Genomic DNA, 55397 nt, shown 5'->3' on the forward strand with positions numbered 1-55397 from the left:
TAAACAGGACATCAATGTAAACTGTTCATTCTGTGATGTATACTCCCAGAAACTCTTCTTCATTTATTCTGGCACTGTGACCATATAGCAAAAAGGCTGTGGAAGGACTTGAGTAGATTCATTATTGATAATATAGCCTAAGTTAGCCTTTAGCTGATTACTAGCCAGGCTGTTCTCATACACCGCTTGTAGTTATATCTACAAAAATTATTGCACTGTAATTTGTATATATATCCCTCAAAATCAATTTGTCAATCAGTGTAATCCAAGTAATTGCAAGTATGGCCGCGTAGGGAGGAGGTATGAATGGATGGGTGGGTGTTGTCCCATGATAAACCTGAAGTTATTTGTCATGTAACTTCCGTACTTTAGTTACGACACTTCCGGTGTAATTTCAACCGAAACCAGGACCTTTTCCTAAACCTAACTAATTCGTTTTTGTCACAGAACTTCCGTACTTAAGTTAGGCTACTTCCGGTGCAACGTAACCCCTTCCGGTTTGGTGTAACTTAACCATAATCTTCTCCAAACCCTAATTAAGTGTTTTTGTTGCCTAAACCTAACCAAGTTGTCTCCTGTGAAGACGGAAGTTTATTTTGAAATACTGGAGAGGAAATTGATGCTGGACATCGTAGGATAACACATGAAAAATGAGGAATAAACATTTCATAAGATATCATACAAACCATTGTAGTTTACCAATTCAAATCTGAATCATGCAATCAGTCAGATCCGTATTTGGTTGTGTTTTCTGGATTTGCAGTGGGGGTTTTTCTGCGCCGTCAAATTGATGATGTTTTCTGCATTTGCTTGTTTTCTCAAGCTGCAGTCCATTAGGCTGGTCTGTCCACATCTCATAGCCTGATATTGCTCAAACAACTTCAAGAATTATTTGATAAAAGCAAGGGGATATAGATTCATTCGATGTGGTCTTTTACAAAATCTGGTAAAATTGGAATCTGGTGGTGTAGATGTGACTTCAACATGCGGGACGTCCTTGTTCTCCATGTGAATGTGTGATGTGATTAGTATCGCTTGTGGTGCTCTTCTTGTCACACAGCAGTCTTTGTGTGTTGGATGGCAGCAATTTTTTTTGGGATGTTGCCCTGCAGGGATAGAAAAGAATGGCATGGTGGAGAATGTAATAGCTTCCTCCTAATGCTGCTCACTTAGCAGCACAGTATGAAAATGATTTGATGAAACGTGGAGTTTTTTTTTTTTACAGGTTCTCTTTAGCACATTCATATTCACCAGTTTCTTTTGGTATGCAAACAAATCATAACATTTTGGGGGGAAAAAAACTATACTTTGCTCCTGCTATGTTGAGATAGCAGTATGAATTTTTGCAAATTGGATCAGGCAAAAGGAGGCTGCCTTTTAGTCTGTGCCTCGGTATCTCTTGACTTCACCAAGTCAACCAGACAGATAGCACGCAAGCAGAGCAAGGAAAGGAAATGGGTTTTAGGTTTGCAGAGATGATCCCTCCTGATAGAGACTGAAGTGATATCTCACTGAGAGAGTGCTCGGCTCTTCTGGTCGCTGTAGTTTGATGCTTTTCAGATTTGCGATTTTTTCATTCAGCTGTTGCATCGCAAATATGCAGGAATTTATACTCCTCATTGCTTTCTTTGTGTTTGTGGTTGACAGAATGCTGGAAACATTATGTCACTTTTGATAAAATCTTAATTGTTTTTTCATCATCAGTCTTTTTGAAATCCAAAGGGCCACTTTCAGCACGAGAAAATTACAGTTAATTGGTGTCAAACTGTCTAATGAAGCAAAGGACACTCTGCCCAATTCACCCAGAACAAGAGTGACATTAACAATAAGATGTGATTAATGCTATTTTTTACAAGAACAGAGAAAAAAACTGTAATGTATTTATATATATATATTGTTAAAAGTTTCGTAAAACTTGTTTAAAACAGCTCAGCGGAAATATAAATACCATATGACCTTGAGACAGTGAAGTATTAGGACCACTGCGGAGAGCCAGCGTGGGTGTAGCCAGGTCCATCCTTCCATATGGCTGCCTTACAAGCTGCATGAAGTGAAAAATGACTCGCGCGCCCGACCAGCGACACATGGCTGGAAGGAGACAAAAATGAGTTTTGCGGTGCAGATTGTAAAAATGGAAATGGTGCCAGGCTCTGCAGTGACTTTGGTGTTTGGGTGACATCTGCGAGGTCCAGCTTTTCTTATTATGGACCTTCTGCTGGAGGAGGTGCATCCCACCTTTAACACCAATTACCTCACAGGGGAGTCTGAGGCCTGAGAGGGGTCACATATCCTCGATCTGAAAACGACAAGGACGGGACAAAAAAGTGTGATACGAATAATCAAGTTTTTCACCTCAACTATACCATGCATCTGCAGATGAGAAAACTTTAAGAGCCCTTTACTACGTTTCTTGCCATGCTAGCAGATTTTTGAGGCTGTACTTTTGAGGCACAGCATTGCCTTGAGCTAAATGCTAATGTCAGCCTGCTTACATGCTCACCATGACAATGCTATCTTGCTTCTTTTTAGCAAGTATAATGTGGTCGTGTCTACTCCACAATTTGCAAAACACTGACCTTGAATGGTGAATTTTATGCATTGACCTTGAATGGTTAAGGTCAGGCATTGACCTTGAGTGGTTAAGGTTACGCTGTAAATTATTTGTGTTGTTTTCACAGTAATATTACAGTATTCTCCACCATTTCTCCACCGTATGTCCATTATTGCTAACGGCTAATGGCCCATTAAAGTTACTGGCTTTATTTGAAACAGATCTGCATATACTGTTGTATTGTTGTAACATTGTTTTGTATTATTATTATTATTATTATTACTGTATTGTTCAAAAAAGTTAGTTGTCCTCTTTTATTTCTTATTTTACATCAGCTAAATAACAGTATTTTTTTGTAATAATTACAGTAGTAAATGCACGGCAGGTTATACAGTAGCACTGTAAAATAAATTACAGTAACATTTCATTATACAGTATGGCAAAAAATAACAGTTTAATACTGTACTTCAGCATGGTAAAAAAAAAAAAAACAGCAGTATGCTAAAAAAACTACTGTAGTTTTACGGTAATTTTACCGTGATATGAAATACAGCAACTAGCCTACTGGATAATTGTTGCCAGTAAATTACTGTTTATTTAACAATAAACATCTTACAGTGTAGACGTTGACCTTGAATCGTTAAGGTTAGGATAGGTCATCGGGCAGCGAGACGTTTGAAGGTTTTTGCAAGTTTTTGCAATTTATGGGTTACCTTCTAGACACGACCGTATATTGTTTATCATGTGCACCATCTTAGTTTAGTGTTTATTAGTACTAAAGAACAAAGTGCAGCTGAGGCTGAATGATTTTAATTTTGCAGGTATTAGCAAAGCATTGGACAAATTAAAATGTTGACGTGATGGTGGCGCTAGAGCAAAAGTCAGCAGATCACCAACATTATATACAGATATTTCACTAAAAGCCCAAGATGTCAACCTCCTGGTGGTGCTATAGGAAAGTCAGAGAATCACCAAAGTTTTTACAATTTATCCTCCGGGCACAAAGAATGTCCATCCAACATTTGTTGAGATATTTTAGTCTAGACCAAAGCAGTGGACCAACGAACACAGCGACGTTGTCATCCCTAGAGAAACGCCGTTAACATGGCTCAAAAAGCAGACAAACCTTAGGTAAAAATGTTTAATTACATCACATTTAAAAGCTGTACAACCTTAGACAGATCACTGATATTCAAAGTCCTCACTCTTGAAAAAGAGAAGTTTGAAAGTCGGCTGGATGTTAAAGTTTTGCCCCGTCTTCGGATCCTCCTCCGGAACTTTTAATTTCCAAACTGTGTTATATCAATATAGGCTTACTCCCCAGAGTCCTGTTGTGTCTCGGGTTTGTTGTTAAGTTGAAAGTAGACCAGCTGTATTCCCTCTCATTATTTAGAGGTGTTTGATGCAGAGTCTAACACAGACACACACTGAGTGCGCTGTTGTGAACCCAAAGCAACATTCGGAGAAACAGAAAGATGTCTTGGGAAACAGAGAGTGTCTGAAACAAACAAGGACTCCTGCCTTTGTTTTCGAATGGCCATGGCACTCAGCACCTACATACGAATTTGAAAAGGTTTCCATTTGAAGTGATAGCTCTCGTTCATTCTATCACCTCAGCATTTAAAGTGATTTCTCGCTTTTCCCCGATCTTCAGACTCCGCAATAAAAGTAAACTACCCTATTCTTTAGCTCTTTTTTGGGGGCAGCGCTCCTCATTAATATTGATAAATGGCTTGTTGCATGAACCCGACTTGACTCAGAATACGAGAGATTTTATGCCCTAAAATGACTCATTGGTTATGGATATTTTATGTGTCATCACTATCCCTTTGGCATGAAAAGTTTAAGAAAAAAAAACACAATTGGAAAGGAAAGATTTATCAAAATGAGGCTGTCACTGCCATACTTCGTCATGAATGATGCCAAAGAAATCAAGCAAGTTCACGTAGTTAAAAAACTGATGGAGAGGGGGAAAGTTAAAACCTGATGGAAAGGGGGAAAGAATTTAATGTTTTTCCAAGGACTTTTGAGCATTAATGACATTAAGAGAGATGTGATAAGAGCAGACGACACGATAAAGCAATTAATGTCAGGTAGAGATTAATTACTTGAAACGCTACACTTCATTAGTGACACTCGGCAGCGGTGCCAGTCGAGACGAGCAAGTCAGCGAGTCATTGACACCATGAGCATCTGGTAAGAACAGCACTTTAAATGATTCAGCCAAGTGGCAACGAGGGTTGTTTACTATTTACGCAGCACGCAGCTGTCTTATAACGTTTAAATATGTTTTTAATTCCAATATGAATTGAAGGTCATCTTTTGATTTGAACAAGACTAAGAGTCAAGCGGCTCTGTGAGGCTATAGTTGGGCATAGCAGTGCTAAATACAAATATCAGCATGGTATTATACCAACACATTCTCACTCCCAACTTGTAAAATACTGATGCTTGGTCCATGGCCCTACGCTTCAAACTAGCAGTTTTGGACGTGTTGTTTTCCGCTCATTACATGCACAGTGTCTTTCAAAATAAATGTCCATATTCACAGGAAATGCACAGTTTATGCTCATTACATGCATACAGTGTCTTTTCAAAATAAACTTCCAATGTAGGTTTACTTAGTTTTTAGGTTAGCTTGGTTAGGTTTAGACAACAAAAGGCTTAGGAAAAGGTTGTGGTTTGGGTTAAAATGAGTTTGTTACGTAAAATAAGTAGACTTGTTGCTTAACTTACATACGTTAGCTAAGTACGTAAGTTACGCAACAAAACTAAGGTAAAATATGTCACCATTGACTTGGTTTAACACGGGACACAAACAGCGAACTCCTGGATGAAAGTCCATGTTTGTTTGACCCAACCAACCTCCGCGACCTCCTCCCTAAGCAGACTTTGTCGCTCTTTATACAACGTCAGTTGCTCTGACCATCTAATGATGACGTAAATGACGTTAAAGGGTGCCTCATGTGTTGGTATCAGATGCAAAGTGCTACTGACCAAGTGTTGTATTTGATGAGTTGGGAGTGAGAACGGGTTGATTATGCTAAATGTGAATGCTAACATGTTGATTATTATTGATTCAGCAGGTATAATGTTAACTATGTTCACCATTAGTTTAACGTGTTGGAATGCTAACATTTGCCAATTAGTACTAAACATAAAGTACAGCTGAGGCTGATGGGAATATCATTAGCTGTGCAAATATTGGTCATCAACCAATGATGATAGGAAAGTGACTGAGGGGGATATGAATGTCAAATGTCAAAGAATCCATCCAGTAGTTGGATTTTTTTCCTCTGGGGGCCATGAATGTCTGTACCAAAATCTGTGGCAATCCATCAAGTACATGTTGAGATATTTCACTTGATGCGTGAAAGCTTTGACCTCCTGGTGGAGCTAGGTGCAAAGTCAAAGTTACTAGAATTCATCTTGAGGGGAACATGAATGTTTGTACCAAATGTTATGGCAATCCATCCAACTGCTGTTGAGACATTTCACTCTGAATCCAAAATGTTTACCTTCTAGTGGTTCTAGATGGATGAAACTTGGATCATCAAAGGTACATACACTTGTCTGGGAACCATTAATGTCGGTGCCAACATTTGTGTCGGTCCATCAAGAGGAGTGAACATTTGTACTTGCTAGTGGCGTTTAACGACAAGTCAGAGATCACCAAAATGTTCACAATTGATCATGAGGGGAATGTGAATATCTGCACCAAATTTCATGGCAATTCATCATCAATAGTCGTCGAGCCATTTGACTCAAAACCACAAACCTGGTGGCGCTGGAGGAAAATTCACAGAATAGTTATTAATAGCACCATGAATAGCTGTACAACACTTGCATCAAGATTTCAATTCAAATATTTAATCCAATAAGAGTAAGAGAAGCCCACGCTGAATGTTTAAAAGACTGCACACTCATTTCATGAAGTCCCTTGCTGAGGTGAGTCCAGGTAAAAGTCATTACTCTTCATTGATTTTTTCCTAGTATCTCTACAGCGAGGAGGAGATGGAGATAAAAGAGAAGCAGTAACAGAAGCAGTTTAGGCTTTGATACAAGAGATGTGGGTTATGAAAAATGGGCTGCACCTAAAGATTTTCCTAATATATTGTACATTCAGTTTAGTCAACATAGCTGTTTGTGCAAACCCTCTACCTACATGGTTGCTCTTTTCCAAAATCTTCCATGCTGGTTAATTCCAACATCACTATTAATAATTTATTGAGACAGGCTGTTCACACAGTTGCTGCAGGGAGACCTGAGGCGACGCAGGATCAGCCGAGCAAGTTTCTCTCTCTCTGTTTTGATTCCAGTGTCAAATGGCAACTCCAAGATTTTCCCCAGAAATTACCGGTAGTAGCCATCATGTCCATAACAGACAGACTTTGGGAACACTAATAAAAAGCAATTAAAACCCAAAATAGAATAAATAAAAGCTGTATTCTTTGTTAAATTGAATATAAGACTCCGTCTTTTGGAAGCGTCCACCTGATTAAAGCGAGGCGAATCTTTAATAGCTGCATCTTGTTGACCCCTGGCCAGCTTTGGTGTCCAAAACCAATACCCATCACCCCCCTCTCCCTCCCTATTGGCTCAGAGGAGATCAATAATGAGAAGGGAGCGAGGCCACAGGCACCTATTGTAGATTAACTTAAACCATTAGAGGTGACGGGTGGAAAAGTGTGGATGGTGCAGTGCTGGGATTAAGATGCACGTTGGCAGGGCATTGAGCTTTTCCCGTGATGAGAAATGAGGAGATAAAGTGTTCTTGAGGGTCTTGATTGAGAATTCAACACTTCCTTAAATTGGGCGAGTAACAAGACACGTCATGTTTAAGATGAATGAATTGTGTGTGGTGAAGTAGCACACTGTTTAACACCCTAAAATATCACAGAATCATTGGGCTTTTACCACCTTTACGAAGAAGTCCTTGACTGCCAAGCAAATTCAAACAGTCCATTAAAAGGTGTGAATACTTCATGTTGCAACTGAGAAAATCCAAAATCTTTCATTCCCATATCGACTCACTTTCCTGTGTGATTTTGTAGATTCACTCTAGCATAGTTCGCCGAACAAAGACAGACCAAAGCCTGTCACAGGTGGGCGGGGTGAGGCCTGACCTGCTGTGAACCACCGCCGAAGCTGATGAAACCGCCCTGAAACAGCTTTTAGAGAAAGACACACAAACACGGAAAATACTCAAAGACTTTCTCACTCTGGTCCACTTAATGTGTCACCTCTTACAACTCAAAGTGTTTCACTTCAGTCGAGTTTAAAAAAACATTTTAGAAAACTCAACGTGGAGTTAATTCAAAGCAACACTAATCAATGTTTTGGTTGTTCACGATGGATCAAATGGCTATTTATAATGTGAAACAACCATAGACTGAAGACGTGGTCACCGTGGCGTCACCCATTGGTTTGTGGACTACCGTTTTGAAGCCTTGAGTTCGACTTTTTGGCCATCGTTTTTGCCTTCTTGGTTATCCTATCTTGGTTTATTATTATCTTGGTTATTTGCAAACAGAAATGACACGAGAGGGTGGAGCTAAGTACAACCAAATGCTGAATAAGATGTTTTTAGGTGACCAAAATGTTACAATTAACTTTCATGAACTGAAAACACACTGTGAAAGCGTTAAAGTTGTAAGATGAAAACACAGACAACTCCCAGACCGGACAACACCGTGGTAGCGACCTGTCAATCACAAGGTAGCCAAGCCCTAAAGCATACCCTGCTTTATGGTCTATTTGACTCTAAATGGAACCATAATTTACTAAATGAACATCATGCTGTATTGAAGAAGACTTGAAACTAGTGATTGACGCCATAAACTCATGTTTATAATGTTTACTGAGGTAATAAATCAAGTGAGAAGTAGGCTCATTTTCTCATAGACTTCTATACAATCAGACTTCTTTTTGCAACCAGAGGAGTCGCCCCCTGCTGGCTATTAGAAAGAATACAAGTTTAAGGCTCTTCCACATTGGCTTCACTTTTCAGGAACAGGAAGTTGACGCCTCCGTATTTCTACATGTGTTTTAGCGTCTTTCACCTCATTGCTTTGGTTTTACAGCCTTTAACTTTACTGTTTTGGTTCACTCTCACTGCTCCTCATGAATCTCTGCTGTTTTTAGCCTAAAATCTTTCAACGTATCCTCACACAACGATTCGTATGCTATCTTAAGAAAAAGTTCTTCCTCATTTTTCGCACGTTCTCCTACGAATGTCCAGCAACACATTTGAATTTCCGCTTGATACATGCGTACTGTTAAAATAAATTTCCGTCTTCACAGAAAACGGCTTTGTTAGGTTTAGGCAACAAAACTACTTAGTTAGATTTAGGTAAAGATCGTGGTTTTGATTCAAATAACTTAAAGTAACTTAAGTACGGAAGTTACATTATGTGACAAATAAATCAACGTTTGGGTTAAAATTAGTATTGAAGTGGTGCAATTCAAGTACAGTACTTACTGTACATGACAAATAAATCAACGTTGACATCTGGTTTCACGGGGGATACGAACACCGGTCTCATGGATGACAATCCGGTGTTTTTGTCGCTCTTCATGCTTCCTGGTTCAGGATTACGTGGATTACAAATTGATGTCGTGGGATATATAAAAATTACAGTGCATTGCTTTTCGAAGGTATAGCTACGAACGGTGTATGAGAACAACCTGCAACTTCTCACTTCTTATTTACAGCTTGCTCGACTGCTTCCAAGTGGCCTAAGAAACTGTTGAAGAAAAATCTCACTAATATTGTCGTCAGCTATTATTAGTGTCATCTTTCATTCTGTGGGCTCAGTCTGCTGTCTTTTCTCAATGCATATACTCAATGTATGCCCACTGCCTAACACAGATTAATTGATACAGAAATACAAAAAAAAAATGAATTGAGTCTGGCTCATTAGGCAACTTGTAGTTTCAGCTCAAGTGAGGCGAAGTCGACCCTCAACCTTTTAGTTGGGTCAAATGGATTAGCAATGAATAACAAATGTGTGTCTTCATCACTTTGTTTCCAGTCATTTCCATCTGCTGCTTGTGAACGTTTTATTGAGGTTGAAAAGAGATTCACCTCTCGCTCCGAATCCAATTAACACCTTTTGACTGAGGGGAGCATATAATGTGTGCGTATGTGTGTATGTGTGTGTGTGTTGCTTTCAGTTTAAACCCTTGAATCCACCCGTTTTTAAAGCTCCTTTTCTGTGTCATTACCTCCAAATATAGACTAACATTTAGAAAAGAAACAGGATTTGCCTCAAGCTGCTTATTTGTCGCATCACCACAGAAACCTGTAAACACATACAGTAGCTAGTTAGTGCGGCAAAAAGCTCAGAGGTCACAGAAATCGGGCTTATTAAAGGACGGTCGCCCCAAACCAACAGGGAAATATGAAAGTGGAGAAGTGAATTAATAAATTTCTCCCTTTGTCTTCTTTAAAACATTGTGTTTGAAGTAGTTATTCCTGTGCCAGGAGGTGTAGGAAACCAAAAACATTACACTGCAGGTCTTCTCTTCAAACAAAAAAAAAATGGAAAAAGGCTATTTTATTTGGTTCTTACTCATAAAAAGGCCATAAACCTCAGCTTAATATGAAAGACTGTAACAGGGGTTTTAACCCTCAACAAAAAAGATTTAAAAAAGAAAAAAGGCAAAAACAAAGACAGCAGAAATAAGGAGAAAATGTGCAACAATGTGCAAATAAATTATATAAATGAAGTGAATTTCCTTCATTTCGATGTGTCATGGTGACAGCTATCTCTTACCGATCCAATCACCTGACGATCCACCTGGCTGCACACCTGCTCCTCATTCTTTCATTAGCCTAAAGGTTATATATATACCTCCACAGTCCCACTTCCTGTTTCCAGAACATCCATGCTGCTCACCTGTTGAGCACTCCAGTCATGTCTACCTGACATTAGCTACCTTAGCTGCCTCCAAGTTGAAAACTACTGGCCTGTTAAAGTGCCTTAAATTCAACCTGCTCTGCTTGAGTTTCTGCAGCACCTGAACTGTGACAGGATATTGATAATGGGGGGAATTTATTTGCAGTTTAAATTTGGCAGGAGCGCGTACAAAAAAAAGGAATCTTACATTTGTGCCTTTGTGAATTTGGCTCAGCATCACTTGGACTAAATCTAACTCTGGCACACCTATCTCGCTGAAAGACATTTTGACAAGATGCGTGACAACATTAGCTGCTGCACGAACAAACTGAGCCCGGAGCTCCCAGTCACCAGGGCAACCTGTCTAATCACCAAGCCCACCCTCTGTTACTGTCAAATATATTCCAATAACGTCAGCCCACCCCCCCAGTCGCTGCAGCAATAAATACACTGCTCGTGCTCTATGTTGAAGATTAATGACATCAATCACACTTCCTCATCAAGCCCCGCACACACGTACACGCTGCAAACGTTGTAATCTGCCTCAGTGTTTTCCTCTTCGCACACTAAACTCTCATTTTTCTTTTCCTTTGGGTTATTCCATGAGTGAAATGAACTGGCGCTGCTTACAGCCACAGCGGTAATTATTTATTGTCAGGCTCCACTTCCATCTCACGACTCGTGGAAATTATGGTTTCTTGTCTCTTCCAAGACAGGAGAGTCACAGTTTTTAAACATGGAGGGATGGAGGGAGGGAGTTTTCGTTAAGTTTAGTTGAGTCAATTATATTCATATAGTTTACGCCGAATTCACACCAGAGCAGCAGTGAAGGCCTGCGGCGAGCTGCCATGCAATGGATATGAAAAGCAGTTTTGTCGTTAAAAATCGAGATAATTACACCTGCAAGTCAGAGAATGAAAATGAGAATCTTAAAGCTGAAAACAAATAATGAATTCCCATAGCTCAACACACTTTTCAGCCAACCTTTTCAATATTATAGCAGTAGATGTACTGTATTCCTCTGATTGTGGACTGCCACCAAGTGGCGCTGACAATGAAGCACAATGCGTTGTATCCCATAATGACTGACTGTCTTGGTTTGAGTTTTGGCACATTAAGCCACACTTGAATGTGTTTGTCATCTCAACAAGTTTCACCAAAGACTCTGTTGTCGTGACCTTTTTTAGCATTTCACAGTCACCGTGTGGTGTTGACACTCTGGATAGCACATCTGGAGCATTTATCGTATGTGAAGGACGCTCTCATCGGTGCCTATTTATAGACACTGAATGTGTCGGTTGCTTTACATTATCAGCTTGCTAAGCCAAGAGTGCAAGAGGTCATATATCAGCTTTTCATAACTAAACACACACACACACATTGGAGGTTACTGATGGAACAAACAGAGAAAGGATGTGCGTTTTCACCGTCCAGATTTCACACAACCGTCAGACATTGTTAGTGAATTTTGGTATATGTGAGAGATGAGTATCAGCTGTCCCTAACTAGCCCATAAAAAGCATGTATTACACCAACTGACACTATTATTGGTGTTGCTGTCATACTTCAAATAACAGTGGCTGGGCGACAACAGCTAGTTGAAGCACATGCATGCGTGCAATGTGCAGGACAACAATGCCAGTGGGTTTTGGTTTCCAAGGCAAGGAGTTATGGAGGACAGCGTCACGGCTAAAAATACTCGGCCCAGGTGTTCCAGAGTCTAAGACTGAAGTCACGTCTCCTGTGGTTTATTTCTATCATCAAACTACTCTAAAAATATCAAAAAGAACTGAAGAAGTTTTTTCATTATTTCTGAAATGATTAAAGTCTGAAAAATTAGCTGTTTTGTCAGTTATTATCAGATTGCAAACTTTGTTTGTTCAAAATGTGTTACAATCTGGTAAAAGAAACTGTCTTTATTAATATTTATGACTTGCAATTGTCATTGAAATTGTCTTTAAATTAGGGCCGTCAAAATTAACGCGAGCTTGTAATGAAGGAGGCTGAACTTACGCTAAATTTTGGTGAGGAAAATCTGGCATGGCCATTTTCAAAAGGGGTCCCGTGACCCCTGACCTCAAGATATGTGAATGAAAATGGGTTCTATGGGTACCCACGAGTCTCCCCTTTACAGACATGCCCACTTTATGATAATCACATGCAGTTTGAGGCAAGTCACAGTCAAGTCAGCACACTGACAGCTGTTGGATAATCATACAATTAATCAATTGACAGCCCTACATTAAATGTGTTTTTGCAAGATCTATTTAAACATGATGAGGTTGAATTTAACTAGGTAACACCTGTCGCGCCCCTCCTCCTCCCTTGACGTATTTTTTGAATCCATCATGAGTTAAGATGCTTAACGTGCCGCGCATAAACCGACAGGTGCCAGCAAAATGAAACGTGATAAAGTCAAGTACGGATATGGAACATCAAAGACTGAAGCTTTATTCCACTTTAATTGTCTAAAGATGTCATAACAAAGCAAAAATAATGTTCTTTGGTGATAAAAAAAAAAACAATGGGTGTCTACTCATTCAATACTTTTCTTTAAGTGCTTTGAGTCATTGCACAGAAAATAGCCGCCTAGAAAAATGGAGGAGAGGTTATACATGCTTATGACCTTTTATGTTTTTAAGTCACTTAGCCTCCGGGAAAACTATTCCATATTTCCGTCAAGACAACTTCCTTTTCCCCGCTCTTAGTCGACCAGCTTCATCGTCCTCACAGAGCGTCTCACTTATCTCCGCCGCCTGTGTCGAACATCTTCTTGCGGCCCTCCATGCCTGACATGGCCTCCACGTTCTTACGCCAGTCACTCACTTCATTAGTGAGCACCTGGGGTTGAACAGAAATGGAAAAAGACAAAGTTGTTATTTTGTTATCTCCATAACAACCAAATTTCAGGCATCAGGCTTAGTGTGTGGGACTCTGGAGACCAGCACCTTGTCCTGTTTGACGTCCTCCTTCTTCACGGACTTGAGGTTGGCCCTGAGGTCCATGGATCCCTTGTGTTTGGAGCCCAGCAGAGCTCTCATCATCTCATCTGCCGACACCCTCACCTTCCTCAGGGCAGGCTTTTTGAACTTGCCTCCAAGGTCCTGTATCTTCAGCTTCAGCTCATGGATCTAAAAAAATACGACAGAAATATATGAAAGCCTCTTTTTAAAAGGTATAAAGACTGAATCATTGAATAAGGAGAGTGTTCGGAGACTCACATCTTTGTTGTGTTTGCCCACTTTGGATTCGCAGTCGTATCTCTCCTCGTCCGTAACATCAATTTTTGAATGAAGCTCCTTGCACATTTTCTGAGGGGGAAAAGGCGGGTTTTAAACATATTTCTCAATCATGCTCATACATTTTCTGCAGTAGAAAAAGATGTTCTTTTTTTGTGGTTTATGAGCCGTACTTGTAGGTCATCCAGTGATAATCCAGACAGCTGCAAAGCAGGCAACTTCTCTCCAAGATAGCGGCCCTTCTCCTCCTCCTTCTGTTGCCTCTCGTTCTCCAAATCCTCGCAGGCTCTCGAGAGGAGAAGAATCTGGTCGGACAAAACAGATGCAATCAAAACGTGGTGTATATTATATAGTAGTGGTTACTGGTCTTTGCCAGGTGGTGTACGTCAAACAAAATAGGTATATCACCTTGAGGGAGAGCTTGCGAGAAGCTGTGATCTTCGACTTCGGCTGTGGAAAAAGATATTTGTCAATATTATTTCAAAATTGACTATTATATTTAAATGATTCTTCAGTTTTCTAAGGAGACATATATACCGAGGATGGACAAAATTACAAGTACACCTTATACAGGCTCTTCTCATACACTGTTCGTAGCTATACCTACAAAAAGTTGTTGTTGTACGAACTCTCAGATGTATGTCGCTTTGGACAAAAGCGTCTGCTAAATGAAATTGTAGAATTGTAGAAAAGTGATGCAATGTAATTTGTATAAATACCACAAAATCAATTCCTATGTAATACACATAATTGTGAACCAGGAAGTATATAGAACGCCACGTAGGGAGGAGGTCTGGATGGACAGGTGTTTGTACCCTGTGTGAAATAGATATATTATAAATTTGTGACTTCCGTACTTAAGTTATGCCACTTCCGAAGTTATTTAAACCCAAACCATGATCTTTTCCTCAACCTAACTAAGTAGTTTTGTTGCCTAAATATAACCAAGTTGTTTCTTGTGAATGTAGCGGAGTTAATGATTACACTTGCCATTACTAACTCTGTCTTAATATGTTTATATGTATGTACACTGAATGAATGTATTATATGTCATCTGTTTCAATATTGTGTTATTTACTTTATTATTTAATTATTATTCATTTTATATATTATTTACTCTGATATCTGATTATAATGGAGGTTGCCATGGAGACCGTTGTGTGTACGTAGCATTAGCGCCCTCTACTGCGCCCCTGCAGACTTGACAGGTGCACCCCGCATCTGGTCAACAGTCTGCATGTGCCGTCTCCATGGTAGGTTGACTTTGAATTAGCTCCGTAAATATAAAGAGCATAAGCCTTGTTTTTATGGGTAAAATTGTGTTTCTGTAAATTGTATGTCGAGCTAAGCTTACAAAGTACTAGAGAAAATGCTGAATGTTGATATTAGTTGCCTCTTTGATTGTACTTTGTTGAACACGCCACGTTGTCGGTGACTTTGCTAGCTTAGTTAAAGCTAGCTGGCTAATCAACAGCAACTTCAACTGATATCATTTTGTTTTAGCATCTTTGAGAAGCTTTGCCGCTGTGAGACTGACTGGGAGATCTAACATCATCTCTGTATTATCAGAATAAATGGCGAGTTGGAGCCAAACGTGACGGTGTGTGGACATCATTAATAACACAACGCAAAGAGAGAGTACACAACTGCTACATGAAGATGGAAGTTCATTCTGAAAAGACTGTATGCATGTAACAAGCGGAAATTGACACTATTGTTGCTGAACATTTGTAGGAAATTTGTAGGAATAACTTTTTGTAAAATATCATATGAGGATACATTGCACTTAAATATCATAAACTGCATGCAAATTTTCGTTTTTGAGGACTTTTATTTTGGAATCCCTCTGAGATGTTCCTGCTTAGCTCAGCAGCAGTTCTGACACTTGACTAAACTGTTCCATATACAGTAGAAATATGCATATGGAAAGACCGGTGAGTGTCCAACTCGCCGCAGCAAAAGATAATGTGTTATTATTAGGATGAAGTCAAGGGGAAAGCTCTCAGTGATGCTGATAACAACTCCTGCCAGATAACCACTGCCAGATCTTTGCCGCGTTGTGAATCTGGACAATGTGTCCCCTCTCCATGAATGGAGGATTAACACTGTGGGATATTGCTGGCTCACCTTAACCCCTTTGGGATTCATCGCTCCGGGTCAGTCGGGCTCCTGAAACCCAGAGCAAGGGACAAATAAGGGCGATGATGCTACAGGCAAGAGTTTGATCTATTTAAATAGTGAACACAGCTATATAATTACACAAATATGAACCATGACAGTAGCATTCAGGAATAGAGGATTAATTTTCTTACCTCACGTTGACTATAATCACAAAAACAAACAGCACATGAGAGAAACAGAAGTGTGTATTAGTGCAGTTTAGGGGTAATGTGTCGCCCAAGGCGCCACATAGCAAACAGTCCTCAACATCCCTTGACAAGAGGATTTAAGCACAGACAAGGCAAGAACTACTCCCTCCTATATCCACAGCATCTCAGTGGGTTGTTTTTTTTCAGTATCACACCTCAACAGATTTGTTAAAAAGCTCTTGATCTGACAAAACAGACAGAACAGTGACAGCTGTTGTCACAAGTAGACGATTTGGCAAATCAAATATTCTCATTAGGGCTGACACATTTCACAAAGATCGAGTAATTTAATAAAACACTTGACAAATAAAGGCTTTAAAGGTGTTAAAACACTGTCTATAATAACAGCTCTACTGGAAATACTCCTTCAGACTTTCATTTACGTGAACCAGAACCAAAAAAAACAACAAATAATTTTACAGAACATTATTATAAACTGAATAATGTGAAGAATTTACTGAAAGCTTTAAACACACAATGAAGAAGTGGTTGTTTTACCTGTGAATGGATGTCTATAAAGACGTAGAGAGTCAAACAGTGGGTGCCGGACACAATGGGCAGCTTTTTATGTGAGCCTTGTGGACAGCAGATATAACGTCTCTTCCCAAGAATGTGCTGGCAGCGTAACAAGCATGAATACCACCTCCCCTGATGCTACGACAACACCAGGGGAGGGTAAGAATAAATCATGAGCATTACCTTAATGGTATTGTCTACGTATTGCCTCCTGTTGATTGAAATAATCTTTTTTCCCCTTTTGAATTGTAAAAGAAAAATGAGCTACATCAATCCATATAATAGTCACAAATATTGACATATTGTATCTTTCACATTTAGGAGTAAAGGAAAAGTTTGAAATCATAATTTCCTTTTCTTGCCAAGAGAATATGTAGCTGCAGCCAGAAGCTGGTTGGTACAATAACAAAAGTGTAAAAATGTTAATTCCTATTTTTATGGGAAGTTATGTGCCAGACTATTTCTTGGCCAGGAGCAGTGGCTAAGCAACTAGCAGACGTTTTTATATCTAATTCTTGTACTGATTAAAGAAGCCCTATTATGCTCATTTTCAGGTGCATACTTGTATTTTGGGTGTCTAATAAAACATGTTTACACGATTTAATGTTTAAAAAGTGCCCAACCCCAAAAACAAACCACCCTCCCAAAAAGCCCACTCTGTTGTGATTGGTCAACCGAACCAAACTCTTCAGACTCGGCTCCAGCTCCGCTCTAATTAGCTTTGTTTGAGGGCGTGCCAAACTAGCTGCTAGGTGGGTATTATGCAAATGTTACTTGGTGACATCACCAAGTTACGGAAGAAAAGGCGGGGCTTCAAGCAAGGCTTTTCAGGCAGTTCAGGAGCAGTGTTTCTGTGGTGGAGAGTAATTCCCTTTGGACTTTGGGCTTTAACTTTGCAGAGCTTTTACATACACAAAAAACTATATAACACTCAAATATGATAATAGGTCCTCTTTAGAAATTAAGTTGAAACATAAACTAAGCATGTAACATAAGTAATTAGATTCATGAGTTATAAGTAAGAACCAAGGACCAGACAGGACCAAGAGTTCAAACTCTAGCTAAGTAATAATACATTTGATGAGGTCAATACACACCCTAAAGACCTCACACATAGTAATAGAGCACAATCATAATCTAAGAATAGGTCAGCTCCCATCACAGGCTGCTTTTAACTATCAACGCGTATCAGATTTAAAGAAACAATTCACTCATTTATTGTTCCCTTTCTGACTGTTTCTGCGTCATTAGTCAAACATGTCATCAAGTACAAAGGTTAATCGCATGCAGGTCGTACATGTGTATCTGTATGGCAGCCATGCAGAGACTGTTAGCGCTTGTCACTCTGATTTATTTATTAGGGGTCAAGTGTAGAGACATTATCGAGGTCAAATAACAGGAATTACTGTGTGACAATTGATCTGAAAATAACAAAAGGTTGTTCCATTTTTTGCCACATTGACTTTGAGTTCATAGGTGGAATAGCAGGCTTTAATAGCTGCTGTAGTGAAGATATATAGCCTAATTTATTGTCTCAAGTCTCATTAAGAAGATGGAAAACAGAGACGGAAAAAAGATGACACAATCCATCCGGATCTGTTTATCACTCTTATTGATGCTCTGCTGCAATGACTGATGTTCTGTCAGTGAGTAATAAACAGACATAAATTGAAATTAATGTCCTTAAGTTTATGTGCCAAAGCTTGTCTCTCTGATTCCAACTTCATTGTTTTCTTTGACAATGTACCATTCCACAGTCAACCACAGTCTGAATAGGCCACACAAGTAGAACACAAGTTTCTTTATTTAGCCTATACAGCAGCATTCCTAGTATTCAATGCAGTCTTCCAAGATAAAAAAAGAACAGAATTAAAAATAGCCTACGGAGATTCTTCATAATGAAAGCATTCATTATGTGAGAACATTTCATACACACATCTGTCAAAGGTTTTGACTCAAAACCATGTAGCATGGAAACACATTTAATTCAGATACGGCCTGTTGGTAATTTGGTAATTTTCAACAGTCGCAACGTTCACTCGCAACTAGCAAACCGCCCCACGACGACTCTTTCTTTCCCCCAACAGTGATATAGTTTAGAGAATATTACAGATCCAAGTGTCATGTGGTGAGTTACTAAGATGACCCAAACGCAGAGTACAAGCAGGACAGGAAGATTTTTAAATAAAAGCGAGCTTTAATTCAGCTGACAAACTCCAGAACTAACAAAACAAGGAGGGGAACAAAGTACAAATGAAAACACACCAAAAACAAACTGAGAACAAAAACAAAAAAACTACAAACCAGAGGGTGCGAGAGTCACGGGCAGGAGGAACACTAGGAACACTAGGAACACTAGGAACACGGAGGAACACTAGGAACACGGAGGACAAGGGACTGGGAAGACAAGTACGAACCAACAAGGACAGAGGGGAAACACACAGGCTTAAATAACAGACAAATTACACACAGGTGAAACAAATCAGGGCGGGGCAGACAATCAACCACAAGGCGGGAAAACAGACAAAGGAAGGAAGTAAACCCAGACAAGACACAGGAGGAGTGAATCACCAAAATAAAACAGGAAACACCGGAAATACATACAAATAAACCCCATCCAAAACCACAACAGTTCACCACAACAAGCTGGCACAGCCAGAACACAACACCAAGACTAAAAAAACTCAGAGAAAAAGTTGCAATAACAAACTGATATTTCAGAGCCATGGTCGGGGCCATAGATTCTAACCTACACAAACCTCAGTCTGATAAAGGATCAATGAGTCAGGCAGACCAGACTAACATATCCCCCCTAAAATCACCTACTTGATACAGCACAAAATTAAACATGTGAAAAGGTTGAAAACATGGATGTAGGCTATAATAAAAACAGGATACCGGACTCCAAGATGGCGCCTATTCAGTTCAATGAGAATGGCTCCTCGCCTGGCGCATACGTCAAAGAAGTTTTCTATAACGTCCAGGTTGACGTCCAGCGTCACAGATTTTGAAATCGCTTTTCTCGGCTCGAGGAAAGTTTTGCAAATATAAAACCTTCAATGATCAAAAATTCATAATAGAAAGACCTTAATCAACCTTGTTTTGCACTTAAAGATGTCCTGTCAACAGTTTTACAGATGCCTCTTTTACAATGGTGTTCTATGGGGCAAGTATTTTTGGGGCCTAAGGGGGATTTTTCGCTGCAATACCACAAGTGGCCACTGGAAAAAATTGGAAGCAAAGCTGAGTGGCGCACGGTATACAGGTCTTAATACACATCCATGGTTGAAAAGTTGTACGGTGTAGGCCTATTTGATCATTAAATCCCTGTGTTGTTGTCTTCACTCCAGTTGACTTTGACTCTTTGTCCTGTCACATGTGTGTTTTTGTATTTACATTGGCTGTCAACAATTTCTTGGCCTGACCTAATCAAGATTTCAGAGCATGAGAGCTAATCTCGGCCTGCAGCTCTCTGACACGTCTTGTAAATCACTTATAACCCCCGAGCATCAAGTTTCTCTTCTTTCCACTGGCTTATACTGGCATAAAGCTGATGCAAGTGCTAAGGTGATTTTGGTAAACAGAGCATTAGCGACAAGGACGTCTTCAGAAGAGTCAAATGTTGAACTTTTGCTCTTTGTGAGTCGTGAGGACTTCTCAGAGATTAGAAAATGAAGGAGAATATTTGTCTGCAGGAATAGCATGTTCAAACTTGTTGTCTTCTGTGGGAAAACATTTATAGAAGGGCTTGGTTAAATAGCATTTTGACGCTAAAACATACAGTATGTACCAAAATATGACACCACTGGGAAGCTAATAGAATGATATAAAAACCTAAAAAAACAAAAAAAATTAAAATAAATAATGATAATGGTCCCGCCCTTTAAGTGATATCTTTTGTCTGATTCTGATATATCTGCATTTGTCCCCTTAAATATTTTATTCCTTATGTCATATCGCCCCACACAAAAAAAATCAAATATATGGTTGCATATATAAATTACATATAATAATATGTATATAATTATAATATAATTACATATCACCAATATCCAAAACATATATGTGCTTTATATGTGCATACTTTTGGAATAATATAGTAAAGTAGGCCATTTTCATATATTTCTTTACATATATAGACATATTTAATATAGACTATATAAATACTCATATCGGGTATGAATATATTTTTCCTTATATTGATTAAACATATATCCATTGTTTTTTTTCTTGTATGTGTCAGGATTCAAAATATATAATATTTTACAAATATAGTAAAATCATCAAATGTAATAATGCATAAAAACAGTTTAGAAATTTCCTTTTTTTTTAAATTTATAAACACAAATTTTACTTGCTGATAATGCCTTAAAAAATGTATAGGCATGTCCCTGAGGAAATATATGTCAAACATTTGACAGTATTAATAAATTCTTACACTACAGGCCTCTTAACATTTTCAGTCCAGATTAATTTCCAGGTAGCAGATATATAATCTATTTGACATGTGCACTCAAAGTTCCTGTTAAATTAGCGCTACAGTGTCAGACACCATCCGGTTTTGCTTCCAGAGGGTTGAACAGGAGCTGCAGAGACAATGCATCAGTGAGCAATGAGAGGCAATAAAATGAAAAAGACGCGGGGGACACAACAAATGTTCATGTCATCGGTTTTTTTTTCATGTGATCCTCAGCAGGTGGCAGCGCTATTTCTGCTGCAACCCAACTCCCTTCTGTCTCCACACAGACACACACACACAAAAAGAAAACACACAGAGAGAGGCCTAGGTATCAGGGAAGTGATTGTAATGCACTTTATATTGTTGCTGCTTTAGGTGACAGCTCAATGTGTCGCCACATAGCTCTCTTTAGTGGTCGTAAATCTGAACTATTTGACCCTGTTTTGAACCTTTGGGATGGAGAGAAAGAACAGAGGACATTATTCTCCGAGGCAGGCTGTTGATGCGTGAACTTCGAGGGTTTCAGTCCGTCCTCACCTGCTCTTTGAAGTGGTATTTGTTTTTCGCAGTTGTCTGCTATATGATCCATCTGAACCTACTGTCTCAACCATGAAGTTGACTTTGACGTCTGAGGTGTAATTTGAAACCACTCTGTATTGCACATAACATGACCCAAACCAGGTTCAAGTTTATTATTTAAGAGGTACGGGGTAATGTACACTAAATGTACAATGTTACAGGGACACTGACACTTTTCATATTTGTATACTGAGTGATGAAAAGTACATTTACTCACATACACATTACCAAAGTGCAGTTTTGAGTAGAGTATTCCCATTTTATGCTTCTATTCCAAAGTATCATTTACATTCAGAACCAATTGTCAGTTTATTAAATATGATGCATTTAATTTACAGATGAAACTGCATAAAAAGTAGTTAAAATTAGCTCCATCTCGACCAGCTGCAAATGCTATACTTGCTAATAATAATTTTAATTAATTGACATTTTTCAATGCAGGACTTGTAATGGAGTATTTTAAAACTGCGGTATCACTATTTTTACTTAAAGGTACAGTGTGTAAGATTTGGCGACATCTAGTGGTGTGGTAGCAGATTGCAACCAACTGCGTACCCCTCTGCTCACTCCTCCCTTTCCAAGACTGCGGTAACGTGAGCAATGGCATTCACCTCGCTCGGAGGTTACCGTAATAACACTACTTTAGTTAGCAACGGAAGGCGGCTCACGTTACCGCAGTTTCACAAGCATGTCGTAGATATGGTGGCCTTCAGGTGACGTAAAAACGTGAAAGGCTCTATCTAGAGCCAGTGTTTGGTTTGTCTGTACTGGGCTACTGTAGAAACATGACAACACAATGGTTGTAGTTGACTAGTTATGAACATTATATTCCTTCTCTGCTAATAGATTCCCTGAAATCCTACACACTGGCTCTTTAAGTAAATGATCTGAATAACCTCAGTGATATTTACCGATATTTATCCAGTTATAGCCATCCTCCCATATCTCTGTTTCCTCACACTTTCTGGACTTTGTATAGAACGACACAGCGGCCTCATTGTTTGGACACACAGATCACAGAGAGCAGCTGACACATGACTTCAGCCAAGTGGCCTGCCATGACATCCTTCCGTCCGCTGGTCTAACCTTGACGCTGGCCACAGAGTTTCCCGGCAGTCCTCCTTCTGAGTAGCCAACATTTCTCAGCTACCCGCACTCTCATCAGCTTGTATATCTTGATGAGGCTGTGAGATAACTGCAGGATGGTTGTTGTTATTGTGAGCTAGGTTGTAGGCACCTAAAGGGAGATGTGCATTTGTATGCTTTTTTGTCTGTTTTTGGAATTATTGTATTTTTTAAATGTGTTTTCTACATGTTTTTGTGAGTAGTGTGATTGCAAGTGATTGATTGATTTATTTATTTATTTATTTATTTATTTATTTATTTATTTATTCATTTATTTATTCATTTATTTATTCATTTGTTTATTATTAAGCGTCTTTTATGATATATCTGTTTAATTTGTAATAGCCTTCCTTTCCATCCCTTCTTATTTACATTTAATGCAATTCTGTTATCTTTGAGGTTGTTTTTAGCCTTGAATTTTTAGTTCATTGTATACACTTTTAGCTTTCTACCTCTCCGTTTGTTTACTTTAAATTGATGTATATCTGAGAATACAGTGTATAGGTAAAGGTCTCTTTGTATATAAGTGCTTCTGTGTACATATCGTGCTTTTATACAGTCAACAGTTTTATACTGTCAATACGTGCCTTTTTCTATATCTTACTGTTTATTTATACTATATATTGCATATTCTAACTTTAGATTTGGGGGGTTTTAATTGAGAGTATTGGTAAAGATTGTAAAGATTCCTGTAGTTCCTGCTCAGGATGAACTATTTTTGAAAACATTGGGCCCTCATACATTGAAGATACGTAATCCTCACACACAAAGACACATTCAGAGAGAAAACAGAGCTGGCAGCCAAGATAAAAAAGCTACTAAAAATGCCTCCACCCACACAAATGATTTTTTTTTTAGTATTATTATGGGAAATAAAGCAACTGCAATACTGACTGTGTCCACACGAGGGCAGCAGATGTTTATTTCACACAGCACTGCAGCTGCTGGTGTGCAGGAACATCAGAATAGAAAAGAAAAAAATTTAATATTTCAGAGCAGAATGTGAGTATACTGCCTTTTGTCTGATTCTGATCTATCTGCATTTGTCACCTTGAATATCTTATTCCTTATGTCATGTCGCCCCACACAAAAATCTAATATATGGTTGTATATGTAAATTACATAATGATAATATGTATATAATTATAATATAATTACATGTCACCAAAATCCAAAACAAATATGTGCTTTATATGTGCATACATTTGGAAAATATAGTAAAGTAGGCCATTTTCATATATTTCTTTACATATATAGACATATTTAATATAGACTATATAAATACTCATATCGGGTATGAATATATTTGTCCTTATATTGATTAAACAAATATCCAAAATATGTTTGTTTTTTTCTTGTATGTGTCAGGATTCAAAATATATAAAAGACACATATTTTACACATACAGTAAAATCAACAAATGAAATAATGCATAAAAACAGTTTAGATCAGTTCAGTTCCCTATGTTTCCAGATAGCAGATATATAATCTATTTGACAATGTGCACTTAAAGTTCCTGTTAAATTAGCTCTACAGTGTCAGACACCATCTGGTGTTGGTTCCAGAGGCACTGCAGCTGCTGGTGTGCAGGAAAATCAGAATAAAAAGGGAAAAAATGTGATATTTCAGAGCAGAATGTGAGTATAATACCAAATGCTGTAAAAGATAAATTAGTAGAATATGTCTGGATTAAAATAAGATCATAAGGTGACTTCAGTGTGGAGTTAGGGTGTGGTACTGTGACTGACAGCTGCAGCAGCTTCTCCATCAATCATTTTATAATCGTCTTCATGCAGTGCAGATGAAGTCCAGCAGGAGGCAGCAGAGCTTCACATCCCAGATCTCAGCGGGAAGCCGAGCAGAGACACTTTCATTTGATTTGCAGCAGACAGAGTCAAGTCAGCGGAAATTGAAACATGACAGTGAAGCGGGACTTTCAAAATAATACACATGTTAACAAATGGTTTAGTTACAGCAAATTACTGATTTTAATACATATTTGACGATTGGAAACTTAAAACTCAAAAATTCTAAATTGGCAAAAATTATTATTATTATTTCAAATGTATTCCAATTGTTTAACAGACCCCAATTATTGTTGTTGTTTTTGGGGGGATTTATTCATCTTTTCCTTTCCTTACATTTTATTTGTTGTATTATGTATATCTATTTTTATACTGTGAAATATATTTGCTGATTTTTTTTGTAATGAAAAATCTGAACATGTTTATGTAATTACTGTATTGAACTTTCAGAATAAAGTAGGGGGGGGAACTACCCCCCAAAAAAGAAAAGAAAATAGAAAAAAAAATGAAATGACTCAATCAGCATCAGGATTAAAAAAAAACAAAAAAAACATGACCTATTAGGCCTGTTTATTAATCTATAAAAAAATCAATTTCAATAGATTTTTGTTGAGCAAATATTTGTAAAAAAAACAGTAGAATTAGAGCATCCGAGGCCTCAGTAACTATGCAAGTGTAAATGGTGCAGCTCTTGCAAATGTTTTTGATTTTTTTAAACAATTTTCCTGCTCTTTATTTGGTTTGTGGATGGAAAAATATAGCCAATTAGCAACATGACAAAGAACCCATGTGCTAGTGTGCTTTTATTTTGAAGGTAAACTTCCGGTCCAACCCGTGCCATTCCTGTCCAACTTGTCTCCGCCTGCAGGAGGACAAGAAGCACTTTGTCTCGGCGGAGGGGGGTGTTGACAGGAGAGAAAGAGGAGGAGGAGGAGGTGGAGGTATTGGACTGGCCCGGTTCACTTTGCACCCTGCAGACCCTGCAGCAGGAGGCCCGAGGAGAGGGACCTTAAGGCGGGATAAAGACACAGAGAAACACCGGAGACCCCCTTTTTTTGCATTGGGATACACCACCAGGGCATGATTCCTCACAATCCCGGCTGGTAATGATGATGATGGTGGTGGTGGTGATGCACCACCGAGAAGAAGAGCAGAGCGGCGGATTCCTGCAGCAGAGCCCGACACACTGCACCACAACCCGGCCACCCTGCTGCAGGATTAGACCCTCCTCTGCAGCTCCATCTCCATCTCCATCTCCATACCGAAGCTTGACCCAAACAACCGGGTAACAGCCCACCTTTTGCAGGCTTTGCATTCATACTCCACCACCCCCCTCCAGTCTGTGTGTCTGGAGGATGATGAGACTGGGTTTTGCAGACCACCTTTGAACCTTGCCTTGTTTGGATGTGCATGCATTTTGAGAGCAACAAGACACAAGAAGAAGATGTTGGTGCGATGCTACCGAGGCAAGCTGTCGGTGTGGGCCGCTCTGTGCGTGCTGGTGCTGCTCTGCTGGTACTACATTTTCCCCGTCTACAGACTCCCACACGATAAAGACATAGTGGAAGAGGTGCTGAGGCAGGGGGAGGTATGGAAGAAGAACCAGACGGGCATCGATTTGTACAGGTTCGTCTCAGGTCTCCCATTTTTTTCCAAAGTGTTCAGCTGTTTCCTTTTGTTTATGTTTTTTCTACCTTGTGCATCCACATTAGACCACACTAATACATTGCATTATACAATAATGCAATGTATAATAAGTTATATTAAGCAGCAAACATATCACACTAGGGGCTCTTCTTGGGAACAATCACTGACTTCTTTTGTCTGTAATTGGAGCCCCTGAACATATGGGCATAATGTCATCAAGATGAAACTGCAATGGATATCCAATGGAAAGGAGTTCATGTTAGTATTGCATGATAAAATACCCCCAAATCTTTCAAAAAATAACAACTGCAATTCTACCAAAAGATATTGTTTATGTTTTTCTACCTTGGGACCTCCTTTGTCTGTATTTGGAGCCCCTGAACACATATGGGCATAATGTCATTAAGATGAATCTGCAATGGATGTCCAATGGAAAGTAGTTAATGTTAGTACTGCATGATAAAATACCCCCAAATCTTTCAAAAATAATAGTAATTCTACCAGAAATATTGTGTGTAAGATATCCCACAGGAACATTTACCTCATGAGATGCAAACATAACCTAAATACCCTTTATTTAGAACTCCAGACACTGTGTGGTAAGGCTGCACAATTAATCGAAATGTTATCAAAATCACAATATATCGCATTAGACCACACTAAAAGGGAATAATGCAATGCATAATAAGTTATAATAAGCAGCAAACATTACACACTAGGGGCTCTTCTTGGGAACAATCACTGACTTCTTTTGTCTGTATTTGGAGCCCCTGAACATATGGGCATAATGTCATCAAGATGAAACTGCAATGGATATCCAATGGAAAGTAGTTCATGTTAGTATTGCATGATGACAACTGCAATTCTACCAAAAACATTGTGTGTAAGCTATCCCACAGGAACATTTACCTCATGACATACAAACATATCCTAAATACCCTTTATTTAGAACCCCAGACACTGTGTGGTAAGGCTGCACAATTAATCGAAATGTTATCGAAATCGCAATATAGCCTAGTGCAATTTTCAAATGTTAAAGTCGCACTGTTTGTTAAAAAATGTGTGTCAAAATACCATTTTAAATTAGATATTGTGGTGCTGCAGAGATGTCCTGGCCTACACATTATATTCTACAGACTTTGGGGAATAATTGTTATCACTGACCTCCTTTGTCTGTATTTGGAGCCCCTGAACATATAGGCATAATGTCATTAAGATGAATCTGCATTGGATATCCAATGGAAAGTAGTGAATGTTAGTATTGCATGATAAAATACCCCCAAATCTTTACTGCAATTCTACCAAAAACATTCTGTGTAAGATATCCCACAGGAATATTTACCTCATGAGATGCAAACATATCCTAAATACTCTTTATTTAGAACTAGGGATGCACCAATCCGACTTTTTCCATCCCGATAGCAATACCTGGGCTTATGGTATCAGCAGATACCGCGTACCGATCCGATACTAGTGTTTAATTAAATAAATAAAAGAATAAAGCAATTATCATAGTCTGTCTTTTACCAGAACCCCAGATGTCCCGTTGAAACCATTTTGTGTCAAACTGACTTATTATTTCCCACGTCCTCTCTGCACACAGGAAGCTGCTGACAGAGTGCTGCGATCCGCGGAGGATGTTCGCGGTGACCAAGGAGAACTCGCCAATGGGCAAGGTCCTGTGGTACGACGGCGAGTTCTACCACTCGCGCACCGTCAACAACGAGACCTACCCGCTCTTTGTGCAGGTATGTTAGCAATGATAACCACTAAGAGATGACGCATGACTTTGAGACGGGCAAAATGGAAAGTGACTTTTCTCCCCCGCTCAGCACAGTACGACACTGCTGTGGGCACTGTGGGTTTTAACGTGGATCCTCGTTGATCCCTAATGGAGAGGCGGTGGAGCAAGACAGACACCCTCAGAAGGAGAGAGGATTACTGGTGTAGTGTTCTGCAGTGTGAGGGGAGTCAATATGAAGATGTGGAGGCCGGTTAAAGCAACAAGAAGAGAATTCAGATCAGTTCAAAGCAAGAATGAAAGATACTCCACCTTTCACTTTCTATATCAACAAGAGATGAGGATGAATTTGAAGTGGGTTTTTTTGCAGGAAATCAGGCTCCTGCTCCGTTTATCGCTCCAAGAGGATATGTCCTGTTGTGGTATTTTTCCACTTGGGGGGGGTCTAATCTAGAATAGAGATGTTTAAACAATGGGTAAAAACTGGAGGAGGATGTGCTTCAAGTGTCTCTCTCCTAAGTTATTTCCCCTTTTCCTTTTCCATGTAGCATTGTACAACAATGCCCCGTAGAGTGTGTGTTTATGCCTCTGTGCATGTGCGTCTGTGTCCAGATAAGGGCTATTTTGACATGGCTTCATGCCTGTGTGTGGGTGCGCATGTGGATGAGGGTGTTTGTGCCTGGAAACAGCAAAAAAAGAAAAAAGGGAGAGAGAGAGAACCTCTGGTGCTGCTGTTGCCGTGGTTTTTGTATCCAGGGGCAATGCATCACACTAATAATGAAGATCGGATCCCCTATTACTGATGCCACAGATTTGCAGTCTTAATATCCTGGTTGGTAAACGCGATGAATGCGTGACCCTAATTTGCAGGCGCGAGCCGCCGTGCGTGTTCATTCATGAGGGATGGGGGAGGTGAGGGACAATAAATATATCAAAAAAAATTTGAATATGAATGAGAGAGAGTGGCCGAGCTGAACCACAGTGTGAGTGCATGAATGAACAGCAGTAGGTAGGTTTAACAGGTTTTCAGTAGAGCTGCAAGGATTTTTTGATTAGTTGTCAAATATTAAATTAATCGCCAACTATTTTGATAATTGATTAATCGATATGAGTAATTTTTTAAGAGAAAAATTTTCTGATTTCAGCTTCTTAAATGTGAATATATTCTGGTTTCTTTACTCTATGACAGTAAACTGAATATGTTTGAGTTGTAGACAAAACAAGACATTTGAGGATGTCATTTTGGGCTTTGGGAAACACTGATTGACATTTTTCACCATTTTCTGACATTTTATAGACCAAACAACAAAAATAATCAACAGATTAATCAACAATGGTTTCTCAAATGTGAAGATTTGCCTCCTTTCTCTCTTTTATGTGATTGTAAACTAAATATTTGGACTGCTGATTGGACAAAACAAGCAATTTGAAGATATCACCTTTGTTTTTTTTACGGTTTTAGGACATTTTATCGACAAAAACTTTAATTTATTGAGAGAAAACATAATCGACACATTAATCTCTAATGAAAATCATCCTTAATTGTGGCTCTAATCCATATCACACACAAAAAAAACAACATTTTTGACTATTTACAAGTGGTTTTGAGATACTGTATCCACTGCTGAGATATCTGCCATGGGGCTGCTCTGGTGGCAAAAATCTGGATTATTTTGGTCAATATTAAGATCACGATTAATACGCTTAAACTTTGGAAAAATCATGCATTTAGAAAGAGCATGTTGTGGCCTACAATTTACTTTGAGAGCAAAATTAAGAGGCTAGATCTATGCAGAACTTTGTGTTCTTGTAAATAATGTTGTGCTCTAGTAAACAATTTAATCATAAACACAATGGCTGTATGGATATGTATGATAACACGGCAAAAATAATCACACCCACAAAGCATGGTGAACGAGACGGGGTTCGTGTTTCAGGACGGGTCGGGTGGGTTGACTGAGGACAGACGGCACAGCAAGGACTAAGCGGCGAGGTCCGGGCGAGGCGGGTGCTGTAAAGCGCCACCTTCACCCCGGGCCTTTCCATTATCTTATGTCGATTATCTTGTATTCATAATCGTTGGAGGCCAAAATCGTAATTGAAATTGGATTAATTGCACAGCCCCCAATCTGCCACCACCCCAAGACTCAACAGCAACGTGTCTTCCCAGAAGCAATGTCCTGGTTTATTAATCCACATTATTAGGGTGGTGGTAGAATCAAATCCTCAGTTGAATGAATCAGACCGTGGCTAGACCCCACTAGGGAAAAGGATGATGAGGTGTTTTTATTGTGACCCTTTTAAAATGACTCATGAAAAGTTATCTCATACCCGTTTTATACAGGACATCACTGCTCCCTTTCTTGAGTGATGTGAGCTAATCTCTCCACAGTGTGAGGTCTTTTTATGTTACATCCATCACTCCTCCATGTCACTGGGATGTGGCTGGTGGTTATTTTCCTCCAATGCATCACCCTGCCCAGGGTTAGGGTGACACTCTCCGCTGCATTCATTGTTCAACTTTGTGCTTGTTAACGCCTGCATGGCCTATTTATAGCAGCACGGTTGCACTTCCTCTAAACGCCTATTGTGGCCAGTTGTGTGTGTGTGTGTGTGTGTGTGTGAATCCCAGAAGGAAGGTAACTAGTAGTTAGGTGGGATGGACGAAGCGCAAGCTCACACACACACACACACACACACACACACACACACACACACACACACACACACACACACATATATTCTCTGCTTTCTCAACTACCAGTGCTGTGATTGCAGGTTTGAACGCAGACAGCCGGCCACATTACACTAAGCTGGCAGCAGCTACAGTATCTGGGCATCTGCCAGGGAATGTGCCAATTAGGGCTTTGACAGTTAATTGCTGGTTGGTTCAATGGCTCAAACAGAGCATCCATACATACAGTTCACTGTACTGTGCAGTAGATTACTATGATCTCTTCTCTTCTTTTCTTTTTTTTACATAAAAACCTGTAGATTCGGACAAAATATTGTTCATTTCTAAATGTCATGACAACTGAGGATCCGCTTTTCTGTCATATTATGAAACCAACACTGAAAAATCAAACTGTAAGTGAAACAGTAGCTGGTTCCAGCTTTGTTTCTCTGCTTTACATCATGATAACTTGAATATATTTTGGCTTTGGGCTTGTTGGTCGGACAAAACAGGAGTTGTGATCGTTCTGACATGTTATGGAAAACATGAATTTAAAGGTGCAATTGATAACTTTGGACAGCCTGATGGAGACACCAGTCTAATTTATCTGTTTTTTTCCACACTAACTGGCAACTTGATCACTGACGACTCAGAGATACCTACGTCGTTTTACTATTGTGGGAACCAAACATCAGATATCTTCCAAAGATATAAACAAAACGTTCATTTTTGACCCGCCAACATTTCTAAAAGGATTAATTCGTATTCCTTTTTTTAAAATGTGTTATCAATATAACATTTAAAGAATAATCAACCTATTGGAATTAAATTAAAATGATTGTTAGCTGCACCTAAACCAAAATCTGTCAAGATACTGGATTAATAACTCTCCAGAAATAGCTGGACCATGTGCTACTGTAATAAGTGTCCCCCCCTCTCAAATGTTTAGCCCAACTTGCTGGTTCCCCTCCCGTGCTTGGTGTGCTGTTAGCGAGGTATTGTCCTCTGACTCAACCCCCTTGTCACGGTCTAAAAGAGACCCTGAGGCAAAGAGAGATGTTGGTGTGTTTTTGTGTGTGCGTGTATTCTCAAGTGTGTGCACTCTACGGGGAATAATGAGCACAATTGTTTCCGTCATCTCGCTTAATCCATGCCTCCGACTTAAATGTCGAAGAGTCGAAGAGTCGAAGCGAAAGGACATTTCTGGCCCCTGCCTCATGAAGCGTGGTATTTCAGTGTTCTCTGTAACAGCGTTAATACTGTCCTATACAAGGCTTTAACTTAGATGATGACACGGCAGTGGTTCACCTCTCAGTCTGACTCACCAAATATAGGCAGTGGGTATAGACCTTTTCAAGCTAGACCACATAAACACTCTAAATGGGCCCCTTTGTATTTCCTGTTGCAGTGTTTGTTGCTGACAGGAAGTAAACTTGGACCAAAGCTTGTTGCCCTAGCAACTGAATGCCAGCTGTGCAACTTTTTTTTCTTTCCAATGTGCTTGGGAGGTTGCGCTCCTGTCACGTCTGCCATTACTAAGCAACCAAAACCTGCGTGCTGCGATGACAATGATAATGAAGTTGCGGTAATTTAGCAGTAAAAGCCTCACTGACTAAACTACAAATGCATTTCCAGCACCGCAAGTCCCTCACAGTAGCTTTACACTTTTGATTTTTCGGTGTAAATGCGGCTGACCGTGTTGTGACATCCTCGGACAGAAAGGGTGAAGCAAGTAGAATAGTCCGTGGGACAGATGGTAAAGCTCTGGGTAGCCATGCACTAAAATGATTAACGTTAACTTCTCCTCTATATATTTACCATAGACTGATAACTTTTGGCTGTGATTGGTTATTCCTCATCACATGACATTCGGTGTACGCGTCAGCGTTCCAACAGTTGAACTGTTTTGATCTCGGGGCGCAGCCACAACGACATCGTTCCTGCGTTTGAGCGCGCTCGTCTACATTGACAACAATGAATTTGAGTGCACAAAAGACGCCACGTGTCCAGCCCCAAAGTCTGCCATTGGTCGCGTATTTCACACGGTATTCTCCTCCCCTTCCGCTATCTGCGCTATCTATTTTGCAAGGGCACTATCGTTGCATCCTGGGCTTAGCGCCGCCCAAGATGATAGTGATTGGTTTAAAAAAAAAAAAATACAAACAAGCCAGAGCGTTTCTTCCCCTATACCAGAATGATAATGTGTGGAGCCAGACCCCTGCAATTGCCAGGGTGTATGTGGAGAGATTGTGGAGTAGCTCAACTACTTACAGAAAATACTAATTGATTTAAAAATATATATATATATCTACATATCGAGTCAGCTGTAGCACCTGAACACTATGTGTTGTGATTGAGAGAGTGAAAACCAGTTAGCCAGCTAGTAGAGAAGTCTAAACCGTTACCTAGACGGGTTGAATAAACATTTCAGTTAAAATAAATGGATAAATGGTTGAAATAGTAAGCTAAAACTAATGGATAAACAGTTCAAATGCTTAAAGTATAAATGGTTGAAACGGGTAAAGCAGAAATAAATGTGTTCTGAGTTTGTCACACCACAGAAAAATGTGTAACTAACTAATGATTGAAAAAGTGTATAAAATTAGGTTTCAAAATCATGAAAAAAAATTTATTCCCTGCTCTGAAACGCTGTTGGTGTGTCCACTGAAGGCTCTGAAACCACACCCAATCACGAGTGAGAGTGTTGATAGTAGACATTATATACAAAACTTCTTTTAACACACACCAGAGACTTCCACTGGCCGAGCTGGCTAACTTCCAGTTTAGTCCTATGCAAACTCGAATGGGGATCCAATAATTCAAACGTGTGGCTCGTGTGGTTATCGGACGTTTGAATGAAATTTAATCAACCTAAACATTGAAGTGGCAGTAGGCAGTATATTTTTGGCATCATTGGGCAAAAATTCCATAATAACCTTTCAGCATATTGTAAATTCAAGTGTTCTGAGAGATAACTAGACTTCTGCACCTCCTCATGGCTCTGTTTTCAGGCTTTAAAAAATCTAGCCCGTGACGGGAGACTTTGACCAAATACAGGTCATTTCATTGGCTGTGCTCCGGTCATGTGACCAGAACTTGATGTTCCTTCACCAGATTTCACATTGATGGCGGCGGCGTCACAAACTTTCTCATTTCACAGCTAAACCGTGCACTACAAGATGATTCTGAAAACATTTGAGGCGAGAAATAGGCATTAACGTAACAGAATATTGATTCATATTTGATCAGCGCTGCCTAGTTTGACCGTTTGGTCGGAGTTCGCGAGTGATTGACAGCTGCTCAGAGATGGCAGCTGGACAGCAGACCTCAGATCAGCTCTTACTGCTTGTTTTCCCCCGGTCTGTGAAATCTTGCAGATGCCGTGAGGAGCACAGGAGGACACAGAGGCACATGGTTTTTTTCAGGTTACCTGTTTCATGTACGACTGTCACGATATAGTGACCGTTTTATAAAAATAACTTTTTTTTTAATCATATTTGCTCCAATCTCGCCTACTTCAGCTTTAATAGTGACATAATGTCCAGTTAAAAATCGATTCAAATGAACATTGCCAGGTGGTATAAAGGGGCACAAACACTGTGCAGAGAGACAGAAGAAAAGACATTTACCACAGATTTGACATTTACCACAGATTTGATTATAACAGAAGGTTAGGAGAATATATAACATTTATATGTTTGTTTGTTTCCATCTTTGACATTTGTTTCCTATGAGTAATAACGTGGGTACATTTAACTCAAAGTTCACATTTTTTGAGTTGTTCTTCGCCCATTGCAATTTCCAGATTCATCCATCATCTGCAACCGCTTATCCTGTTAGGGGTCGCGGAGGGGCTGGAGCCGATCCCCGCTGACATTGGGCGAAGGCCTATCACAGGGCTGACGCATAGAGACAGACAACCTTTCACACTCACATTCACACCTATGGGCAATTTAGAGTCAACAATTAACCTAACCTGCATGTCTTTGGGCTGTGGTAGGAAACCAGAGTACCCGGAGAAAACCCATGCTAACACAGGGAGAACATGCAAACTCCACACAGAAGGGCCCCAAGCTAGATTTGAACCTATGACCCTCTGGCTGTGAGGCACCAGCTCTTTTCAAATACTGTTATTTTTTATGTTTACAGGCATGAGAAAAAGGTTTTTTACTTGGCAGTACACCCTTTTTCTTTACGTCTGCTCTGATTTTTTAACTTCACCATGTGTAATATAGACTTTGCTCTTGCAGCATATGCCAGAAACAGAATCTGATTCGTAAGCTGTATGACCTCGACTTGATTTTGTCCACTTCCTCATTTCATATCTCCACGCTGGTTCGTCCATCAGCACATGAGGCTGTGCAGGGAAATTAGCAGCAGGTCAAGGTCCTGTGCTTTGCCGAACAACAGGGTGACCTGCCTCAATTTTGGGATCTAGGTTGAGAGAAAATGGATATTTGTTTTTCTGTGCGTGTGCGTAGGTGACTTTGTGTGCACGCTAACAGAGCTGCATGTTTTTCCTCTGTTCAGGACAACCCTCTGCAGCTGCCCCTGAAGAAGTGTGCGGTGGTGGGCAACGGTGGCATTCTCCGGCACAGCAAATGTGGACGGGACATCGACCAGTACGACTTCATCCTGCGGTGAGAAACGAGGGGACTCTGTGCGGGATGTGGGTGCGAGCGTGTGGGCGCATTGTATACGACCGCTTCACTGCTCCTCCAAATGTGAATCGTGTGCCGTGCCCAAGAGAGTCGCCAAAACACCATCAGCCATCAGCGATAATGAGAGCTGGTGTCGGCGGTAGCCAAGAGAGAAAGACGAGAGACAGAAAAATGGGCCACGGCGAGGGCAAAAGAGAAAAAGAGGTTAGGCGTGAGTAAGCGGAAATGGGGAACTAAGATGAGGGAGGAAGAGGAGATGAGCAGAAAGGCATGAAGCAGAATAAAACCATCTGGTGGGGCAAAATAAAACAAGATGCTGGGTAAAAAAAAAAAAATTGTGAGGTGATGGAGACTTCAGAATCATTTACATATTTTTAATATGAGTTAAAAGTGTAATCCTGTTGAAGCAGAACGAGATGAAGAGAGGGCTAACGTAGACCTTGAGCGTGAGGAAAAAGAAATGAACGACTTTTCAATTTCAACTCAAACGGAGAGCTCTTTGAAAGCACCATGAAAGAGATGCGATTGATAAACAAAAAGCCACATGTGTTGACAATGAAAAAAAGATTCAATTGACATGGACAGATCAAATATGCATTGGAGCAAGCTGAACCTGTTTGTACAGAACATCTCAAACACTAAACCTCAGAACAAACAGGGAGCATCTGATAGTGGCTCTTACTGTATATCCGTCAATGACTGTATGGGGGTTTTAAAACAAGTAGACAACATCTAAATGCACAGCAAAAATATTCAGATTATGGTAAAAATGCCAGCAATGCAGCATCTGTCTTTGACAGCTTGCATGCTGCTCATGCTGCATACCCCTTCCATGTCAGATGACTTCTTAAACTGGGCAGACGCTGTGTTTTTATTATTTTGAATCAGCCTTTATGCACTCCCATAGAGCTGGGATTGTTAATCGATTAGTTGTTACAATTTTATTAAGATTCCAGCTTCTTAAATGTGAATACTTTCTGGTTTCTTTACTCCTCTACGACAGTAAACTGAATATCTTTGAGTTGTGGACAAAACGAGACATTTGAGGACGTCATCTTGGGCTTCACTCCCAGAACCGTAAGCATGGAAACCCCAGTCGGTTTTGTCCAGTGAAAAAGAAATGATGGCTGTGTCGTCAACAGTGTTGACTTAAAAGAATTCTACTATCAGAGTAAAGTAGGAAGAATAAAAAATAATAATGTGGAGCAGGAAGATGCGGACAATATGGTGTCTGTTCTGCCATGAAGTTCAGTTTTATATCTCAGCAATCTCAGCCACCACATGCAAAATATACATTGCATGTGGATATTTCAAACAAGTATCAGCTTTTTTGAATAATATTCAAACAAGCTCAATGTTTACAACAGATCTTTTGACAGCAGCCATGAGGGAAATCGGACTTTGAAACTGCTCAAACTGCGAGACAGCTGAGCGAAAAAAATTCTAACACGCCAGAAATCCATCCAAACGTCTGAGAGGCAGATCGTTGATTGTTCAGGCAAATTAATGAGGCGCTATGACGCGCCCCCTCAAACTGCCTGTCAGATGACAACCTTATCCGACAGACGGTTACTTAATTTTTGCATAACCAGCAACAGACTGTTTCAAAATGACAAACTCCTGTGCTCTGTGAGACCTCTTTATCTTTAACTGCTCAAACTGACAATGCGTGTTAAACTCCACTGTGATGTGATGCAAAACAAATGTTATTCAAAAAGAAAAGTACACAATTGCATGTGAATCAAAATAGTTATGGGGTGAGTCAGTGGGATCAGTTTATTCGCAGTTAAAAGGGAGGAACTGGTTGAACGCAGTGCTGCAGGAGGAAGCTTGAAACGTGTTGCAGTCTGGAGTAGCTGCAGATCCAAAGCCTGTTATTGAGTGCCTGTGTTTGTGCACATATTGAGCCTATTAAATGATCTCACTGTTTTTGCATTTGATGACTCCCCCTCCCTTTTTTGGAGGATTATCACTGAGCCTTTTACACTCTGTTTTTTTTTTTGTGAATTGTCAGTTTATGCAACAATGTAAAGGCTTAAACAGACTCTTGTTTTGTTCCCAGTTTGGCAGTCGTGATATTGTTGCGAAACACTGCAACTAAATGACTTAAAATATGAAAAAAAAGAACCCCATCTGCCTTAAGCAACATATTGCAATCTCCACCTCCAGACCCTCCGTCTGCACCATTACCAAAGTGATCAGAGGAGCTGATGTGATTGCTACCATGATTGCTACAACAAACCCACAGATAATGTAATAACAGATTCTACTTAACTATTCCAAACATCTGAGGACCTCTTTGGTGCACAGTCTGAGCAGCTGTGTCCTCACATGTGAACTTCAATACATGTTCTGTTCCTTTTTAGTTACTACTATGGTAGAAACTACTCTTCCTGTGGTCTGTGCAAAAACACTACATCACAATGTAAAAACAAATATGTAATTCAAATCTAAAGCAAAAAAGGGGAACTAAAAACAAAAGAAAAACAAACTACAAATAAAATTTAAAAAAAAGAAATCAACTACAACAATAATACTACTTATGACAATAATAATAATAACAACAAATGACAAAGTCAAAAAGGGAACAAAAAAAGAAGCAAACTAAAAGAAACAATTTATCAACCTCAATAAAGCTACTTATACAATAATAACAATAAATGACAAGTAAAAAATGTAACAAAAAAGGAAAAACAAACTACAAACAAAATCAACAAAAATAACATTATTAATGACGATAACTACAAAACAACAGGTTCTGCAACTCCTTCTGCAAAATTAGCATCTTAAAATTGCTTGGATGTACAGATGGCACTCTGGATAAGGTGAAAAATACATATTTTCAATAAATGCAATGTACTGTGTGTCCGACGTGTCCCAACACATCTGGTAACTTATTTATATTTTGGGGTCAAATATGTGTTAAGTTAGGTCTGCGATGGTCTGTTGCAGTCAGTCCACATCACTGTAAGTTTTGCCTGGAGATAAGAAAATGTCTTATCTTCATTTATATCGATTTCTGCCAAAACTGTCACAGCAACATTAGGCTCATTAATCAACAGCAGTGGTTCCAGCAACCAGATTTAACTGACCTGAGACGGCCAGACAAACTTGAAAGTAACAGTAACCCATCAGCTAGAGGGAGTGACCCAACAGATAGCAGAACGGTTACTAAGATAGCCGAACCTTAACCAAAGCAGGAGCTTATCAAAAATTTGGAAGCAAAGCAGTGCTGATAAACCCCAAGGGAGGAAACACTACTATCAAGGACACAACGGCAACAGCATTCACAAAAACAAGGAATCCTCCAGTTCCAGCTGTCCTTCATTTCCTCCCATCTGCTGATCATAAACAGCTCTGATGTGATAAAGCACATATGAGGCTTGCAGGAGGTAATTATTCCATAATTATTGTAATTTACTGCACTAAACGCATTATCCTGCAAAACACAAAATGGAACTTGTCATTGGCAATTTAAATTAGCATTATTACTGAAGCTGAGACGCTGTTGAGAAAGTTGTCTTATATAAAACATGTTAATATATTTGACTATTTATCACTGAAATACAGGGTGTAATTACAGAGGCACATTGTTAATCCAGTTCTTAAACTATTATTTTAATGTAGTATAATGATCAGATTTTTGACATGCTGTTTCCATTGCGCACACACACACAAAACCCCGTGGGCCGGCCACATTGCTTCTCTGCTCGCTATCGTAATCAGATCTAATCGGGAGGTAATGACTTAAATACGTTAGATTGTTTATACTGTATGTGTGCTCTAGTAACTAACCAGTTTCAGCACATTGTGTATGGGTGAAATGTTAAATAAACCATGTGTGTTTTGTTCATTCAGGTGCAACCTTCCACCGCTTTCTAAGGACTATGTGGAGGACGTGGGAACCAGAACACACCTGGTTACAGCCAACCCCAGCATCATAGAGAAAAGGTGACCAGTCACAATCAATTCTGTTCTCAACATTCATGAGTAGGTCTGAACATCCTATAGGTTATGTTGTGGAATTAGTGAGGTATTGGTGGGTCTAAAAACACCAGACTTTCTCTCAGGAGATCAATGACCAGAAGATAACGTTGATTTATTTGTCACGTAACTTCCGTACTTAAGTAACGCCACATCCGGAATTATTTTAACCCGAACCATGATCTTTTTCCTAAACCTAACCAAGTAGTTTTGTTGCCTAAACCTAACCACGTTGTTTCCTGTGAAGACGGAAGTTTATTTTGAAAAGACGGTATGCATGCAACGAGCAGAAATTGACATGCGTTGCTGGACATTCGTGGGAAAACGCACGAAAAATGAGGAATAACCTTTTCGTAAGATATCATACGAACCGTTGTATGAGGATACGTCGACACGTGACGTGAAAATGCGTTAACCCTCTGAGATCCGCGATCCCAACTGACTTTACTGTCTTTCAGAGGCTCTAGCAGGTTCAGTTTTATATGCGCAAAAAGGAACCAAGTGTGAAAACACCCTAAGAGGACTGAGTTCGGTTCATTTATGAAAGGACTATATGTGAAAACACCCTTATTGAACTTACAGGAACGAGTAGTTGTAGCTGCCTCCACCGCGGCCTCTCTGATCAGCTGTTCACAGATGACAACATATCTTGGCTTTACACTTGCAAAAGTTTTATTGGACTTACGAGTAGTTGTAGCCGTCTCCACCTCTCTGATCAGCTGTTCACAGACTGACTGTGCTGTGTGTTGATGTGAGTGGAGGGCTCCGACACAGCGCAGCAGAGGAGAGGCTGCAAAGTTAACCATCCCTAAATATAATGATTTTTCTTAATTTTCAAGTTCCCAGCTTTCAGATGATGTACACCACTTCTATGTGACATCTACTGCTGACCTACTATCTCCCCCTAAAGACACCCTGTCCCCCTCTAAAAACGACAAAAATGGGTCTATTGTGGGTCTCAGAGGGTTAAGACAAGATATAAAAGAAACACAAGGCGATACAAAAACACACCCATGAACAGGATTTAAAGAGTAAAATAAAACAACTTCGATGAAGCAAATGAAACAGGAATTCCCTCTCTGCCCGTCTCTAAACTGTAAAACATCTGTTTCAGTAAATGATTTACGGTAATGCTGGATTTAGTCCCGGGTGAGTGAGTAAGTGCCAGAATGACCCATTGTGTTCCTGTAGTGTTACAACACAGGAAACACATTTCCTTTTTTTAGACAGGCAGAAAGGGAGCAGACAGATGAGTCAACCAGTCATCAGATCACGACTCAACATTTAGAATGACTCTTTTCTCTTTATCACAGATTTCAGAACCTTCTGTGGTCCAGAAAAGCCTTTGTGGACAGTATGAAGGTCTACGGCTCCAGCTACATCTACATGCCGGCGTTCTCCATGAAGCCTGGCACCGACCCGTCGCTGCGGGCGCACTACGCCCTGGCCGACACCTCCTCCAACCTCACAATGCTCTTCGCCAACCCGGAGTTCCTTGGCACCGTGGGGAAATTCTGGAAAGCCCGCGGCGTGCACGCCAAACGCCTCTCCACAGGGCTCTTCCTGGTCAGCCTGGCCCTGGGGCTGTGCGAGGAAGTGACGGCCTACGGCTTCTGGCCGTTCTCCGTCGGCCTGGACGAGCAGCCGGTCAGCCACCACTACTACGACAACATCCTGCCCTACAAGTGGTTCCACGCCATGCCCGAGGAGTTCGTCCAGCTCTGGCACCTGCACAAAAGCGGCACGCTGCGCATGAGAGTGGGACGCTGCCTCCCTCAGGAAGGACGGAGCTAGAGCTTCCTGAGGAGCGGAGTTCAGTGCAGGAAGCAGGATGAAGACGTTTTTTGGGGTTTGTGAAGCGGCAGGAAGTGGTCGTCATGACAAAAACGGGTGCGCACATATCCTCTTTGAGGAACCTCGGAACTGCATCTGTGTCCATACACACTCCTGCCCCAGCTAATCCCTAATTATCATGAGAATGTCCTCCCACCCAGACCAGCAGGGACAGAAGACACACTGAGACACACATTCCCAAAAACCTGCCATATCTCCTCCCCTCGTTTCTGTGTGTGTGCATGGTTGTTTGTGGGAAGCCAAGGACTGAAAGTGTCTGGAATTGGAAGGGTGGGGGGATGTTTTTTGTGTTTTTTTTGTACGCTGACTACTGTATCTGACTGACATATGGGGCAGCTGGACCAAACCCCCCCTGTGGCTCTTTGTCAAACAGACAGAAGGGAGTGGAGGACCAGGGGGAGTAATAAAAGGCAGTGAAAGAAACAAGAGAGAGATAATGGTATCCTGGTACCTCGTAGCTTGAATAGGAAATTTAACGGAGGAAAAAAAAGACTGGCGTTGGGGAGAGGAGTGAAAGCTGGCTGGTATGTGTATGAAAGGATTTTTTTCTCGTTCTGCTTTTCTTCAACCCGAGCGCTTGATTGGCATTCTCTGGTGCCAAATAGAGCTTTAGTTCAAAGCAGGAGCCATTAGAAATGGAGTCTTAAGTACCATATAGCCCCGAATGTTTAGCCAAGTTGCATTTGATCCCTTCCAGTGAAAAGGGAAAACGACTACACCACGGGTGTCCACGTATTGTTTTTTTTATGTTCACGAAGAGAAGGGGGGCGAAAAGCATTATCGACATCAGAAATGAACATTTGTTGCAAACAAACCTCACACAGGTACCTCACGTTGACTTCATCGCCGACCGGTACGATTCACTCCAAGCAGACTCCTTAGTTTAAAAAAAACAACAAAAAAAAACACCCTTCTTTTTAGAGGGGCAGTTACCGAGTCATCTCTCCGTATCTGTGCTTTACTTGCCAAGTGCCAAGCCAAGGGAACAGTGGTCTCTTTGATACCCGGTCCCGCACTGTCCTTGTGCTCTCTCAAATGGCGAGACACTGATATAAAGAGAGGTAGCCACGGAAAAAAAAGACTCGAGGACTTGATGTCACAAAGTGGCATTTTTAATGGTTTTTTTTCTTTAGATGCGGGGCACCTTTTATATGGTAAATTGTGATTTATTCATGCGGTTGTTATCGTTTTTGCATCTGAGTACAGGAAGAATTGAGCCTCTGTCCTGTGTTTCTTTTATAATTTTTTTGACATTCTTTTTTTTTGTGCACAAGGGAAACTCGATCATGTAGAAGCCAACACAACAGACACGACGGTTGTTTTTATTATTATTACTTGCAGGCCTTGCAGATGGAAAACTTGATTTCTTTTTTTTCGAGAAAAATGTTATTTAAGATAAATGTGACCGTGCCATATTGTCCATAACGCAACAAAAGGATGACTCTGCATGGAAAGTGCATGGAGTGAACCACAATCCTTGACTCAAGGTACAGATCATGTCGATAGTTTAGTGCTTTTTTTTTTTATTTTACTCTTTGTCTGTTCAACTGAATAAGGTCCAGTGCCTTTTTGAGATGTATTAAGGCAAAACGGATCACTCAAACGAGGGATATTTCTAACGCTGACCGTGCTCTTGGCTCTGCGGGTCAATCGATATGTGATAGTGACCCGACATTGTGTGAACTTAAGTTAAAGAGAGCTACATACTGCTGGACCGTTGATCATTTCACGTCCAAATGCATACGTGGCTCTCCGGGACTCGAACCCAATGAACACTTTGACCAGTTACTTATTGTGATGTTTCTTATTTGCACCTTTTTTTTTTTTTTTTGTTCTCTCCTGCCCAGTATTGTGAATGACTGACATGTGACATAGTGTGAATTTTAAGTAAGCATGATGATTTTTAAATGTGTATGTGCTTTTGGTACACAGATTTTTTTTTTTTTTATCTATTTCCATTACGTTCTGGTTCATGCCCTCATTCCATCCTAATTTGATTTCTTATCAAAAGGGAGATGAATCTATTGTGTAAATATTGGTCTTTTAGTGTAATGGCCAATTAGTTTTAGACTTTTTCAAAAAAGCTACTTCTGGTCCAAATAAACCGCAGTTGTTGCCAGAAGAAAACATCTGAATCTTTGACGCTCTGCTCTTCCCTGCTACAACCTGCGCAGCTTACGTCTGTGTGCAACTTGTAAGTCGATATTTAAAACACTGAAGTGACCATCATACATTTTGCGTGGAAGAAAATGTCAGAGCAATATCATCACCAGCATATCATCAGTGATTTTTTTTCACATTACAATCACAGGTTTCGTAATGAGTGGTTGGAAGATGGTGTTCTCTACAGTTTCATAATCGTGCTTGTGTTTTATCGCATATTGTCAGTATCAAATTTTAAGAAAAATGTATTGTGCAACATTTTGGGAAATTCACTTATTTGCTTTCTTGCTGAGACTTCAATGAGAAGATAGCACTCTGCATCTGTATGTTAATTGTGTAGCTACAGCCAGTTCGCTTAGCTTAGCTTAGCAGAAAGACTGGAAACAGGGGGAAACGGCTAGCCAGGCAGCACATCTAAAGCTCACTAATTATCCAGCAATTTGACTGGTAGCAGGTCATTAGATGAGCGTTATCAGTGGTTATAAGCCTCATAGTTGTGGGTCAGTAGGGGCCTGCTACACCCTTTAGTAGGCTTTGTCATCTATCCACATGGGCGATCACCGAAAGAGGGAATAAAAGAAAACGACAGTGATCTTTGTAATTATGGCAGAAGCGGAAGCTATATGCTGTAGTGCAGACAGCGTGACACTCTATATGAGGTGGAAGTTTCGCATCCTGTGTGAAACCAACATGTACAGACGTAGGCAAAATCGTTGGTACCCTTGCGTTAAAGAAAGAAAAACCCACAAAGGTCACTGAAATAACTTGAAACTGACAAAAGTAATAATAAATAAAAATTCACTGAAAATGAACTAATGAAAATCAGATATTGTTTTTGAATTATGGTTCAGCAGAATCATTTAAAAAAACAAACTAATGAAACTGGCCTAGACAAAAATGATGGTACCCTTAACTTAATATTTTGTTGCACAACCTTTTGAGGCAATCACTGCAATCAAGTGATTTCTGTAACTCTCAATGAGACTTCTGCACCTGTCGACAGGTATGTTGGCCCACTCCTCTTGAGCAAACTGCTCCAGCTGTCTCAGGTTTGAAGGGTGCCTTCTCCAGACTGCACTGCAACAAAGCAGCCCCATAACATAACCGAGCCTCCTCCATGTTTCACATTAGGTACAGTGTTCTTTTCTTTGGATGCTTCATCTCTTCGTCTGTGAACATAGAGCTGATGTGACTTGCCAAAAAGCTCCAGTTTTGTCTCATCTGTCCAAAGGACATTCTCCCAGAAGCTTTGTGGCTTGTCAATATGCATTTTGGAAAATTCCAGTCTCGCTTTTTTATGATTTGGTGTCCTCCTCGGTTGTCTTCCATTAAGTCCACTTTGGCTCAAACAGTGACGGATGGTGCGATCTGACACTGATGTACCTTGACCTTGGAGTTCACCTCTAATCTCTTTGGAAGTTGTTCTGGGCTCTTTGGTTACCATTCGTATTATCCGTCTCTTCAATATGTCATCAATTTTCCTCTTGCGGCCACGTCCAGGGAGGTTGGCTACAGTCCCATGGACCTTAAACTTCTGAATAATATGTGCAGCTGTAGTCACAGGAACATCAAGCTGCTTGGAGATGGTCTTATAGCCTTTACATTTAACATGAAGGTCTATAATGTTCTTTCTGATCTCCTGAGACAACTCTCTCCTTAGCTTTCTGTGGTCCATGTTCAGTGTGGTACACACCATGATGCCAAACAGCACAGTGACTACTTTTCACCCTTTAAATAGGCAGACTGACTGATTACAAGTTTGAAGATACCTGTGATGCTATTTACAGGACACACCTTAGTTTAATATGTCCCTATGGTCACATTATTTTACATCTTTTCTAGGGGTACCATCATTTTTTGTCCAGGTCAGTTTCATTAGTTTGTTTTTTAAAATGATTCTGTTGAACCACAATTCAAAAACAATGTCTGATTTTCATTAGTTCATTTTCAGTAAATTTTTATTTATTATTACTTTTGTCAGTTTCAAGTTATTTCAGTGACCATTGTGGGTTTTTCTCTCTTTAACGGAAGGGTACCAACAACTTTGCCTACGTCTGTACTTTTCTTTGTGTTCACAAGCGTTAAGTTTAACTTTCACTTTAGAAACGTAGTTATTTTAAGCCAAAACAGGTTTTCCCCTAAACTTTACTTAGTGGTTTTGTTGCCTAAACCTAAAGAAGCTATTTTTTTGTGTTCAAAACGTAACGTTTCATGCAGTTTTACAAAGTGTTAGAATGTGTTGCTTTTAAGTTTCGCTCTCACTTTTACAACGTAGTAGGCCCCTACTGACCCACATCTGAGGATTATAACACATTTAAAGGCCTGATAAGAATTGAATCGGGTGCATTTACACGTTATTATCTCCTGTGTCAAATCTGTGAGTTTTACTTGGAATTTACATTAAAAGTGAGATGACAGCAGAAATTTACTGAATGAAAATATTTGTATGTAGGCTCCACGTCTAGTCTTATTGATTCCCTGATTTTATTTTGGGCGGGTTAGGGTTATAAGGAATCTGCCTACAGTGAAACCCCCGAGCTCATAGCCGCGATGGGAGCCTTGATCAATCCTTACCGATACCGTTAAGTCTAAGGTCCAAGTATAAGTTTAGACAACCCGATATCACGCCAAAGCATGTAATAAACCTGCGTGGATAGCGTGCCAATGTCACGTTTTGCCTCGCCAAGAAGTGAATAATACACATGTGTATTAAGGTGCAGTACCAGCAGAGGGCAACAAAACCACTCGCTTAGGTTTAGGCAAAAAAAACACAGTTTGTTTTAGGAAAAACTTTATGGTTGGCCTTAAAATAAGTACGTAAACAAAGTACACTAGGTACGGAAACAATGTAAACTAAGTACACTATGTACACAAAAAAACCACTAACATAGCTTACTAAACAAATTTCACGCTTTGTCCTTGCGCATCATCGCGTCATTCACACGCCTTTTAAAGCGACAGGGCTGGTTCGGAACATATAAAGACAGCTGTTTCCCCCTGTTTCTTTGCTGCTCCTTCATATTTAGCATACAGACATGAAAATCATAATGTCAGACCATTTCTTTGAAGCTGCCAACGTGAACATGATGTCAGTGGAGGGAAAAAAAGTGGAACAGGACAGAACGAAATAGAGGCACGGCACAAACACAACGGCAGCACTGTCCATTTTCTTGGACACATTTAAGTGTAGCTGCAGGGTGACCAATTCGGTTAGAGGTCTGGTAATGGAAAGGTCACGTGTAGCAGCCATGTTATCGGCCACAGTGTCCTCAAGCAAGACACTGATCTCTAGCGTGATTTAGTGATATGAAACCTGCCACTGTGTGGGTGTCAAAAAGATTAGTTCTGTAGCCTTCTTTCACGTCATGATGAGAATATCTTTTACTGTTTGGTGGGAAAACAGCGTTTGAGTGTGAGGACAACCTCAATATAAAGTGGGTCAAATGGTAAATTCAAATACATTTTGGTTTTAATCTGATGAAACTAATGAATGTTCAGACAGAAAAAAAAGCAGACAATTTCCGTTGTGGTGATTCTGTAAAACAAGACTGTTTTGACTCTTTTTTTTATCAGTATCGGTCCAGAGGGCTCAACTTTCTTACATGTTTAAATATTTGATGTTATGCCAAGCTTGGTTCTTTTAAACAACAGATGTAAATGTGCTTTATTTGCCTTGACTGACTGAATTTGTTACATAAAAAAAGAAAAAACTTCTTGAAGGCATTGCTGTTTGCGCCACCCCGACTGTCACCTCCTCTGCTCATACATGCCATCTGATGTGAGCAAACCCCGCCTGAGCATGTTAAAAAATAAATGCGAACTGCAGTTCAAAATGGACTAAACCAATTGCATGTGCCACCTGGGTTAAACTGTGAAAGATAAATAAGAAAAAAACAAGTGAAAACAACCATATCCATATACAAAGCAAACACTGGTATCCAATAAAAGAAGGAAAAATTTAAAAAATGCTTTCAGCTGTGTGGTTTCCTTTCACGTGATGTTTGAGGCACCAGATGTTACTCATAGTTCTGCTCATTTTTAGGTCAAAAGTCCTGTTTTATAACCAAATATTAATGTGAAACTAGACAAAGAAAGAAAAAAAATACTTTTCTCAGGACTGAAGTTCTCATGTGCACAACTTGTTTTATAGGAAATCAGTTTTTCTTCTAGGGTTTCCGTCCCACTCCTCTGTGCTTTCCCTTTATGTGGATGCACGGGAATTTTGCTGCCCACATGGTTTGTTTAGTGGTTATGAATATTTCTGCTCCCAGGCAATGGCGTCAGTGAAACCCTGTGTGTTGCCACAGACCTGTGTGCGTGGCCTGTTTTCCGGGCCATGAATTTTTAAAGATATGTCAGCAGAAGCTGCACAGCTGTCTCCCAGGCCCGTGTTTCCTGCCGGACCGCTCAGCATTACACAGCTGTTTTTATGATCAGGGCCCTGATTTGTGTATCTGGTGTGGCGAGATAGCAAAGAGGATGGAGCATATTAAGGATGATAGAGATTTAATTAATGAGTGTGTGTTTGTGGGCTGCTGCATGCAATGTATCACATATAAAAGAGACAGTTGCACCTTGAGGGAATGGTAATATATTTCTCTTTTAACCCAAGATTAGACAAGTAGTGCAAGTCTTGGAGGGAAAGTATCAGCTCAACTAAACTACATGCTATAAATACGATTTTTAGGGATGCGAGCGGCATTACAGATGGCAGTGTTGGACTGGCAATCGGTCGGTTGATCCACAACTTTGGTCCAAGCTGAAATAAATCAGCAAATATTGCTGGATTTAAATTTTGTAGACATTCATGTTCTCCAGAGGATGGGGATCTTAATGACTTTGTTGATCCTCTACGACCATTAGCAGGTTGATATTTTTGCCCTTTAGTGAAATCTTTCCACAACTTTTGGATGAAATTTGATACAGATGTTCATGTTCCCCAGAGGATGAATTGTAATAACTTTGGAGATCTGTAAATATCTCCTCTTACACCATCATCAGGTCAAAGTTGAATTTGTCAAATATTTTGGTTTATGGCCAAATACCTGCAAAACTAATGACATTCTCATCAGCCTCAGCTGTGATTTGTGTGTATGCTAATTAGCGAATGTTAGCATGCAAACCAATGGGGCAACCTCCGGTTCTGAAAAGTGAAGCCAATGCGGGCGACTCCTCTGGTTGCAAAAAGAAGTCTGATTGTATAGAAGTCTATGAGAAAATGAGCCTACTTCTCACTTGATTTATTACCTCAGTAAACATTGTAAACATGAGTTTATGGTCTCAATCACTAGTTTCAAGTCTTCTTCAATACAGCATGATGTTCATTTAGTGAATGATGGTCCCATTTAGAGTCAGATAGACCATAAAGCAGGGGATGCTTTAGCTTGTGATTGACATGTTGCTACCACGCGCGTTGTGCAATCTGGGAGTTGTCTGTGCTTTTGTCTCGAACTTTAACCCTTTCACAATGTGTCTTATAACCTTTTTGTTCGCCTAAAAATGTCTTATTCACCATTCAGTTGTACTCATCTCCACCCTCTCATGTCACTTCTGGTTGCAAAAAAACAAGCTGGCAACGGCCAAAATGCCAAACTTGAAGCTTTAAGACGTCAGTCCACAAAGCAACGGGTGACGTCACGGTGACTACGTCCACTACAGTCTATGTTTATGACCAAATACCAGCAAAACTAGTGACATTCCCACCAGCCTCAGCTGTTGTGTGTATGCTAATTAATGGTAATCATTAGCTCTTAAATATCAGCATGTTAGCATTTAACACAAAGCCTCACAGAGCTGCTGGCATGGCTGTAATATTGTTTCTTTTTACAAATTCACATCTTGTCTGTGTAGTTTGACAGTGTGTCAAGAATTTAGAGACCATTTCTGACATGTACTATTGCGTTCATGGCCAGGAGGTAAAGAAACATGTAGACCTGTAGCTAAAAAAACATATTTACACATACTTCTTTATAATATAACCTTGAGAATTGTCAAAATAGGAGCTTCATGCTTTTTTTTCCCAAAAGCAACAGCAATGTATATTTTTTTTCTGTGTGGTTATCTCTCACTTATTTTTAAATGCTAGACCAGAAGTGTGGCAGTCTGAGAGTAAGACATGCCTCGCTTTTTCTCCACTTGCCAAGTCTATGCCTTATGTCTATTTCTGGCCCTGAAGCAACCTACCCATAGAAAGTAGCAAATGAGAACTTGAGTGGGATTAAGAAACCCTCAGTCTCTCTCCGCATGCACGGCGTCTCTGCACTATTAGAGCTTATAATAGCAGCTCTGGACACGGATGAATGTTTTTGCCTTTCGACAGCAAACAGTTTCAGCCCAAGAATCTACTAATTCACATCACATGAACCTGAATATGAGTTTTTTTTGTGTAGTGTGATGCTTACATTTAATAAGGAGTCAATTACACTGCAATCTAAAATAACCATTTATGTCTCAACATGGTGAATCTCATGATTTCAGTTTAATTTTCTTGGTTAATTCTTGTCACAGATGTGGTACATAACATAGCAAATAGCTCCAGGAGACTCGTGCTCTGCTGTGAGTGGTGACTGAACGGTGAATCAACTGTAAACACTATTTTAGACAACCAGATCACCTCATTTAAGTCTATAATGAAAGACTGTCTGGCTATGTCTTGTCTTTATTTGCTTACTAAAGCATCACTGGTGCTCTCAGTGGGTGATTCTGCTTGTCTTTAGATCCATCTGGCATCTTAATAAAATGCAGGATTCATTTAGGCTTTTGTAAGCAAGATAGTGCAAGTGCAAACGTACTTTCAGAATCTGCGCCTCAACCCACTTTATTTCTCTATTGAATCAGCCTTCTACTTGATACAACTTCATGGTCAGCTTCAACCTTTGTTGCAGGAAAATGCAGCCTCAGTCTGGCCTATAACAAAACCTGTATGTTGTGTTTCCCCGTACAAAAAATAAGTTTATTCAAGTAAACTATTAGTGTACTTCTTTTAAACTTAAAATAAGAGAGTATGCTTTCAGTTTACTTTTTATGTACTTATCAGAGATATACATAACAAAATTATACTTAAGTATACTTGGCATATACTGACAAGTATACAGAAAAGTCTAAGTATACATGGCAAGTATACAGAAAAGTCCAAGTATACTAGGCTTATACTGAAAAGCATACAGAAAAGTATTGTATATTTAGTACTATAAGTTCACTTAAAGAAAAGTATACTTGCCGTAAAAAACATTAAACTTGTAGTTTACTGAGTGTATAATTGAAAGTGTACTTTCATAAACTAAAAAGTGGGCTACAAGTATATACAGTAACTAGTAAACTAACAATATACCTATAAGTTCACTTGTAGTATAGTTCATATTGTAGTACAAAATAAAACTTGGATGTAAACTAGTTGTGTACTCAAGTTTACTACTCTTATATTAAAGTATAATTTTATAAACTAAAAAGTGGGCCAATTTAGTCCCAAGAAGTATTGAAGTAGTACACTTACAAGTATACTACTAGTACATTGATATAAGTATTCTTATTACATAAAGTATACTTGGGATTATACTTGGAGTTTACTTCATGAAATGAAGTATACTTCTTTATTGTAAGAGTCTGTACACTGTATAGTCTTGTGTCTAGTGTATTGTATGTGAGATATTCTGTCACCTTTACACTGATGGATTCCTGCATTTTTAGCACCAATGTCACAACTTAATTCTTGATTAATTTTCATATTTGTCTTTCAAATATAATAGAGTAAAAGTCTAAATGTCTACAGCCATGCCGGTGGCTCTGTGAGGCTGTACTTTGAGCTAAATGCTAACACCAGCATGGCAGTGACAATGCAAACATGCTGCTTTTTAGCACGTATAATGTTGTGCTAAATGCGTGATGTTGACCATGTTTATCATCTTACTTGCAAGCATTTGTTAATTAGCAATACACACACCGTACAGCTGAGGCTGAATGACATTAGTTCTGCAGGTATTTGGCACCAAAGTATTGGACACATTTTGACCGGATGATGGCGCTAGAGGAAGAGTTAAGGATTTACCAAAGTGATGACATTTCATCCTGAGGGGGACATGAATGTCTGTACCAAATGTCATGCCAATCCGTCCATTAGTTGGTGAGATATTTGTCTCTGGACCGGCCAACATTGCCATCCCGCTATTGCCAAAAATCACAACTATTCATTGAAAGTTAAGCTACATGAAATGTACTTAAAAAATTCCACCAATCAAGTAAATGCTATTTGATACTCTCCATCATTACCAAATCAGTACACTATGTAGCCTAATGTGGACTGGGCCTTTTAGTGCCCGGGTCAGATGTGCTGCAATGACGCTATTAAGTATCAGCCGCTCAGCACAGACTGAGGCAGTCTGAAGGACGTCTCTGGAATTGATCAATAGTGTAATGCCGCTTCACGGTGCCCACTAACATGGATCGAGACGGTGTCGTGTTTCAGGCACACACAGACACACATACTGTATTTCTGCATCCAAGAGATTTGACTATTAAAACAATGGGGTTTGGATGTGAGCCCATGAATTTCCCCTAAATTCCACTTCTCCACTTCCTTCTAATCCACTTCAGACTCTAAACAACCAGAGCTCCTCTTGTTCCTGCTGCACTGGTATGACTAGTGTGTCTCTAACATGCTTACTTTAAGTAGCAGAGGTTTTCAGTATGTGGTTGTTGTGGTACATGTGACCTCTTTCTGTAGCATACATTAGCAGATGCACGAACAGGAAGAGGTCTGTGCATTGCATCTGTGCATAGCATGGTGTTTATGCCATTAAGCACAATGTCTCAGCTGCTGTATGTTTGATGGTATCGATCAGGTCTAGTTAGTCATCCAAGTTCATAAATATAGATTTACTACTATGTCTATATTTATACTGTATTCATGCTGTAAAACTGACAATGGTTTGCCTCCCTCGTCGTCCTTCCCGCCTCTTGAAGCGATATTTACAAAAGATAAGAGGGTTGGCACAGGGAAAACAAGTGAAAGCTGTGTTTTCTGCTGTGCCACCCCAATGTTCTCAGTTTATGTAAATTCATCCCCAATCTCACAAGCAAACCAGCTTTGTCCAAATCTGCAATTGGGCGCCAAAAAGCTTTTTGTGCTTTCGAAAATGGAGATTTCTCAATCATTTCTAAGACGATAACAACTGAGCTCTTCTTTTTGAACTTTGATGTAAATTGCTAAGGGAGATCATTGAGCCTGCCAGCAAACAAGCATCTAAACTACATGTTTTATTCAGGCTGTTCTCATACACTGTTCGTAGCTATACCTATGAAAAGTAATGCACCGTAATTCGTATGATATCCTACAAAATCAATTTGTATGTAATCCACTTAATTCTGAAGCAGGAAGTATAAAGAGCGACAAACACTGCATGGATGGGTCAAAAAACACCAGACTTTCGCCCAGGAGACCGGTGTTTGTACTTTGTGTGAAATCAGAAGTCAACGTTGATTTATTTGTCATATAACTTCCGTATTCAAACTACGCCACTTCTGGAGATATTTTAAGCCAGACCTCGATCTTTTCCTAAACCTAACTAAGTAGTTTTGTTGCCTAAACCTAACTAAGTAGGTTTCTTGCCTAAACCTAACCAAGTTGATCTTTCCTAAACCCAACTAAGTAGTTTTGTTGCCTAAACTTAACCAAGTCGATCTTTTCCTAAACTTAACTAAGTAGTTTTGTTGCCTAATCTTAACCAAGTTGTTTCCATGCGAAGACGGACGTTTATTTTGAAAAGACTGTATACATCTAATGAGCGGATATTGACACGTTGCTGGACATTTGTATCAAAAAGCACGAAAAATTAGGAATAACTTTTCGTAAGATATCATACGAACCGTTGTGTGAGGACACGTTGTTTTATTAGACCCCCCCACTGAAGTGCGCATATCTTATATACATGTACATCTGGCAGTAGCATAGCGGTGTCCATGATATGACACAAAAGATGATGTCACTGTGCATTTATAGGAACAAATGCAAATAATAAATGTTGCTTTTTAATGTCTTTCCATTTGTAATGTTCCTTCATTCATATTTAATTGTCTCTGTTGATATGGGGCAGTACTCTGGCCCTCTTCATATGTTATGTACCCTCACAAAGTGGCCTTGCCCGAGCTCTCTGGCGCCCTGTAAATGCACAGGGGAGGCAGAGGGGGAGACACGAACCCAAGGAGAGGCCGTTTGGACACGCAAACGCAAACATGTTTCCCCACCGGTGCCCAGTGTCAGCTCTCATTACGTCCAGCAGCAGAACCCACTGGGCCAATTAGGGTACGGGGCTGCACTCCTATAAAGCTATGGGATTGGCCCGCCACTTGTAGTAACCCCCTCGCTAATGTTGACATTATGGAGGAATAATAAGGGAGACTTGTGGGAGGTCAGCGGTCACAGGAATGTTTCAATTAGTGAGTGGAGAGAGTTAAAGGCACTGAAACATGCTTCTTAAATTCATCCATGTGCACTATCCCCACCATATTCATTTCATATTTTGAATGTGTCTGCATACAGTGACTGTGTGTTTTCTATGTTTTGTTTACTGACAAATACATCGATTGGTTCATGCTGGGATCACACAGTTCAAAGAGAGACTCATTTCAGTACATTGTCTTTCCCAGTGTTTGTTTAATCACTGGTGGGTCACAGGCTAATGTCTTCTGTGTTTCCACATGATAAATGAGGGCTCTTTGGTGAAATAAAATCTTGTTTCTGCTAAAAAAAAAAAAAAAAACAGCACTACGGAGAAAGAAAAGAGATATCATCTGTCGTTCTCATCTAGATCTCTCCCTGCTGGCATGCCATTTTTTCCTTGTACCCAATCCATAATGCATCACATAGCCAACAGGGGGGGGAAGCAGAAAGCTTCTGGGATGATTTCCAAAGAATGGAGGGTAATTTGGAGATGGCCTATTTGGTCCATTTGAATTGACTGGAAGGAGATGAGATTGAGAGGCTGCAGTATGACTATGGCCACTTTGGAAAGGAGCTGATTTAGCAGTTTGTGATTCTGGGGTAATAATTCAAACCAGGAAGGGGGCTAATAAGGGAACCTCACATACAGTAGCAAATACACAAATGAATCAGTTAAAGCTGATATAATCAATATTTTTGTGTTAACAATGGATCAAATGTCTTTGAGTAATGTGTGTAATCACTCTAATCTGCAGTTCCATGCAGCGTTATAGAACGTTTTAGCATCTATAACTAATTTTGGTTTTACAAGCTGCAACTTTAATGATTTGGTTCACTCTCACCGCTCTCATTTGCGTCATTTTCAGATGCAGCAGGCAACAGTTTTCAATGAAAATGCTCTAAAAATCCACTGTACACGAACTGCCAAGCACCAAACTGGCAAATTTTACACTTAGCGGGGGATCATAAGTTGGTGGAGAGCAAAACAGAGCAAAAAGGGAATTTGAATATTGGACTTAGATTCATCAAATGGACAATAACCCACCTCCAAATGAATGCTAATGCTGCTCTGTATCTGCTAGATGTGTAAAAAACAACTGTTTGCTAACTGGCTGCAACTTAAAAGGTGATAGTGTCAATGATGTATTCAGAGCTTTTTTCAGCGTGTTTACTAAAAAATCTGATTTGGGACACTTTTGCCTGAAGTGCGACCATAGCCAAAAAGTCTCAAGACAGTCAACTTAAACATTTCTATTGTTCTTCTTTCTTTCTGTTCCTTTTTGACACTTTTTTGTCACGCTGTTGGGCTCAGTCCAACACTTATCTTGAGTTACTACGGAGGTCAAACTGTCTAGACGGTTTGGGCTTTTATCACTACCTCAGCAAGTAAGAGACAGCTGGCAAAAGAGAGGAGATGAGTCAAACAGGGACAGAAGCAGAGTGAGTCGTTGGAAAAGACAAAGTGAGATTGTCTCTGGACCAATCAAGTTGTCCTCCTCATCTTTCTGGACCAATGAGACTCCTCTGAACCAGGACTCCCTGTATCTGAGTCAACTGCCTGGCTCGGCGCCAGCTGTGGGCAGATGCTAGACATCGGGAATGAGAAGTGCTAATTCGATTGAGCTACTGCATGACCTTCCTTGGGACAAACAGAAAAAAATCAATTTGGTTAAAAGCATTGGTAATTGGAAGAA

General features: G+C 39.9%; 2 protein-coding genes across 3 annotated transcripts; one reads left to right on the forward strand and one right to left on the reverse strand.

The window, feature by feature from the left end:
* Nucleotides 1-12895: 12895 nt before the first annotated feature.
* Nucleotides 12896-16594, reverse strand: LOC141762051 (troponin I, slow skeletal muscle-like). Of its 2 annotated transcripts, none has more exons than XM_074625872.1 (7): nucleotides 16559-16594; nucleotides 15819-15860; nucleotides 14100-14141; nucleotides 13865-13996; nucleotides 13674-13763; nucleotides 13401-13583; nucleotides 12896-13293 (listed from the first exon to the last, which is right to left on the reverse strand). In XM_074625872.1, the coding sequence occupies exons 2-7, from the start codon at nucleotides 15837-15839 to the stop codon at nucleotides 13192-13194; spliced, it is 570 nt and encodes a 189-aa protein (XP_074481973.1). In that variant the 5' UTR covers nucleotides 15840-15860; nucleotides 16559-16594; the 3' UTR covers nucleotides 12896-13191. The 2 variants fall into 2 exon arrangements, with proteins under 2 accessions (XP_074481973.1, XP_074481972.1); XM_074625871.1 differs by lacking the exon at nucleotides 16559-16594 and adding an exon at nucleotides 16004-16035.
* An 8795-nt stretch (nucleotides 16595-25389) lies between these two features.
* st8sia1 (ST8 alpha-N-acetyl-neuraminide alpha-2,8-sialyltransferase 1) lies at nucleotides 25390-47234 on the forward strand. The gene is made up of 5 exons (XM_074625080.1): nucleotides 25390-26170; nucleotides 27795-27939; nucleotides 35137-35246; nucleotides 39126-39218; nucleotides 40565-47234. The coding sequence occupies exons 1-5, from the start codon at nucleotides 25989-25991 to the stop codon at nucleotides 41043-41045; spliced, it is 1011 nt and encodes a 336-aa protein (XP_074481181.1). The 5' UTR covers nucleotides 25390-25988; the 3' UTR covers nucleotides 41046-47234.
* Nucleotides 47235-55397: the final 8163 nt, after the last annotated feature.

The sequence above is a fragment of the Sebastes fasciatus genome, chromosome 23, assembly GCF_043250625.1.
Source record: "Sebastes fasciatus isolate fSebFas1 chromosome 23, fSebFas1.pri, whole genome shotgun sequence".
Classification (NCBI taxonomy): Eukaryota; Metazoa; Chordata; class Actinopteri; order Perciformes; family Sebastidae; genus Sebastes; species Sebastes fasciatus.

Bases quoted from the DNA above. Each gene is read 5' to 3' on its own strand.
- st8sia1 (XM_074625080.1), top strand. From the start codon at position 25,989: ATGTTGGTGCGATGCTACCGAGGCAAGCTGTCGGTGTGGGCCGCTCTG. The intron at 26,171-27,794 runs GTTCGTCTCAGG...CTCTGCACACAG, and splicing joins ACGGGCATCGATTTGTACAG to GAAGCTGCTGACAGAGTGCT. The intron at 35,247-39,125 runs GTGAGAAACGAG...TTGTTCATTCAG, and splicing joins CAGTACGACTTCATCCTGCG to GTGCAACCTTCCACCGCTTT.
- LOC141762051 (XM_074625872.1), bottom strand. From the start codon at position 15,839: ATGAATCCCAAAGGGGTTAAG. The intron at 13,764-13,864 runs GTACGGCTCATA...TTTCCCCCTCAG, and splicing joins TATCACTGGATGACCTACAA to AAAATGTGCAAGGAGCTTCA. The intron at 13,294-13,400 runs GTGCTGGTCTCC...GTTCAACCCCAG, and splicing joins AGGACGTCAAACAGGACAAG to GTGCTCACTAATGAAGTGAG.